Raw genomic sequence first — 72,089 nt, forward strand, 5'->3', positions numbered from 1 at the left:
ACTCTGAATTTCCAGGATCCTGTCTCATGTTAAAGACGTTTTTCCAAAAACAGGCCAGAAAATCTAAAATGTATACAAAGAAAAGCAATATGTGCCTGAGTAGAATATAGACTTAGCACTAGTGTAGACCTGAAAGAAAATCTTATTCCACGGTATATTGAAGATCCTAACTCGCTGGCCATTCAGTTTCTATCTTAAGGAGAAATAAAGTGGAGAAACATCAAAATCATATTTATTTTGAAAAAGCTAAATATCTACATGTTTCACCGATTGTATAAATATATACAATCTAAAGAATATTAAATTATAATTATATTTTACTGCAAATCTACTATGACCAAGTAAATAAGATTTCTCACCTTTCAGGAGAAATATATGAGTATGAATTTTATTTTCAAATTAATACAAATAATGAAACTGTAACTTAGATTGATTTAAATCAGTGGTACTTGGATACCTTTTCACTCTTTATACATTGAACTTTAAGATGTTTTGTAAATACACACACACAATACTCCATGTCTTAAACTTTTCTTAATCTGGAAGTCCAAAGTTTGCTTCTTGTTGTTTCTTTATTTTTGTCAGGCTCAATCTCACATCTTAAATTCTAGTAAGAAAAATTACAAATACTAATATGTTTCACACTGTCATCTACTTAAAATGATTGTCTGCTACCATTATTTATTTTTTATTTATTTGTTTTTTTTTTTTTTGAGACGGAGTCTCGCTCTGTCGCCCAGGCTGGAGTGTAGTGGTGCAATCTCCGCTCACTGCAAGCTCCCCGTCCCGGGTTCATGCCATTCTCCTGCCTCAGCCTCCCTAGTAGCTGGGACTACAGGCGCCCGCCACCATGCTGGGCTAATTTTTTGTATTTTTAGTAGAGACAGGGTTTCACCGTGTTAGCCAGGATGGTCTCAATCTCCTGACCTCGTGATCCGCCCGCCTCGGCCTCCCAAAGTGCTGGGATTACAGGTGTGAGCCACCGCGCCTGACCAATTTTTTAAACCCGATTAGTCTTGTATGCTGTAGCTGCAGGGTGAATTTCTAAGACATTTATCCTGCTTTTACTTTGAGCCACTCTCATAATAGTGTTTGCTTCTACATCATTGTTATTACTGAGTGGCATTTCAACTGTCCACTGACATATCTCCACATGCTCCTCCCAACCTTATTAAAGGTAAAGACTACATCTTACTATTTGTAACAGCATTTAGTGCTCTATTGGATTTCTGGCAGGTTTTGAATATATATTTAGTGGAGGAATACATTAGTGAATGGCATGCATGAATGGAGTGAACCCAAGAAATATGCAAAAGTACTAAAAATAACATAACATGTCATACTTGTGAAGTGTTACGATGCAGTGAACTAAAGACCTGTTTTTGGCCTGATGTTTGTTTTTCTCAGTGGAAAAAAAAAGTTATGGTTTCTTTCAGATCTAAAATATGGGAATGTAAAGGGGCTATAAGTCAACTTTATAGAAAGGAAAGAGAAAATTGAAGCAGAATGATACTGGTGAGATTTCTAAAACTTCTTCAGAGTCATCTGGGAGCTTGGTTGAATCAAATTTCATGACAAGGAAAGAAATGTGATGTAACTTTTTTTCTTATAGTATAAAGGTGCTTCTATGTCATTAGGCATAGAAATCAAAGGGCCTGGTGAATAGCGTAGCCAACAAAATAATCTGTGTAAACAAAGAATCATTTAAGAATATGAAATTTAAAAAATATATATAACAATACAGAAAAAGTTAAGAAACATAGGTAAGGAAAATAAGTTGTTTTAATAGCCAAAAGCAGCTTCCATTTAATAACTGCTAAAGAAAAAGCCCATCAGTTTAGGAGCTCTCTTTTCCTGACCACTCCTGTGGAACCACCTGCCACATGGCTCACTAAGGAGTAGCTAGCTGTCCACATGGGAATGTGTTGCTTGATTAGGTAAAGATTTATTGTAATGTTAATTAAGTCAATTTTATTGTTCCTTAGTTCTCTTGCCAAATTCACTCTTGGCAAAATAATACAGGAGGATATTAAATGCAGGCTAAAGTTTTTACTGATCTTTCCAAAAATTACATGAAACAGTGGTAAGCATTTTTATTTTGTCTACTGTCAAAGCGAGGCATGATTCTGAGAAGCAATGTATTATTCAAATTATTTTATATTTTCAATTACTTGCAGTACAAATGTTCTCAACAGTGATAATAGTAGGGTGGGATTATGCCTGTGATAAAGGAATGATCAATAAAGACTGTAATAGATGTATGCTCAGGGCCAAAGAAAGGCATCTACATCAGATGGAAGATGTTGGTAGAGATGATAGATCAAATCACTGACTAAGCAACAGTGTCAACACTAGACACAATTCTAAACAATAAAACTGACATAGGGACTTATAAAGAAAAGAATAACAGCATAAGATGAATCTCTTACTAGTTACTTTGCCTTAATCAGACACTTTTGACTTTTTTAAACAATGCCGATAATTCATATGCTGCCTCAAGATCTTGACATTTAAGGCTTCATCTTTCTGGAATGCTCTTTCCCAAGATAGAGGCATGAAATTATTGCTTCATTCAGATATATTCTCAAATGTCATATGGTAGAAGAGGACCTTCCTAACTATTCTAAGCTCTTTGCAAAAATGATCTGAAATTATATATTGCATGTGTTACCTAAATATCATGGGCAATATCCACATTTTATATTGCTTTGGTCCTGCAATTAATAGTTTAATAGTCTGTTCTTATTTGAAATTCTTTCATCTTAGATATATAACTCAAGATATGCTTCTTTCTTTTAGTACTTTTAGTAGTTTTCCTACTGGATTTAAGCATATCACTACTGTGTGCATCAATCATTTGACTATAATTATGCTAAGCTATATAATTTTTAATTTTTATGGGTCTTTAGCACATTGCTTTCTACACTACTCTTGGCTTCTCTGTTTAAACTCAGTAAAAATAGCCATTTTGAATATCACTGTCATTTTTCTTCTTGAGCTACCTGTTATTTAAATTTAGTATATTTAACTTTGATATTAAAATGAGCTCAAATTATTAGAAATCATGATTCTAATTAATGTGAATATATCCTATATATACTATATACAACATGTTGTGTATGCATATATAACATATAATATTTAATATATCTCTTATAAATGTATATACCTAATATAGTTAATACATGTATGTATGCTCTATTTAATATCTCTGCATATATAATGTATATTTAATGTATCTATTATAAATATATATTATAGTGAATATCTCTATCTTTGTATGTATTTATTGAATATCTCTTGAATAGCTGATTGGAATCTTTTGCCAACATCAATTTATTTCCTTTCTTTAATTAGCTATTAACTTTCACTAACACAAACCAAAATAGTAAGAGGTAATCACACTTCAAATGGATCATTCAAGTGATCCATTTTTTAATTATCTGTTGAATCCCATCATGATTACTGGGATTCAACAGAAAAGTAACAGGAAATTCCTGAAGCAAGGTAGGAGAGAGAAACAAGGCAGCCTGCTCAGAAAGACCTGGAGGGGACTCCCCAATGCAGGGAAGGGATAAGTCAGAGATCTTCAGTCCACATTCCCACCATGGACTTCTGCAATCCTAGACAAAAGAGACCCTCTCAACACTCGTGGGCCCTGAAACTAACATAGGAAACTGCCAGGAGATTTTGCGACAGCATCGCTGGGGGGAACGAGTTCTTGCTGGATCCCACACAGTACCCAGGATGTAAGGAGCTACAACAAGGCACCACTTTAAAGCCCCACCTACAACAGACTGCACCATGCTCCCGCTTACCACAGCTGTCACCTACACACATCATTTGGGCTCATGAGGACAAGTCTGCCCAACCAAGCTATTCTCTCATCCCATGCCAGTGCATGCAGTCCAGGGGCCAGGGGATTGCCCTGTCCAGCCCACAACCTTTAGTACCTATGCATTTCTCCTGGGGGCCTAAGGTTGGGCTACCCACACTGCACTGCCACCAGAGCTGGTGCCAACCTGATGCACCACTTGCAGGCCTGGAGACTGGCCTGCCCAGCCCATGGCAGCCACCACCAAGATCAGCACACACTGCTCAGGATTCAGAGGATCATCCTGGCCAAGCCTTTGCCAACATACACAACATGACAGCTGTTCAGGGGCCTGAAAACCCACTCACCCACTTGCACAACACTGCCACTACTGACATTTGAGTAGGTCAATTACAGGCCCAAGAATAGGCCCTCCTGGATCTACTAATTTCAATATCAGCATATGCTTCCCTGAAGCCCAAGGATGGGCATGCTAAGCCCACCACTGCCACCACTGCGGCCAAAGGATTAGCCCACCTAGGATCCCAGTTCCCAGGAAAACTTCACTATAGCTTTCATTAATAACCATACCCTAAGCCACAAAAAATATCACAGATGTCAATGACACTGTTTATAGTTGAAAAAATACAGAGAAAACACTACTGCACATAGGCAAAATCAAAGCCAAAATGCCCTACCCAACCAAAACCATGAATTCATCTTCAGGAAAAAGTCTCCCCTACAAAAGCAAATTCAACAAAATCAGAAGTGACTATTGCACCAGATGCACAGATACAAAAAGGACTGAGAAAACATGAAAAGACAAAGAAATATGACACCTCCAAAGGAACACAATAATTCTTCAGCAACAGATCCCCACCAAACAAAAGTTTCCAAAATCTCAGAAAAGTAAATCAAAATGTTGACTTCAAATAAGCTCAGTGAGATAAAACGGAGTTCTGAAAACTAATGTAAATCAGAAAAACAAATCCAGATAGGACTGAGAAATTTACCAAAGAGATAGGTATCATAAAAGCAAAAGAGAGAAATTCTAGAAAGGAAGAACTCATTGAATAAAATACAAAATATATATGAAAGCTTCAGTAGATTAGAACAAGTGGAAGAAAGAATGTTAGGACTTGAAGAAGTTTTTTAAAAAATACCCCAATCAGACAAAAATAAAGAAAGAAAAATTTTTAAAAATGAACAAACTCTACAGGACACCATAAAGCAACCAAATACTCAAATTATCAAAGTCCCAAAAGGCAAAGAAATAACAAAAGAGTTAGAAAACCTACTTAGTAAAATAGTGTGTGGAAACTTCCTAGGAAGAGATTTAGACATCCAGATGCAGGAAGCTTTCAGAGATCTTTAAACAGATACAATGCAAAAACGTCTTCTATACTGCAGATTATAGTCAAACTGTCTAAACACAAAGAGATAATCCTAAAAGCAGTAAGAAAAAAGCATTTAGTCACCTCGAAAGGAATCCCCATTCCACTAACAGTGGATTTTTCAGCAGAAGAGATAATTTGTATTACTGCTTCAATCTAACTAATTCTATTCTTTCCTGGCTGAGAATGAGATGAAATTGAAGCAGTAGTAAAAATTCTCCCAACAAATGAAAGCTCATGACCAGATGGATTCATACCAAATTCTGCCAAACATATAAAGAAGAACAAATGCCAATCCTCAAACTATTCCAAAAATTTGAAGACGGAGGAAATCTTGCTAATGTATTCTATGAGACTAGCATTACCTTCATAGCAAAACCAGACAAAGATACAAGAAAACCACAACAAAAAAGACACGCCAATATCCCTGATGAACATAGACGCTAAAATCCTTAACAAAATACTAGAAAACCTAATTGAACAGTACATCATAAAGAATGATCAAGTTGGATTTATTCCATAGATTTAAGGATGGTTTAACATATGCAGAGCAATGAAGGACACATAAACCCATGATCATCTCAAGAGACTCAGAAAAAAAATCATAATATGCAATGTCCTTTCATGATAAAAACTCTCAACAAATTAGGCATAGAAGGAACATATTATACTTCGAATTAATAAAGACATATATGACAAACCCACAGCTAACATCATACTAAATGGGAAAAATTTGAAAGCTTTTTATCTTATAACTGGAACAAAAAAAAAGGATGTATACTTTCACTACTAATATTTAACTGGAAGTCCTAACCAGAGAAATCTTACAATAGAAAGAAATAAAAGGCATCAAAATGTGAAAAGAGGTAGTCAAATTGTCCCCTTTTAGAGACTATATGATTTTATATTTAGAAAAAACAAAAAATTCTACCAAAAAATTATTATAAGCAAATTGAATAAAGATGAAGGATTCAAAATCAAAATATAAAAATTAGTAAATTTCTATATACCAATAATGAAATAGTCAAAAAAGAAATCAAGAAAACGATTCCACTTAAAATAGCTACCAGTAAATATATAAATACATTTTTTCACACATATACATATGAAAATACCTAGGAATAAATTTATACAAGGGAGTAAAATATATCTACAAGAAAAACTACAAAACAGTAATAAAAGAAATTGAAGAGGCCATAGACAAATGGAAATTCATTCTAAGCTCCTGGATCAGAAAAATGAATTTCATTAAAATAACCATACTACTCAAAACAATCTACAGATCCAATGCAATCCTTACCAAAATACTATCATTTTTCACAGAATTAGAAAAAAAAAATCTAAAATTTGTATAGAATCAAAAAAGAGCATAACTAGCCAAAGCATTACTGAGCAAAAAGAACAAAGCTGGAGGTGTCACACTGACTTCAAAATATAGTACAAGTCTATAGAAACCAACACAGCATAATATTTATATACAAGCAACACAGACCAATGAAATAGAATTAAAAACCCAGAAATGAATTCATATATTTACAGCTAACTGCTCTTCCACACAGCTGTCAAGAACATACAATGGGGAAAGAACACTCTCTCCTATAAATTGAGCTGGGAAAAGTCAACTGAAAGAAGAATGAAACTTGACTCCCATCCCTCATCAAATACAAAATCAACTCAGGATAGATTAAACCTGACACTATGAAACTGCTAGAAGAAAAGATAAGGACAACTCTTCAGAAATTGGTCTAGGCAAAGAATTTATGGCTAAAACCTCCAAAGCTCAAGCCACTAAAACACAATGGGATAAATGGGACTATATTAAACTACAAAACTTCTACACAGCAAAAGAAACAATCAACATGGTGAAGAGGCAAACTCTAAAATGGGGAAGCAAGCCGGGCAAGGTTGCTGACACCTATAATCCCAGCACTTTGGGAGGCCACGGCAGGTGGATCACCCGAAGTTAGGAGTTTGAGACCTGCCTGGCCAACATGGTGAAACCCCATCTCTACTAAAGATTCAAAAATTAGCCAGGCATAGTGGTGGGTGCCTGTAATTCCAGCTACTTGGGAGGCTGAGGCAGGAGAATCACTTGAACCCGGGAGTCAGAGGCTGCAGTGAGCTGAGATTGCGCCACTGCACTCCACTCTGGGCAACAGAATGAGACGTCATCTCAATAAATAAATAAATAAAATGGGGAAACATATTTGCAAACTACTTAATCATCTTACAGGGTACTAATATCCAAAATATACAAGGAAGTCAGGTAAGTCAACAGTAAACACAAAACCATCTTATTAAAAATGGACAAAGGACATGAATAGACACTTCTCCAGAAAAGATATACAGATGGCCAACAAGTATATTTAAAAATGCTCAGCATCTCTAATCATCAGGGAAATGCAAATCATAATCACAATGAGAAATTTTCTTACCCCACTTAGAATGGCTATTATTAAAAAGAAAAAAAAAATAGAGTTACAATTATGCGGAGAAAAGAAAACAAAAAATGTTGGTGGAAATATAAATTAGTAAAATCACTATGAAGAACTGTGTGGAGGTTCCTCAAGAGCAGAAGCAAAATTGTAAATTCATGTGAGGGCTCAAGCCCTCTTGCAAATTCTGGCATAGTGGCTATAATGCCTACTAGCTGTGACTAGTCCTGGGGTCCTCCATGACCTCATGTTAGTAATTTCCCTCCATCCTGCCCACATATTTGTATAATGATACTTTATTAACATATTTATGCCTAGTGTTCCATTATTGGAATGCCAAGCTTGTGGGAGTTATTTACATCCTACTGCTCAAGGTCATCACCAACGTCTGATTTTTCACAAAAAGTTTTGCAACCTCTGGTATAAATGGGTTAAATTGTTCTCAATCACCACTTTTGACCATGCCTTCTGTTTCCCGCCTGGATTTGAACTGATATCTTCATTAACAATTGAATGATGTATTACTTTTTTGTTTAACAGCTATACATGGTTATAAAAAGAAGAAAAATAAAGTCTATTATTGAAAATCTATTAGCTGTCTTCTTTGTTTCTTATATTTCATTTCCAGCAATGCTCCTAACAGATTCCAAAGGGAGTGTATGAAAATCTAACAATCAGTAAGTAGAGTCTACAGTGGACTTTATATTAATATTACTCATTCTGTGGATAAACATGTGTTTCTTTCTCAGAGGCATACTAGAAACATAAGTGACTAAAACTTCTTTGATCATTATTGTGGGGGGAAAAGGAGAAATTAGTAAAAAGAAAAAGATGTTTATAGAGTACATAATACATGTTAGGTACTGTGCTTGGCATTTTAAAAATGCTATTTTATTAGTCCACACTTTTCAGAGGGAAATCAGCAAGTGCAACCTACTTCTGAAAGTAAATTAAGATAGAAAAAAGAAGGATTAATTTGTTTATTGATTTCACTTAGAGTAATAAAAAGACCTTCAAACCTTACGGGATATAGTTGTTAAAGCTACACTAGAAATGGACCATCAGGCACAATTATTACTCTTATTCCTATTGACATGCACCATCAAGAAGAGTAATTTAGGACACCCTCAAGGTCACTAAGAAAGAGAATGATTTCATTAAAGCTATCAAACTTATCTTAACTATTGTGTTTCTCATTATATTCTAACATACTCTTCTTTAACAGAAATAAAACTGAAATTTGAATTAAATAAATGTGTTTAGCAGCAGCCATTTCTCAGGAAATGCAATCAATGCACAATAACTTCCCAAATACACAGTAATTTGTGAAAGGCAAGTACTATTATGAAAATATATAATTAATGTCAGATATATAGCATAAACCATACAATATTCCTCATTTTGTTCATAACATTTAGGAACATAAAATTAAATTCCACACCTTCTTATCCAATTATATATTTTTAACTTAACTAAAGAATGTATTGGTCTATCAAAAATATGTTTGTCAATTAAACTTTAATTGATTCAGGTTGAAACTATAAATATGAAACAGAAAAGTGTTTATTATCTAATGAATTTATCCTTTTCATGAATACATTTTTATTTTGAAAATTCAGCTTTATTTTTTACTTCAGTTATCTTTTTAAAAATACAAATATAAGATAATTTAAAAATACAACAGAAAATTCCATATACCTAGCTTACGTTAGGAAACCCCTGGAGGGTGCCTGGTCAATTGGCTATATGTTCTTCCTAACAAGTACAATTTTAAGACAAGAAATAATTCCTGGATGATCTATCTGCAGATTTTTTTTTTTACAAAGTGGAGGCTGTAAATCACAAATATAAAATGAAACACTAGATGAGAGTAAACTATTAGGCTGCAGAACTACAGGGACTAGATGACATCTGTGACTTATGCTTAAGCTCTTCAGAACAGACTCACGTGTATGCATATGAAGGTAACTGGTGTTCGTGTACAGTGTAATAAACAAATGAAAATAAAGTAAATAAGAATATGGCAAGATTGACCTCAGAATGTAGTTTTAAATATCATGTCATCCTTGGATATGAAAACAAAAGAAAGCAAAATAAATATTGCCTTGGAAGTACAAAAATAAAATAGGATTTTAATAATGGGGAAGTTATGATATTTTTAAAATGTGCGTAAATGACTTATGGCTCTGAGAAGCAAGAACAAAATTGATTTTACCATTTTACTATCATAAAAAATTGATTTTACCATTTTTTCTTCCCCTCTAACTTGAGGTAAGTAGTGTCCACATGTGACCCAAGATGTTCATGAAGCAGGGGTAAGAAACAGGTCCTTGTTTGTCAACCACTGAGATTCCTGGCAAATAATAATAAAAATAATAAAAATAACTTTCTGTCATAAAATATACCTAACAAATATAGCAAGAATAAAGAGGCAGTGGAGTCATTAGGAAGAACACTCGTATTTTAGACTGGTAAGATGACTATTCATATTACATATTCTGAAAATATTTGGTAAAACTCTTCCTTATGATAACTTGGAAGACAAAGAATCTCCCCAAAGAGAAACCAGGAATTATATAATAGTTTTAAAGTTAGAACTATTTATTGTTTCCAGTTGTTATATTATAAAGTTCCGGTGCCACAAAAGAAATAGCACTCGGATATAAAATTTTCTAATTCTCAGCAAGGCAAGACATTTCTACAGAAGGGTGTGCCCTTACAGATGAAGCAATGGTGAGCGCACACTTGGACAAAGGAGGGGAAGGGGTTCTTATCTCTGACGCATGTGGCCCCTGCTGCTGTGTCTTTCCCCTATTGGCTAGGGTTAGACTGCACAGGCTAAACTAATTCCGATTGGCTAAAGAGAGCAAGGAGGTGAGTACTTTGGTGGGAGAAAAAAAAAATGGTTATGCAGGGTGGAGAATGTGTCAGGGCAGAGCAGGTAGCAGGTAATCTGAATGAGTCAGGTTGGAGTAGGTAATCAGAAAGAGTCATGGTGGAGGAGGTAATCAAAAAAGGTTGCTTTACGAGAAAGTTAAGTTTAAAAGTAGAAGGCAAGGAATTGAACATACTGACATATTGATTCTTAGAAGAGAAATTTAGACCTTATATCTAACACAATCAATATAAAATAAGAATATCTTGAGAAGATAAGGGCCTATTACAACTCAGCCTCTTGACCAGGCACACTTCAAATATTTGACTATTGATAAAAACCTCTGAGTAGATTAATTTGTCCAATAGTGAGTTTCCTAAAGTTGGACAAAATTACTCAAGTAAAAGAGGGTAAGAGTGTGGCTCTCCCTTTTTTGTGTGATGGTTTCAAGTTGACCACAATGAGGTCTAGAGAAATAAATTTTTAGAAAAATGTGTGGGTGTGGGTATCAGTACAGGTAACAGACTAAAATTGCATAATATAGAAAGCCAACCAAATTTTTGAGAATTTTGTACTGATTAATATAGAAACCTAAATTATTGATTAAACATATTATTTGGAGACAGAAAAGAGAGTCTAATCAAGAATCCTCAATCCTAATGGTAAGAGAGTCTTGAAACATCTGCCCAGCTGGATTTCAGAATTGTTATGTATTGGTACAGTACATAATTTATGTCTCCCATTGTTTCCTCTCCAGATGTGATGTTTATTACAGTTATCCCTTTACTGTTCCTCATTTAGGTTTAGTCGACATGAAGAAGTCATTCGTCTTTTTAGTTTACAGGCCCCAGAGCAAAAGGAGTCACAACAGATGTAATTTAGAGATAATGAGATCCTGGATATAAGTTTACTGTCGATATTGTATGAAATATTTATGTTACCTTTCTTTGAGAATGGTTGAGTTTTGTTTTGTTTTAAAAAATTTAAGGGAAACCAGTGCAGTTTTGTTATATGAATATGTTAGGTAGTGATATGGTTTGACTCTATGTTCCCACCCAGCTCTCACCTTGAATTGTAATAATCCCCATGGTGTCAAGGGCAGGACCAGGTGAAGATAACTGAATAATGGTGGCATTGTTTCCCATGCTGTTCTCCTGACAGTGAGTGAGTTCTCATGATATCTAATGGGTTTAAAAGGAGATTCTCCCTTCTTTTGGCACTCATTCTCCCTACTGTTACCCTGTGAAGAGCCGCCTTCCACCATGATTGTATGTCTCCCGAGGCCTCCCCAGTCATGCAGAACTGTGAGTCAATTAAACCCCTTTTTTTAAATAAATTACCCAGTCTCAGGTATTTCTTCATAGCAGCATAAGAATGAACTAATACAAGTATTAATGAAGTCTGGGCTTTGAGTGTAGCCATCACCTGAGTAGCATACATTCTACCCATTAAGTAATTTCTCATCCCCTACCCTCCTCCCACCCTTCCAATGATCCAAATCTCCAATGACTATTATTACATATTCTATGTCCATGTGTATGCATTATTTAGTTCCCATTAAATAGAACATGCTGTATTTGGCTTTCTGTTTCTGAGTTGTTTCACTTAAGATAATGACCTCCAGTTCCATCCTTGGGCTTGTTTTACATGTGAAATGAAAAGAAATGAGTATCTGTGGCTAAGGGGAAAACTGTAGTTGCTTTTACTCTTATTCAAAATATTTGTTCAGCATGATATGTTCATCAGAACTGACATACACTGCCCCTTACTGGGGAGCTCATAGTACTCTGTCCATTTTAAGTAACAATTAGCCATATAACGTGTTTACACCAATGAAGTGTGAGTTAAAGAAATGTGTGTCAAAAGAATAAATTTTAAGAATCATTATATGGTTCCACCCTGATTTATAATTTTTTGTGTTGTAATATCAGCAACATACTAGTTAGGCTTTGCCACTTAGCTTAAATCCCTGCCTTATGAAAACATAGATAAATGTTAAAATTCAACTTGTAATAAATACCTAGCATGAATCAAATTCTTTGTTGTAAACCACTAACACATTGAGATTCAGTTTCATCATAGTAATTTTGCCTATGCTAATTAATACAATGTGAATAATCACAGATCGTTTATTTAAAATATAAATAAATTTTAAAGCTAGAAATCAAATTCAATGCAAATACCAATGTTGGTTTTTCTTGTCTTTCATAGCACAATAATAGTGAAATTTATTCTTTGGTATAGTTACAAATAAATATTTCTTTAACTGTGAATAACAAAATTAACAAATATGAACAGAGGATATTGTTAAACTTTTCCCAAATAAATTTTCACAATATGAAAATAGATATTTTTAAATATTTTTGACACGTTGCAATTTTTAAGTCAGGCTGAATTTGGAAGAAAAAAGATAAATTATAAATTTACAATTATAAAATTATAAACAATTCAGTGGCTTTCTAGTCTACAAATGTCCAAGGAACTTTAATATTTATATGTGATTTTATGGCAATAACAGCTAGGTTCTGTGAGTAAATCATGTTCATTTCTGTCATTGCCTCTGGTAATGATAAAATCAATTTCGAACCTTTAAGACTTGAACCCTAAATTTATAACCATCATTTTTAGATTATTAGATAAATCACAAAATTTTGTAGCTCTTACCAGGCAGTGTTTATTATCTTTAATAGAGAAAACAGAGATTGATCCATTATGTTTCTTTACACATAAAGAGTGTTCAGTTGACATCCAGTCTGAACATCGGCGGAGACGATGTACTACCACTTTTGCTGCAATCATAAAACAATTTTATGTTCCGAATGATGTGTTTTAACTTAGGTTTGAACTTTCTAAAATTTTGGAAAATTTGAGTTTTCCATGAACATATTTGAAATACAGCTTAATATTAGTTAATTCTGTGTGCCCTAAAACTTTATCCAGTGACAACATTACATATATGTTTGTGTGTATCTGTTTGTATTTTACTACCATTCTCTCATTTTTATTAATATACTAAAAAAGTTGTTGTTAGCATTGTCATTAAAATATCTTGTTTTCTCCAGGTAAGAAAGTAAATTTCATTATTATATGCTGTCACCTTTTCTGAATAGTTTTACAAAAGATAAAAAAATACAAATTATATCTTTCATTTATTTCAATGAAAACATAAAATTCCATATATACTTTCATATTCAGCGCACAAATTGATAATGAAAATTCTACATTACTGTGTAGTGAGGGTTTTGGGAACTATTTTTAACATGTTCAAAATGCTCCTCTGGGCATTCATCCAATGTTTTCCTCTCTTATATTAATGAATGTTGGGGCTGGCTAATAGTTAATCTACTCTCTTTCTGCTACACAATGATTATACCTTTAAAAAATCTGGTTAAATCATAAAGCCTCTACCTCTGACTATAGCGATGGATGAAGAGACAAGTTGTGACCCAAACAAAATCAATCAGAATTCTTCCCTGGGATCCTTGATGTTGAAGTAGTCAGTGAAGCATAGAGGCTTTACTCTGTTGTGATTATAGAAACCTGGAGCCAGGTTTCTCATAAATTTGTGGAAGTTCATCTAGTAGAAAAGAATGAATTCAAACTTTAGAAAGAAGAGATAGCTGGAGAAAAGAGAGTATAACCTAATTTAAGTATACAATTAGAGTTTGTGTGAAATGAGGACTATTTTGATTTTGAATTATTGTTAGATAAAACTGAAACTGAAATAGTGTATTTTGCAAATATTGAAGAAATTGAAGTATGAAAAATGGGAGGAAATAATTTTTAATTCAATCAAAAATGAACTATTCCTATAATAGCAGAAATAGAATTATACTGAACAAGATAAAACATTGTATTGTTTAAATCTTATAATTGTTTGATATATTACTGGCCAAATTTTCAGCTGATCAATTACTCCTATAATGTTACCATTTTTGTTTTATATACTTGTGGGTATGTTAAAAATGTCTATATGTTTATAATTGATTGATCTTCTTGATGAACTTCCTTATCATTTTGGGTTGATTCAATTTGTATATTGCCCCCATTTTTTTTTTCTGTAAGGTTTACTTATTTATTTATTTATTTAATTTATTGAAACAAGAGTCTTACTCTGTTACCCAGGCTGGAGTGCATTGGCGCATCATGGCTCAATGTAGCCTCAACCATCTGGGCTCAAGCTATCCTCTCACCTCAGCCTCCAAAGTAGCTAGAAATATGGTGCACACCACTACAACTGGCTAACCTTTTTATGTGTATTTTGTAGAGATAGAGTCTCACTATGTTGCCCAAGCTGGTCTTGAAACCCTGGCCGCAAGGGATCCTCCTGCCTCAAATTCCCCAAAGTGCTAGGATTACAGGCATGAGCCACTGCACTTGGCCTAGTTTGACCCATATAAAATGTCTACATCAAGTTATTTGGCTTGTATTTGCCTAATATTTTTAAAAATTTGCCTTTATATTATATTTGATATTAGATTCAAGATTTCCATATTTAAAATATTTTAGTAGTTTTTATTTCAATTATTCAAATTTTTCTGTTATACATAGATTTAAAGATTATTTCCTTCTTATTTTTTGCCTTGTTTCTTTCTTGTCTTACATTGAATTATTATAATTTCTTTATTTCTTATTTTTATACTGGTTTTTAAATTATTACCTTTCTTTCAGCAGTTACTTGGAAATATGCCATGAAGTCATTAAATAATGAAAACCTACAATGTATTTAGGCACAAAAAAGAAAAAGAATCTATGCATTGTTTTATCTTTTTATACTTATTTAAAGAAATAGACTAATTTTGCCTAAATGTAGGCAACATGGAGGTAAAAAGAAACCTTAGGAAACTATTACAACAATTGAAGTAATCAATGGTGGTTGCTTGAACTAAGAGGCAGTTGGCAATGTCAGATTTTTTAAATCAATTTTAGAAGTTAAAGTTGATTGTACTTCTAGATTGACTGATTATGGAGTTCAAGGGAAAGACGGACATTAAAGAGGACTCATGTTTTTGGTCTTGTGTGGGATGAGTAGATATGGCTTTAAAATTTTAAAAGTTATGTTTTGAACCTGTTCAGTCTGAGAAACCGACTTCATATCCAAATGAAAAAGTCAAGGAGACACTTGTATATATGAGACCATTATTCAGGAAAGAGACCTAGAATACAGCTGTAATTTTCAGTGCTAAATATGTACAAAAGACATGTAAAGCCAATGGATTGAATAAGACCACAGAGTACATACAGAGAGAATTTGAATAAGTCAAGGAACTAAGAAGGAACTCAGAAGAAGAAGCTGTATATAATAGGAGGAAAACCAAGAAAGTGTGCCATCTGGAAAGCTAAGTTAAAAAAACCAAGAACGGGGCATGATCAACTATGGCAAACCATTTCCTGTAGTCAAGTGAGAGAAGGGAACTTGATTTTTGAATTCACCTATAAAGATACTTTTGATCAATTTGTATAGGCCCCTGAGAGAATAGGAGGTGATGAAGTGGTGAGAGGGGTACAGGTAATTACTTTCTTAAAAAAAATTTTTTTCCACCAAGGAACCAAAATATAACAAGCGATAGTGGGAAGAGGAAAATAAATTTAAGAGATCATTAAGTCTAATAACCCAATGCTTCATGTGTATGTTATTTCCTTAGCTTTGTTAAAATTGACATTCGTACTTGTGATTCTGTTCATTTTTAGAGCTTCTAAGTTATTTGGGTTCTCTGAGAAAAGAAAGAGAATGCAATAACTTTATTCCCTGAATTTAAAACTAAAAGTTGCATATGAAGGAAACAGATAGAAACACCAACACCTGGATATACCAACTTGATAAAAAGCTTTTATAGCACAATTTGATCATTCCATTTATGCTATAATTATGCCAAATATATGTTAATATGAATTATATGTGAATCAAATTAACATTTAATTTACATGATGTTAAATATACATTTGGCTGAATTAGATTATCTCTGTGATTTTTGTATCACTGGGATAGAGAAATAAATCAGATTTTAAAATACATATTTTTTTATTTGTATGATAATGTTATCATTACAAAATCTAATATAAAAGTATCATCACCAAAATTTAGTAGTAAAGAATTTCTACTTTTATATTATGTTGCAAGAAAATAATTTATCAGTACTCTAAATAGCTGATTCCTTTGTGTTTGTTCAACTATATCATTTTCATCAAGAAAAAAATTCCATATTTTCCTTTTTCCTTTAAGAAAGTTTAAAACTATGATTGGTGCTTGTCAAATCTTTTAAAATATTTCAACTTCAACAGTTGGTATTGTGTAGTTGTCATTTTGAAAATAGCTTTACCAAAGTATAATGTATATAAAACTCACCTGTTTATTTACTTTATTTTACTTTTTTTTTGAGACGGAGTCTTGCTCTGTCGCCCAGGCTGGAGTGCAGTGGTGCGATCTCCGCTCACTGCAAGCTCCATCTCCCGGGTTCACGCCATTCTCCTGTCTCAGCCTCCCGAGTAGCTGGGACTACAGGCGCCCGCCACCACGCCTGGTTAGTTTTTTTGTATTTTTAGTAGAGACAGGGCTTCACTGTGTTAGCCAGGATGGTCTCAATCTCCTGACCTCGTGATCTGTCCGCCTCTTCCTCCTAAAGTGCTGGGATTACAGGCGTGAGCCACCACGCCCAGCCAAAACTCACCTATTTTAAGTGTAACATGAAAGCTTTTTAAAAAATATTTTGCTTGCTATCTATTAAAAACTGTAAGGCTTCATTTTTCTGTATTTTTAGAATTTATAGTTTCAAATAGGATGAAAAAATGTATTTTGGCTATCATGTTTTTCTAATAATTTTCTTCTTTTTTTATACTCTGTATTCTGAAGTAAATATATTATGTCTAAAATGAAGATGATTTGTTGTACTTTTATTTTCTCCTCATTAAAGTAAATTATGAAGTTATAAAATTGACATTTTGCCTTTGATTCTCAACATCATAGACTACTTCTATATGTATTGTTTCTTAAAATATTCATAAATAAATTATGCTAAAACACTAGAAAATAAATACGGACCTTTAAAGTCATTAAGAATCATAATGCCATAAACAATTACGCCACAATTAAAATTATAATCCAACCTAATATATTTTCTTCTACATTTAATATTTGGAACATTTTTATAAAGATTTACACAAACAATGGAATCAAAGTATTAAATATTTTTCATTTACAAAATTCAAGGGCAGAGTCAACACTAAATAATATATTTAAGTCTATAAAAAGGTAGAAACTGAACTTCACATTCCATATCACCAATTCTATTTTCTGCGCCATTACTTCTGCTTTTTGTTCCTTCTTTGAGAGCTTATATTCTTCTAAGGTACTTGTCTATTTCCATTATTTCCCTTTCTCCTAATTCTCCAAACAGCTCTCCTTTCATTTGTTTATTTTATTATTTTACCTCTGGTTATTTTTCAAATTCATGTCATCTTAAATTTACTGAGACTTAAAATAGAATTTCAACACATTTTTTAGCTAATTTTCCTAACTGCATTTTGGTTACCACCTTATACGATTATTTGAAGATACATACAAATTATTTTTTTTCTTATTTAGTCAATTGTGAATGCTGTTTCAGGCTTCTAGTTAGCCTGTAAATTGATCAAGATTCTTCTTTATTTCCTTCATTTAGTTCCAGATAGCTATTCAAAGCTTTCTTTCCAATTTTTAACTTGAGCATTCATTTCATATAATGAGTATTACCTGTTAGCTGTTCCTGAAATAAATGGGGGAAAATCTGGAATTATACATAATCTCACTTGCGGAATTTAATTTCAATATAACCGTTCGTTGTAACTTTTGAAGCAAATTATGTCCAGTCTCTTTATCAGGTGTGACTCTCTTTCACAATAGCAGAAAATTTCCCACATCGTGGAGAAATCTCATTTCATTGCTAACTTTCAATTTGACACAGCAACTGGGATTCTCATCATAGTTCACTGTTAACATTTAATCATCAGCAATAGAATTTGATTGTTCCAGCTTTTCGTGCCTCAGCCAATGTGACTAATAAATGCAAGTAGAGTTTAAACTAAAAGTTATGACACTGATGTTTAATTTCTTAATTTGAAGCTTCCAATAGATGTTTGGCATTTTACTACTTTATCACAGTTGTGTTACAGTGTGCTGAGATACTGATTATCTCATCCTTTTCAGTAAGATCCCCTGCCTGAGTTGTCTCTACTCAAGTGCAGTCTCAGTTTGTTTGTTTGTTTGTTTTTTAGGTTGAGCTCTATAAATGTTATCAGATTCTATATATGTCAACATTTTGAAAATGTTGAAAAAACTGTTATATATTATTGTCATCAGATTTTTATACAGGCTATACAATACCCATGTCTCCATGGATACAAATTGATTTAAAGTTAGAATCATTGTCATACATAGAAAGTTTTCTGCATTAATCATTAGCCATACGGAGCAGCATTAAATATCTGCCCATTTCCTAAGGACTAAAGAAAACATAGATATACCCAAATTTGGTCTTTACGTTTATATAAATATTCACCAACAGTAGATAAGAATTCTCAATGAGGTAACCCAGTGAGAACATTCATCATCAATAATCTGATTGTCTTCACTGATGGATAGGAGGATGCTGACTGGTTGAGGCATAAGGGTCACTAACTCAATGTCCTTGACTAAAAGAGCAGGTAACTAGTTGCACTGAGATGTCATTACAAAAACATTAAATATTTACTATCATTGCTATGCTGAAATAAATACATATATAATAAATAAATCAGTAAGAGCACTACTCATATATGCAAAATATATGTAATATATATTTATCTTTAGCTTTGGGGTGACAGAATTTTTAAAAAATGTTTTTTATTATCAATAAAGTCAAACAAAATGTAATGGCTGTATTAGTCCATTCTCATGCTGCTATAAAGGACTGCCAAAGACTGGATAATCTACAAAGGAAAGAGGTTTAATTGACTCACAGTTGCACATGACTGAGGAGGCCTCAGGAAACTTACAGTCATGGTGGAAGGGGAAGTAAACACGTCCTTCTTCACGTGGCAGCAGCAAGGAGAAGTGCCTGGCAAAGGGGGAAACACCCCTTTTAAAACCATCAGATCTTGTGAGAACTCACTCAATATCATGAGAACAGCATGAGGTTAACCAGCCCCAGGATTCAATTACCTCCCACCCACTCCCTCCCACAACATGTGAGGATTATGGGAACTAAAATTCAAGATGTAATTTGGGTGGGGACACAGCCCAACCATATCAATGTCTCAAAAGACTTTTTAGGCCACACATTCTCTAGAGTCTAAATATTTCAAAAGTTAAAAATTAAATGTAACATGCTTCAAGCATTTTCTTCTTGTTTGGAACCAACTATACCCCACAGTTAATGGGTGCAACTTCAGAATTGTAATATTCATTACATTATAATTCTTCAACTTTATACTTAGTCATTATTGTATTATAAAAATTTTAACAAGTTATATCAGCTGATTTCAAGTGAACTGGGGAAAGCTTAATGATCTAAAATTAAATGATTAAAGTTTAAAACAAAGCAGAATCACTCTAATAGGAATTGAGTAATTTAGTATTATTAAGCATTTTTATGGGCTACTTAGCCATTTTAAAATCTATGATTGTTTTGTTGTTGTGTTCAGAATACATTGTATGACACACAGGCTCAAAATGAAGTACATTATTTGTGAAGATTTTTTCATAACAATTCATTTTAAGTAATGTTATTACATTTACACTTGTTTAAAACACATTGGGATTCATAGCAAATAGTGACTCCAATTACATTTTACAAAATATATGAGGCCAGGCACCCTGGCTCACACCTGTAATTCCAGCACTTTGGGAGACCCAGGTGGGCAAATCACTTGAGGCCAGGAGTTTGAGACCAGCCTGGCCAACATAATGAAACCCGGTCTCTACTAAAAATGAAAATATTAACTAGATGTGCTGGCACACCCCTGTAATTCCAGCTACTCTGGAGGATTAGGCATGAGAATCGCTTGAACCCAGGAAGCAGAGGTTGCAGTGAGCTGAGATCCTGCCATTGCATCTAGCCTGGGCAACAGAGCAAGACTCTGTCTCAAAAAAAAAAAGAATTTTATATATATATGTATATATTTAAATTTATACATATGAAAGCTTCCTGTATGAATATAAAATTATCAACTCCTGTGCAAAGACTGAATAAAACAGCAGTATTGGGGAATTATGTATGAAAATGCTAAGAACACAGTGTTTAAGTCTGACATATATGCATCTGAGAAGTAGCCAATAATACATGGTTAATCACAAAATGCTAACATAAAATGTAAGTCATTGTAATATACTTCTAAAATTCCTCATTCTATTTTGAAAGTGGACTATATCTACTTTTTTTAGTCCAAGCTGAAAATTAATCATGTAGTGAATACAAAGGAAATGTCCAAAGTTTATTTTTTGGATTGTCATGTTGATAAGTTTCTACAAACTTTTCTTCCCAGAAGTCTGTTATACACATTCTATGAATTTACATTTGCTTCAGAAATTTTCCCACCATTGAGTTTTCAGCCTCACAGTCTCAGTCAATTACTTTTTACCTGGATAAGTAAGCAGTTTTCTAAATATTTGGAAAATAAAACTTTATAATGTAATAATATTACTGAACTTTCATCATCCTGAGGACAATATGCTTAATGTGATGCATTTCCTTGTAAGATAAATGAAATAGCATATTAAAAGGTAACATCAAACAGGGAATCTGCATTGATATCTTAAAAGCAGTATACAAATGTGATTTGCTATTCTTTATTGTAATCAAATATTTATTAACTGTGAAAAGATAAACAATAAATAATGTCAGTAAAATTATCTAGAATAATGCCCTGCTCATGCTAGGTGTATAATAAGGTTTATTTGATTCTGCAATAAAATTTTTCCTTGAAATTAAGGTCAGAAAGTATAGAGTACTTGTTCTTTTTTTTTTTTTGAGGCAAAATCTCACTCTTGTCTCCCAGGCTGGAGTGCAATGGCGCGATCTCGGCTCACTGCAACCTCCACCTCCCGGGTTCCAGTGATTCTCCTGCCTCAGCCTCCCGAGTAGCTGGGATTACAGGTGCCTGCCACCACACCCAGCTAATTTTTGTATTTTTCGTAGAGAGGGGGTTTGACCATGTTGGCCTGGCTGGTCTCGAACTCCTGACCTCAGGTGATCCTCCTGCCTCGGCCTCCCAAAGTGCTGGGATTACAGACGTGAGCCACAGCGCCCAGCCTAGTACTTCTTCTCTTTTACGTGGGAGACAGCAAATTAATTGATAAAGCAAATGATAAATTAAAAATAATTACTGATATAATCTAGTTTGTGTTATATGACTCAGACTGAAGTAAATTCTGCTTTCTTGGAATTACTATAACCCTTTATTGTACCTTTTCTGTATTATTTGTCTCTAAGTTATATCTGACAGATAAATAGGTTGACACATACATATATACATGAATATTTGATTTTGGAACTTCTTTGTAGATAGTTGGCATCAATTTAATACACCATATACTCTGTATGATGTTTGTTGTATAATTGCTCAATAATAATGACAATGATAGAGGAAAGATAGCAAGAGGGAAAATGATAAAAGCTTACTATAGGAACTTGAACTAGGACATGTGGACTGGGTATCGCTGGGAAGAAAAAAAATACAGGATAAGTAAGAAAGCATTCACAGAATAAAACAGCCTAACAGAAGAGTGGAAGCAGGTGTACCTGTAGCATGCTTGGGAAACAGAGATTACACAGAATTGGATGAAACTAAGAACAGTGAATGGTATTCGGGGAGTTCTTCTGTTTAAGACACTTCAACACAAAATGATGTTCAAATTATGATATTGTGGGTAAAATGTTCAGAGGTCTCATTTCTTCTGATGAATGGAGGAAGAGCACAGCCTAAACTTGGCAGAGCTGCTCATAACCAGAGAAACTAAGCAATTGGATTCACTCATTAATTCCCAACTATTCTTTTCTGGCATGCATTAGAGAATACAGTAATTATGCAACCCTGGAATGTTAAAATCTGACAGCTCTACTAAAAGTCTTTCTGGTGCTGTATTTTTTAATGGTTCTGCTTCACCAGCTGGGGAAGGTTTCAGTAGTTTCTGTAAAATATAACCATTCTCATCTTTTCAAGCCATTAGTATTTTGGTGAAAGTCATAGCAAGCCCAGATTCCATGCTGAGGACATCTGCATCGGAACATCCTAAAGCAGTCTTGAACTCACTGAAAACCTTAGTGCAAAAATTAGCTACTGCATTGATTTGAATATGAGTGCACAGTATTGGTTTTCTTTTTTCGTCTTTTTATCTCCAAATAATTTGATCTGAGGGCCATTGCATGGTGTGTTACAAAATTAGTGATAATTACTCATACTGAAAAAAGTAAAAACTAAATTAATAATACAATTAAGGGTGAAATCAAGGGAGACAAATTTTATATGATTTCCTCATATTAATTTAGGTCATCTGTTGTATAAAAGCAAATTTTATAAAACTGTTATAGCATATGAAGAGATTTGGAAAACAGATGATGAACAAAAGCTTAAAAAGTTCAAATTATCATCATGTGCTGAGTCATAGGTTATATCTAAAGGCTAAGCCCTTAGAAATCTTCCCTTTCTTGCTTATAAGTATGTGGATTATTGAGTAAGTTTTATATCCTAAAATTATATTCTCTACTGAGAATATATTTTTCCCTCCTTCTAGACTTGAAAAGTTTCAAATTTTTGAGCCTTCATAGCACTCTGAACCTTTTCAGAGAACACTTAGTGAGAATTTTGCCACTAGACACTAAATTCCATAAAGGTCACTGTCCATCTGGAACACGAATTTATCCTGAGCGTAAGCCAACATCAACATACAAAAAACAGACATAAAATATGTTTTAAATGGATGGACCTGTTAAGCGATTATAAAAATGCTGAGTGTTATAAAGAAGAAATGTAAGCAGTGAATAAAGGTGGACCTATAGGAACTCACACTTAAACTGAGATATGAAGTTTAAATATGGATTGGCTATGAAACCAGAGATTATTGAAGTGTAGAAAAGGGCATTCTAGGCTAAGGGAGCTATGATGCATTCGATAATTTTTGAATCACTACAGCCTGTACGTACGTGTATGTACGTGTATGTACATATCTGTGTCTATGTACATATTAATATATATATTTATGATATAATGACTGTGCATAAAATATATTATTTATGTGATTCATATACTATGATTAAGAATACGAAGACTTCTTTATTATTTCTTTGTCCTGCCTTCTCAAGAATCTTTAGTCTACCATTTGGAAGCCACCTAAAATCAAAGTCTTAAAGATAATTCTAAAGGCCTCTAGAATTACATGGAATCACAGAAGTTGAATTTGCACGACTAAATTTAAGTGAATATTTTCTTCTGTAATTTTTCTGTCCTGCCTAACCTAATAATAATGTGTTCTACTTCTCTGTTTCTTCTGTCACTTCTCTTATTCTGATCTTAAAAATGCAGACATCTCTAGACAAATTTCAGACTATGTTTGCTATCTTTGAGTAGATATGTGTATGCCACCTTTTCTCTCTCTCTCTTCTAAAACCCATCTCTAATTTCATTTTATTCATTGCTACTAGTCCCGCTGTCAACTCTGGGACATGATCTCTTCTTACTTAAATTTCTGATGTCATTTTAAAACTTTAGTCATGAGTTTCAAAATGATCAGTAGATATTTCTACCTAAATAAAATGCCATTGTGTTAAAATGAAGTGATTAAAAAAAATGAAGGTCCCAGAAAGAATATGTAGAATACAACTAGAAAATGACTGAAGCTAGAATTCTGAGGATTATCAACATTTACATTTAGGGAAAGTGGAGACTGGAAATGAACTAAAATTGAACAAATAAAGAATAGTATGGAAAACCTGGGGAGTCATATCATGGAACAAAAACAGAAAGTGAAAGTGCTACCTACCTTCTATCTATCTATTATCTATCATCTATCTATCTATCTATCATCTATCTAATCTATTTTTGAATCAAGAATAATGTTCATTAATTATTATTTTTAGTATGTTATCTGAGACCTTGAGGAAAACTTCTAAACAAGAATTGGTAAATATGGAATCAGTATTTGTCAAGCTATGAAATAAGTGGATGGGAAGATGTCCATTCATTTGTCCATCTGGGAGACAGATAACATATCTATTCATCTGAAAGTTTGGATTTCAGGATGTCTTTGATACAATTATAAACAAAAATATCAAAGAGGAACATCAAATTCAACCTTACACCTCAAAAGGCTTCTTAAGAAATGGAATGTGAGTTGTGTCTTCAAGGACATATTTTTTATAAGATGCCAAGAGCAATCAGAATGCATTCTAGAACAAAAGGGCAAAAACGTAAGACATCACTGAGAAATTACAGTAGAGCAAAGAAGGACAAATTCTTTATGAAGATATAAATGAAGCTGGAAAGAAAATGAAGAGCCAATTTGTAAATGGTCTTATATGTAACTTTCTAAGATACTTTAAACTTAATTTTAAAAAAAGTTAGTTTCAGTCAACTATAGTTAAATTGCTTCAGACACTATTTTAATTTTTTAACTAAGCCATTTATTCTTTTATAAAAATATTATATAATGAATGTTAAGAATATGAACTCTGAAAACTGACTGCCTGGACAAATTACTTAACCTCTCAGTGACTATTTTCTCATCTGTAAAACTAAAATAGTATATCTACTTCATAAAGTTGGTGTAAGATTTAATTAATAAATATGTATGGAGAGGACTTGGAAAAGCATTTATGTAATAGCACGAAAATATTTACTATTATACATCTCCACTTTTATAAATTAATTGCTTATATTAATCAATTGACTCGTGAAATTTATTTAGCGAGTAGTTGGCAGAGCATGAATAAGAGAGCAAGTCTAGTCTCAATGTTTATATTCTTGATATTTGAAATTCATATAAAAATATGGAATATAAAAAGCAGGTTTCCAAGGAAATACATATTACTTAATTTTGGACACAGTAATTATGAGATACTTCTTGCAGTAGAAAGGTAGGTATTCAGGGCTTCTACTCAGGACAGTAATCTAATATGTGACTAGAGATTTTGTCAGTGTATGGTTGGCAGTTATTGAAGCTATTTTCTGGGCAAGCTTGACCTCATACTTTATGTAGCACTAATGAGAATTAGGTCAGAAATGGAGGCTTATGGAATGTCAATATATTGAAAGGAAGAAAAGACATCCATTAAAAGCCCAAGAAGAAATGCCCTTCATCTTCGAAGTAGTCTTATCAAATAGTCTAATCTGAGTTTGACTCTGTCTCCAAATTCAACCACCCATTTAAAAGAAATACAGAGATATGCCCAAGAGCAGTGGCTCACGCCTGTAATCCCAGGACTTTGGGAAGCCGAGGTGGGTGGATTGCCTGCGGTCAGGAGTTCGAGACCAGTCTGGCCAACATGGTGAAACCCCGTCTCTACCAAAAATACAAAAAAAAAAAAAAAAAAAAATTAGCCAGGCATGGTGGCACTTGCCTGTAATCCCAGCTACTCAGGAGACTGAATCAATGGAATTGCTTGAACCAGGGAGGTGGAGGTTGCAGTGAGCCAAGATTACACCATTGTACTCCAGCCTGGGTGACAGAGCGAGACTCCATTTCAAAGGAAAAAAAGGAAAAAGAAAAGAAATACAGAGATAGAAAATGCCATCAGCAAAACTGAGCCTCTGGAAACTTCTAATGACAAATTTTCCAATTCACTTTTCCAAATTAATTGGCAGTGTTGGTATGGTGACAGAGAGAGCAAGATATGGAACAGAAAGCCTATAGATTAAAAGAATCTTAAAGACTCCATAACTGATTACAAATTATGAACCTTTTTTTGGCTCCAGTTTCCAGCAAATATTTTGTAATTTACATAATGAAATTTGTAGGACAATTAGAAATTTGATTACTAACCAAAGATACTGATATTAAATAGTTGTCAATTTATAGATGTATGAATGCTTTGCCATCGTGTTTTATTTTTATTTTATTTTTTTGAGATGTAGTTTTGCTCTTGTTGCCTAGGCTGGAGTGCAATGACTCAACGTCGGCCCACTGCAACCTTGCTTCCCAGGTTCAAGCGGTTCTCCTGCCTCAGCCTCCAAAGTAGCTGGGATTACAGGCATGTGCCGCCATGCCCAGCTCATTTTTCATATTTACTAGAGATGGGGTTTCACCATGTTAGCCAAGCTGTTCTCGAACTCATGACCTGGCGATCCACCTACCTCGGCCTCCCAAAGTGCTGGGATTACAGGTGTAAGCCACCGCCTGGCCTGTCTTTTATTTTTAAATAACATTTATGTTTTAAAGATACATCCTGATGAAACACTCTCCAATACATTTTTCTGTGAGATTTGCTTTAAAATAATAGCTGCAAGGAATGTGGTGGATATCATGAAATAAGATTGGTGTGAGTTGATGACTGTGCAAGCTGGATGTTGTTATAGAGGAGGAACAATTACACTATTGCAGATTTGTGCATATGTTTACATTTGGTTAATGTATATTTCATATACTTAACAGATATATGTAATGCATGTTTAATGTAATATGTTTAAAATAAAAATTAAAACAAATATCAAAGAATCATCCTTTCTAGAGAAATAAAGGTATGACACAAAACATAATCCAAAGTAAAGAGTTTCAAGATAAGCAAAGCTATATAAAATCAAGTAAAATATGGCAAGCTATAGTTCAATGAACTTGACAATATTGAAATGATTGACGACTTGCTTATTTTTATTATTAACACAATCTTCCCAATCACATAATAACACATTTTTGTCATAGTCTTGTATTTCTAATTCTTCTTCAAACCCCACATTCATTTTTTCCTCCCTCAAGTTTAAAGTTGTGCAAGGGCTAACTTTTCTTTCACATCACAGAGTTTTCAGAATGTTCTTTTCTTTCATGCATCATCTTTTCTCAGTGTTACAGTTGTCACTGCATATTGATCTCTATTATAAAAGCTTGCTAGTTTCTTTTCTTTTCTTAAGCTGTGTTCCCCTCCACTGTATCCTGCAGCAACCCTTTCTACTCATCATAGCATTGGTTATTTAATTGCTAGGATCAAACTTCTTAGTTTTGATCCACTAAGAAAAATATATTTTTGCCTTTCATAGTAATATTCTTCTGTGACAATTAAGTCACATTTCTAAATGTATTTAGCCTCAGATACATGCCAATAAAATAATTTATTGATTATGGTTAAAAATGTTTTTTCTTTGGATTTTTCCAGACAATAGCAATTCATTAATTTATGAAAGTCATCAATCTTTATACCAACAGATTTCTAAGCTGTGGAACAATTTCCCCTCTACTCTTGAAAAAATTAGGATCTTTCTAGTATCAACTTACTGGTTTTATGCTAACTCAGATAAAGAATTCTGCTGTGATTTTAGAAATGGTAAGTCAAAAATTTAAGTATTCTTTCTTTTAAGGTCAGAGACAACATAAATTTTAAGATGCTCCAAAGGGTAGCACTTTAATACAAATTTCAATAAATGTCATTAAACATACTTGAATTAATTTAAACATTTTTTGACTTTGTATTTATACTCTGTGGTAATTTAATATGTATTTTACATAGACAAGTTGATAACAGAATATTCTATAAAGATTTTTGACCAAGTCTGAGCCAAGGAAGTTTGACTGTTCAGTCACCCTAAGTACACTGTTGTAACAGAAACTGACAGTTGTTTTTATTGATTATAGATGTTCATTAATTGAATGACATCAAAATTCTGGGTTTTTTTGTTTTTTGTTTTTTGTTTTTCCTGAGTGTCCCATTTCTTTCTTGCTATGTTACTTTCTTTTTCACCACCAACTTTCTGTCTCTTGGACATACATACAACTTCTCGAAGCTATTTCATCTTCTGTAAGGCAGAATTAATTCTGGTCTCCTCATCGATGAATTGACAGGAGCATGCTCAATAAATTGTGGCTGTTATTGTTGTTGTTGTTCATTAGCATTTGTCTTTAATATGCACTTCTGCAAATGTCCAATGTTCTTCTAGACTTGCAATCCTTACAGAGACTGGTTTTATTCATTTTATATTGCAGTTTTAACAAACCATCCCCAAATTTAGCGGCTTAAAACAACACAGTATTTTTCTTACAGTTCTGGCAATCAGATGTCTGAAATGGGTTTTATTGAGCTAATATCAAGGTGTTGACAGGGCTGCATTCCCTTCTGCAGGCTTTATGGGGAATCAGTTTCCTTGTGCTTTTCAGCTTCTAGAGACCATCTGTATTCCTTGAATAATGACCCCAGTACTCCATCCATGGCCCTTTCCTCAACCTAGCAGTGCAAGGTCTTCAAACCTCTCTCTATCTCTGACACTCCTTCCTCCCTTTTACAGTTATAAGGATCATTGTGATTACATTGTGCCAATCTGGCAAATCTAATAATCTCCCTATCTCAAACATTTTAACTTAATCTCATGTGCAAAGTCTTTTTGACAAGACAGTAATATATTCAGAGATTTTGAGGATTAGGGTGTGTATATTTTGTAGAGCCATTATTCTGCAGGTCACACTAGTTTTTCATTTAATAATTTTAAAAAAACAACTACTGAGTTTTTTTGTTAGTCAAATGTCTAGATTATGGTCTCTTCAGACTATTTGCTCTCTCTACGTGTGTATTCTTTTCTATATTAGTTATTTCTGCATGTCACATTCTATATCATTGTAAGGCTTTTCTTAAGTAGAGGTAAACTTGTGGCATGGTTAATTCTACTCAGTCATTTAAACCTATTTGACTTAATGCAAATGTCAACTTTTCTAAGCCACATTTTCTTTATGTGTAAAAATGAAAACAAAAAATGTGAGATAACGCACACAAAATGATAATAGTACCTAGAATGAGAAATACTTAATAAAGTTAGCTATTAAAATTATTATTGTTATTGATAGTATCTGGTGGGCAAATAGGACCTTCTATTGTTCAATTTCATTACACTTGCCATGTAAGGAAATTAAACATTTTCTCAGCCCCGGGAATATTACTGATTTTCTATTTTAGGCCCACTTTATTTGAATAGCAATCTACTATGTTGTACAAATAAAAGAGCATTTTATTTTTGCTTTAAGACAAAGTATTAAAATCAGCTTGTCATTAGGTTACTGTCAAAATTGAGTTAATTTTTTAAGCTCTATACAGAGTTATATCTGTTATATATATGTATGTATGTATATATATATATGTATGTGTGTATATATATATATATAAATTCTACCTTCCCCACTCCCCAGTGGCAGAAGAGTTTATCATGATCCTCATGATCATGTACATCATCTATATCTGTTGAAGTGTTATCCATATAACAATGAGACTTTTATATTCACAAGGTGATATTTTCCAAAATACTAAATTGATAATATGGGCCACTAAATAACGTTATTTCATTATATTTGTTACTCTAATATAATATCTATGTCATCTGAATAGTAGCTTCTGAAATGACTGTGTGAGTTTTCCTGTGGATAGCAGAAAATATGAAGTAAATTGCACGGTATCTGCATAAGGAGAGATAAGTAAAGACACTGGCATATGATCAGTGAGAAGTGTCAGGCCTCTGAGCCCAAGCCAAGCCATTGCATCCCCTGTGACTTGCACATATAGGCCCAGATGGCCTGAAGTAACTGAAGAATCACAAAAGAAATGAATATGCCCTGCCCCACCTTAACTGATGACATTCCACCACAAAAGAAGTGTAAATGGCCATTCCTTGCCTTAACTGGTGACATTACCTTGTGAAAGTCCTTTTCCTGGCTCATCCTGGCTCAAAAAGCACCCCTACTGAGCACCTTGCGACCCCCACTCTTGCCCGCCAGAGAACAAACCCCCTTTGACTGTAATTTTCCTTTACCTACCCAAATCCTATAAAACAGCCCCACCCTTATCTTCCTTTGCTGACTCTTTTCAGACTCAGCCTGCCTGCACCCAGGTGAAATAAACAGCCATGTAGCTCACACAAAGCCTGTTTGGTGGTCTCTTCACATGGATGCGCATGAAATTTGGTGCCGTGACTCGGATCGGGGGACCTCCCTTGGGAGATCAATCCCCTGTCCTCCTGTTCTTTGCTCCATGAGAAAGATCCACCTATGACTTCAGGTCCTCAGACTGACCAGCCCAAGGAACATCTCACCAATTTTAAATCAGGTAAGTGGCCTCTTCTTACTCTCTTCTCCAACCTCTCTCACTGTCCCTCAACCACTTTCTCCTTTCCACTCTTCAATCTCTCCCTTCTCTTAATTTCAATTCCTTTCATCTTCTGGGAGAGACAAAGGAGACACGTTTTATCCGTGGACCCAAAACTCCGGCGCTGGTCACGGACTGGGAAGGCAGCCTTCCCTTGGTGTTTAATCATTGCAGGGACGCCTCTCTGATTATATACCCACGTTTCAAGGGTGTCAGACCACGCAGGGACGCCTGCCTTGGTCCTTCACCCTTAGCGGCAAGTCCCGCTTTTCTGGGGAAGGGGCAAGTACCCCAACCCCTTCTCTCCTTGTCTCTACCCCTTCTCTGCTTTTCTGGGAGAGGGGCAAGTACCCCTCAACCCCTTCGCCTTCACCCTTAGCGGCAAGTCCCGCTTCTCTGGGAGAGGGGCAAGTACCCCTCAACCCCTTCGCCTTCACCCTTAGCGGCAAGTCCCGCTTCTCTGGGAGAGGGGCAAGTACCCCTCAACCCCTTCTCCTTCACCCTTAGTGGCAAGTCCTGCTTTTCTACGGGGCAACAACCCCCAATCCCTTATTTCCGTGCCCCAACCTCTTATCTCTGCACCCCAATCCCTTATTTCCGCACCCCACCTCTTATCTCTGTGCCCCAATCCCTTATTTCCGTGCCCCAACCTCTTATCTCTGCATCCCAATCCCTTATTTCCACGCCCCAACCTCATATCTCTGCCCCAATACCTTATTTCTGCACCCTGACCTCTTATCTCTGAGCCCGAACCCCTTTTCCCACTTTTCTGGAAGGTAAGAACCCCCGAACCCCTTCCCTCCATTTCTCTACTCTCTCTTTTCTCTAGGCTTGCTTCCTTCACTATAGGCAACCTTCCACTCTCCATTCCTCCTTCTACTCCCTTGGCCTGTGTTCTCAAATACTTAAAACCTCTTCAACTCACACCTGACCTGAAACCTAAATGCCTTATTTTCTTCTGCAATGCCGCTTGACCCCAATAAAATCTCGACAGTAGTTCCAAATAGCCAGAAAAATGGCACTTTGAATTTTTCCATCCTGCAAGATCTAAATAATTCTTGTCGTAAAATAGGCAAACAGTCTGAGGTGCCTGACGTCCAGGCATTCTTTTACACATCAGTCCCTTCCTAGTCTCTGTGCCCAGTGCAACTTGTCCCAAATCTTTCTTCTTTCCCTCCCGCCTGTCCCCTTAGTACCAACCCCAAGCATCGCTGAGTCTTTCTAATCTTCCTTTTCTACAGACCCATCTGACCTCTCCCTTCCTCCCCAGGCTGCTCCTCGCCAGGCCGAGCTAGGTCCCAATTCTTCCTCAGCCTCTGCTCCTCCACCCTATAATCTTTTTATCACCTCCCCTCCTCACACCTGGTCCTGCTTACAGTTTCGTTCTGTGACTAGCCCTCTCCCTCCTGCCCAGCAATTTACTCTTAAAAAGGTGGCTGGAGCTAAAGGCATAGTCAAGGTTAATGCTCCTTTTTCTTTAGCCCAAATCAGATAGCGTTTAGGCTCTTTTTCATCAAATATAAAAATCCAGCCCAGTTCATGACTTGTTTGGCAGCAACCCTGAGACACTTTACAGCCCTAGACCGTAAAAGGTCAAAAGGCCGTCTTATTCTCAAAATACATTTTATTACCCAATCTGCTCCCGACGTTAAATAAAACTCCAAAAATTAAATTCCGGCCCTCAAACCCCACAACAGGATTTAATTAACCTCGCCTTCAAGGTGTACAATAATAGAAAAAAGTTGCAATTCCTTACCTCCACTTTGAGACAAACCCCAGCCACATCTCCAGCACATAAGAACTTCCAAATGCCTGAACCGCTGCGGCCAGGGGTTCCTCCAGAACCTCCTCCCCCAGGAGCTTGCTACACATGCCGGAAATCTGGCCACTGGACCAAGGAATGCCCGCAGCCCGGGATTCCTCCTAAGCCGCGTCCCATCTGTGTGGGACCCCACTGAAAATCGGACTGTTCAACTCACCTGGCAGCCACTCCCAGAGCCCCTGGAACTCTGGCCCAAGGCTCTCTGACTCCTTCCCAGATCTTCTCGGCTTAGCGGCTGAAGACTGACACTGCCCGATCGCCTCGGAAGCCCCCTAGACCATCACGGACGCCGAGCTTCAGGTAACTCTCACAGTGGAAGGTAAGCCCGTCCCCTTCTTAATCAATACGGAGGCTACCCACTCCACATTACTTTCTTTTCAAGGGCCTGTTTCCCTTGCCTCCATAACTGTTGTGGGTATTGACGGCCAGGCTTCTAAACCTCTTAAAACTCCCCAATTCTGCTGCCAACTTAGACAATACTCTTTTAAGCACTCCTTTTTAGTTATCCCCACCTGCCCAGTTCCCTTATTAGGCTGAGACACTTTAACTAAATTATCTGCTTCCCTGACTATTCCTGGACTACAGCTATATCTCATTGCCACCCTTCTTCCCTATCCAAAGCCTCCTTTGCATCCTCCTCTTGAAGCCCCCCACCTTAACCCACAAGTATAAGATACCTCTACTCCCTCCTTGGTGACCGATCATGCACCCCTTACCATCTCATTAAAACCTAATCACCCTTACCCCACTCAACGCCAATATCCCATCCCGCAGCACGCTTTAAAAAGATTAAAGCCTGTTATCACTCGCCTGCTACAGCATGGCCTTTTAAAGCCTATAAACTCTCCTTACAATTCCCCCATTTTACCTGTCCTAAAACCAGACAAGCCTTACAAGTTAGTTCAGGGTCTGCGCCTTATCAAGCAAATTGTTTTGCCTATCCCCCCCGTGGTGCCAAACCCATATACTCTCCTATCCTCAATACCTGCCTCTACAACCCATTATTCTGTTCTAGATCTCAAACATGCTTTCTTTACTATTCCTTTGCACCCTTAATCCCAGCCTCTCTTCGCTTTCACTTGGACTGACCCTGACACCCATTAAGCTCAGCAAATAACCTAGGCTGTACTGCCGCAAGGCTTCACAGACAGCCCCCATTACTTCAGCCAAGCCCAAATTTCATCCTCATCTGTTACCTATCTCGGCATAATTCTCATAAAAACATACGTGCTTTCCCTGCTGATCGTGTCCGATTAATTTCCCAAACCTCAATCCCTTACAAAACAACAACTCCTTTCCTTCCTAGGCATAGTTAGTGAGGTCAGAATTCTTACACAAGAGCCAGGACCGCACCCTGTAGCCTTTGTGTCCAAACAACTTGACCTTACTGTCTTAGCCTTGCCCTCATGTCTGCGTGCAGCGGCTGCCGCTGCTTTAATACTTTTAGAGGCCCTCAAAATCACAAACTATGCTCAACTCACTCTCTATAGTTCTCATAACTTCCAAAATCTATTTTCTTCCTCATACCTGATGCATATACTTTCTGCTCCCCGGCTCCTTCAGCTATACTCACTCTTTGTTGAGTCTCCCACAATTACCGTTGTTCCTGGCCCAGACTTCAATCCGGCCTCCCACATTATTCCTGATACCACACCTGACCCCCATGACTGTATCTCTGATCCACCTGACATTCACCCCATTTCCCCAAATTTCCTTCTTTCCTGTTCCTCACCCTGATCACGCTTGATTTATTGATGGCGGTTCCACCAGGCCTAATCGCCACACATCAGCAAAGGCAGGTTATACTATAGTACAAGCTACTAGCCCGCCTCTTAGAACCTCTCATTTCCTTTCCATTGTGGAAATCTATCCTCAAGGAAATAACTTCTCAGTGTTCCATCTGCTATTCTACTACTCCTCAGGGATAATTCAGGCCCCCTCCCTTTCCCACACATCAAGCTCGAGGATTTGCCCCACCCAGGACTGGCAAATTAGCTTTACTCAACATGCCCAGAGTCAGATAACTAAAATACCTCTTAGTCTAGGTAGATACTTTCACTGGATAGATAGAGGCCTTTCCTACAGGGTCTGAGAAGGCCACCGCAGTCATTTCTTCCCTTCTGCCAGACATAATTCCTCAGTTTAGTCTTCCCACCTCAATACAGTCTGATAACAGACGAGCCTTTATTAGTCAAATCAGCCAAGCAGTTTCTCAGGCTCTTAGTATTCAGTGAAACCTTTATATCCCTTATGGTCCTCCATCTTCAAGTAAAGTAGAATGGACTAAAGGTCTTTTAAAAACACACCTCACCAAGCTCAGCCACCAACTTAAAAAGGACTGGACAATACTTTTACCACTTTCCCTTCTCAGAATTCAGGCCTGTCCTCCGAATGCTACAGGGTACAGCCCATTTGAGCTCCTGTAGAGATGCTCCTTTTTATTAGGCCCCGGTCTCATTCCAGACACCAGACCAACTTAGACTGTGCCCCAAAAAAACTTGTCTTCCCTGCTATCTTCTGTCTAGTCATACTCCTATTCACCGTTCTCAACTACTCATACATGCCCTGCTCTTGTTTACACTGCTGGTTTACACTGTTTTTCCAAGCCATCACAGCTGATATCTCCTGGTGCTATCCCCAAACTGCCACTCTTAACTCTTGAAGTAAATAAATAATCTTTGCTGGCAGGACCATGCTGAATCTCCTTAGGCACTCTCTAATCAGATATCCTGAGTCGTCCCAATTCTTAGACCTTTTATGCCTGTTTTTCTCCTTCTGTTATTCCATTTAGTTTCTCAATTCATCCCAAACCATATCTAGACCATCAGCAATCATTCTATAGGACAAATGTTTCTTCTAACATCCCCACAATATCACCCCTTACCACAAGACCTCCCCTCAGCTTAATCTCTCCCACTCTAGGTTTCCACGCTGCCCCAATCCGGCTTGAAGCAGCCCTGAGAAACATCGCCCATTCTCTCTCCATACCACCCCCCAAAAATTTTCGCCGCCCCAAAACTTCAACACTATTTTATTTTGCTTATTAATATAAGAAGGCAGGAATGTCAGGCCTCTGAGCCCAAGCCAAGCCATCGCATCCCCTGTGACTTGCATGTATATGCCCAGATGGCCTGAAGTAACTAAAGAATCACCAAAGAAGTGAATATGCCCTGCCCCACCTTAACTGATGACATTCCACTACAAAAAAAAGTGTAAATGGCCGGTCCTTACCTTAACTGATGACTTTACCTTGCGAAAGTCCTTTTCCTGGCTCATCCTGGCTCAAAAAGCACCCCCAGTGAGCCCCTTGCGACCCCCACTCCTGCCCGCCAGAGAACAACCCCCCTTTGACTGTAATTTTCCTTTACCTACCCAAATCCTATAAAACGGCCCCACCCTTATCTCCCTTCGCTGACTCTTTTCGGACTCAGCCCGCCTGCACCCAGGTGAAATAAACAGCCATGTTGCTCACACAAAGCCTGTTTGGTGGTCTCTTCACACGGACGCGCATGAAAAGAAGATTAAGAAAAACAAAAAAATGTAAATTTACTGGACACTGAATATATACGAAGTCCTGCTTAAGTGATTTACATGTCAAGATTAAAATATTTTGCTTTACTTTAATTATCATCATATTCTTCATCCATCTTTCATTTCATCTTCATCATGCCATTTCTTTCTCCTTCCCCTGGGCCTGAAATTTTATCAAGAAGACACACTTGCTGTGTGACTTGATTAATTTACTTAAGCATAGTAAGCCTTTGTATAATATGGAAATTAGAAAAAAAAGTCTTCTTAGAAGTATTTTATGAAAACGACATGAGAGACAGTATGTATATGGTTTGCATCACATGTCTGGCATTATTTACCATTAATTGTTTTATTCTCTTAATTTGAGCAATTTACTTTTGAAATGCTATCTGGAAACGGTGTTAATTTTAAGAAAGGTTGGGCCTCTATGTAAAAATACTGTAAGAGGTCACAACAACAAATATGTCTTAAATTCTGATGATGTGTCAAAAAGCTTGAGAAGCAATCAATAACAAAAACATACTCACTGACATACAGGAAGGTGAAATGAGGTGTCCATGGCTAGACAGCTAATAAATGTAAGAGACAGATTCTGATCTCAGATGATTTGATCAGAAACTTTTAACCACTATATGCTGAATGAGCCCTAAAATATAAATCTAAAAGTTGTGTTCTTTTTAACTCTTACTAGGTACTATTTGTTAAGACATTTTAAGAATACAGTATAAAGATTTTTGCCAACTTTTTCATGCTTAATGCTTATGTAAATTAATTTCTTAAGTAAGATAACATGCCCATAAAAATCCTAGGGATAGTGTATTACCCATGAGATTTCTAAGCTATATTTTTTAATGTAGTAAATCAAAGTGGGTGTATTCCAATTTCTTACAACTAGAAAAGCTAATTTCGATAAAAATGAAATATTTACATGAATCAACTGCAAGGTTTTTAAAATATATTATTTTTAATTAAAAATAATCGCTGGGGAGCAAAAAGGTTATTTTGGCTATATTGTTCGTATCTCGAAAGTACCCATACCACATTAGTGTATAGCCAAAGTAATTTATATTTTGTCATAAATTAATATGGTGTTGGTTGAATTTTCTATGTAGAAATATTTTTGTTTTAATAGAAAATATAATTTTCCATTTTGGCAGTTACACAAATATAAAATATATTTACACTTAACTGTATAGTTCAAATGTTATTCAATTATTTTATATTTATATTTATTGCAATATAATTTTAAAAAATAGTTAAGAGATTTTATTTACTTATTTGTTTACGTATTTATTTATTTATTTATGTTTTGAGACTGAGTCTTGCTCTGTTGCCCGGGCTAGAGTGCAGTGGTGCGATCTCAGCTCACTGCAACCTCTGCCTCCCAGGTTTAAGTGATTCTCCTGCCTTGGCCTTCCAAGTAGCTGGGGTTACAGGTGTGCGCCACCACACCCAGCTGATTTTTTTGTATTTTTAGTAAAGACGGAGTTTCACCATGTTGGCTAGGCTGGTCTTGATCTCCTGACCTCAAGTGATCTGCTGGCCTTGATCTCCCAGAGTTCTGAGATTACAGGCATGCGCCACCGCTCCCGGCCTAAGAGAGGTTATTTTTTTTAAAAAACAGTTTTAAGTTTACATCAAAACGGATGGGAAGGTACCGAGATATCCTATGAACCTTCTGCCTCCACACATGCATATTCTCCCCTATTATCAATGTCCCTTACTGAAGTGGTGCATGTGTAACAATTGGTGAACCTACACTGAGACATCATTATCACCCCAAATCCACAGTTCATACAAGTCTTCACTCTTGATGCTTTGCATTCCCAGGCTGGACAATTAATAATGACATGTATCCATCATTATAGTATCACACAGGTTACTTTCAGGGCACTGAAAATAAAGCCATCCTCTGCCTATTCATCAATCTCTCTCGACCAACCCCTGCAACTATTGATATTTTTACTATCTTCATAATTTTTCCTTTTCTGAAATGTCATCTAGCTGGAATAATACAATATGTACCCTTTTCAGATTGACTTCTTTTATTCTTTCTTGAGATTTAATTTGCTTTACCTTTATCTTCCTAAGGTGGAAGCTTAGATAATTGCTTGAGTTCTTCTTGTATTCTAATATTAATGCTATACATTTTACTCTAAACACTGCCTTCACTGAATCTCACACATCTTGAGAACTAGTGCTTTTATGTTGATTTAGCTCACAATATTTTTAAAATTTCTACTCCTTCTCCAACCCATGTGTTATTTTGAGGTATGTTGTTAAATCTCCAAATATTTTGTAATTTCTCAGCTATTTTTCTGTTATTGATTTCTAGTTCAAGTCCATTGTGGTCAGACACCAGACATTATGTAGTTTTTATGTTTAAAATGTGTTTAAGGTGATTCTGAAGGCCCAAAATACAGTCTATTTTGTTGAATGTTTCATGTGAGCTTGAGAAAAATATGTATTCTGCTGTTGTTGGATGAAGTAGTCAGTAGATGTCCATTATATCTATTTGATTGATGGTATGGTTAATTTTAGCTATGCACTTACAGATTTTCTGCCTACTGGATCTGTCCATTTCTGTTGGAGTGTTGAAGTCAATTATGATACTGTATGCATTTATTTCTCCTCATATTTCTATGGGTTTTGCCTCACATATTTTTATACTCTGTTGTCAGGCACATACACATTAAATATTGTTATGTCTCATCGAATGAGTCCTTCATTATTACATCATGCTCCTGTTTATTCCTGACAACTTTCCTTACTCTGAAATTTGCTGTGTCTGAAATTAATATAGTGCTAATTCTGGTTTCTTTTTATTGGCATCAACATGATATATCTTTCTCGATTTATTTAGTTTGAATCTATAAGTGCCTATAAGAAAGTGCGTTTTCTGTAGGCAACACATAGTTGGGCTTTGTTTTCTGATTCTCTCCTGACAAAGCTGGATTAATATCTACTATATTTGTTTCAGTTTTCTAATTGCTGCCATTATTTTTTGCTTCTATTTTTATTTTTCACTCTTTTTCTGTCTTTTGTGGTTTAATAGAGCATTTCTTATGGTTCAATTTCCTCTTTCTCTCTGTTAATTCCAGCATGCCTGCTATGTCTGAGTCTGGTTCTGATGCTTGCCCTGTCTCTTGGAATTATTATTATTTTGTCTTTTGTTATGTATTGTAAATTGTTTTCTTGATAGTTGGAAATGGGCTGGTTAAAAGGAATTGTAAATAGGCCTTTAGTAATGCGATGATATGGTGTACTAGGAGAAAGGGGGTTTTCTTTAATCCTGTTAGTAGCTCTAGTCTTTTCATGAGCCTGCGCCTGAGTTGTGAACTTCGAATCTGCTTTTCAACTTTTTTTTTTGCTTTGTTTTCCCACCCCTTTAGGTGGGACACAATGGCTAGAGTGAGCTGGGTTTCGGCATTTTCCACGTAAAGAAAGGAGGGGCTGGAGTTCTGTGTTTCCCTTCCCCAAGGTCATGTAGGCTCAGATAAAACCCCAGCAGTTTAGGCTTTCTTTAACTGGTTTCTCCTGTAGGTAAATCTTGTAAAGAAAAGACTGTTCTGGAAAATTTCAAAATGGTTCCTTTACCCACCCACTGCTGAAAGCTTGAGGGTAATTTTCTCTGATACTCATTATGAGAACCTGGCAGAGCTCCTGAAGGCAAAACTCAGAAACAAATGGGCGGGGGGGGAGGTCCCAAAGACTGTAGCACAGGAGTTTTTAATCTTTCAGACTCTTCCATAATGAGCCTCCAGCAATTTGTCAAGAACCCTTAAGTTTTTCCTATTTTGACACTGGTTCCTATGGAGATTGCTGCTCTTATAAGTTGTGAGAAATTTAATTGTTTTTTACTTTTGATATAAATACCTCTACATGAGTAATACATCTGTATATTTGCTGTATTTCAAAATAAGTAAGATGGGTCCATGGGCACTATTCAGTTACATGCTCAAGCAATTTTTAGGGTGTAAGTAATAAGTACCCTTTAGTCAATAACATGTATATATTACTTATTTTCATGGTAAAATGACTAGATGATTTGATATTCCTTCCTCCCTGTCCCTTTTTATAGATTAAATTTAGCACATATTCGGGATAACAACTAGATGTCAGATATTTGATTACACAGAATCTGTGAAATAAACCAATAGATAAGATCTTATGCAGCATGCAAACCCATTTTTTTGCAGTATTCACTGCAAAATCTTATAAAATCCTATTTCAAGGTTATAAAATTTAATCAACTAGGCATTTTTAAGCCAAAATCTTGTACTTTCTACATTTTAAGCATGTCGTAAGAAAAGAATATAGACTCTGGCTGTTTCCATTTTGAAACATCTTATTTTGATCATATAAATAAGTAAAGCAAAAGATTACCCTGAGCCAGATTGTTTTTCTCTTTTATCATTAAGGCCTCCACTCATTTCTGCCACCTGAGTCTTCTTATACAATTCTGTAATTATACACGTATTAACATCAATTGAGTAAGTAAATGGATAGCATCATTTTAATTTATATTTTTCCAAAGTGAACAAAACACAACATGTTTTACAGAAATTAATAGTTGTATGCAGTATAATTACAAAATAATACAGCTGATATTTCAAGCAGTTTGTAGCTCACTAGCTCATTAATTTTTGCTCATTAATTATACTTTTTCTCTCTCAACTCTCTTACTCTAATCTACTTTCTCTCTGCACCCTCAATACACACATAAAATGTAAGTAATAGCAGAGTCTGACATAAATCAGTTTAAATTACAGTTTTGCCAGTCACTGTTTTTGACAGTACGGATAAGTTATTCAATAACTCTGAGGCTCATTTTCCGCATCTGTGAATTAGGGATAAAAACGCTTATCTTATATTGTTCCTGTGAGTATCTAATGAGGGCATATCTGTAAGTGCATGTTACCTAGGCTTGCACAGTATTTTCTAAAAATGAACTATATATATAATCATAGTTTCCAGATCGTTAACCTTCATTTTAATGGTGCAGAATATTTTTGTTCAGTAGGTCTACAATTTATACACATATATTTAAAGCTACACAAAAATATATTAACTAATAACAAAAAAATGGACTATAAAATCTGAAAAAGGAAGACTTAAGAACGGTGATGGATTAATAAATAGCTCAATGCAGACTTGTTAAGGGATGATTAGCTGAATAGGTGTGTCTCAACAATACAATCACACAATCGTCTTCAAATAATTTTTAAATAAACATTACTGGCATTTACTAATACAAAGAAGGGTTTCTATCTATAAGATAATTTAATAGGATCTTTCTGCACAGATTAAGTTGATTACCATAAATAAACTAGAACTGATGTATTCAAGGGGCATGGCTGTTTGAAGAACAGAAGGTAGCCACATGAATGTGTTCTATTTAGTAATTAACAGTATGTAAAATGAAAGAATACCTAAGCCAAAATGGCTCCACTTAATCAACTGTTTTGTTGGTAGATTACCTAGACCCAGATCCTCTATCACTATCTTCTCAGGAGTCCTAAGCATATTAATGCACTGCTCTTGAGCTTTTAGAATTTGTTCAGAGTGTTTAAAACTACACACATGTAACATCTGTTTTATACAAGATACTTCAAAAACCAAAGTGATTACTATAATACATTCTATTAAACCTAAACCAACATGTGTTCAAATGCAGAGAACAAAAAGGAATGTTTTGTCAGATGTTGCATCTGATGGATTGAAAGAGTTCTATAAAATAGCTCCTCTATAGCTTGTGCTTTCTGTATTTTTGAGTCTTTAGGAAAGTTTAATGCTGGGGAATATCTGTGATGTGTGTGTGCCTAGGCAATTCAACCCTTTGTGGTAACACAGCATTCCTAGCTATCATTCTATCGTATGACAATTTATTAATTATTATATTTTACTGGCAGTATTATTTTTCTTTAATTTCTCTTTTCAAACTTGTCAAATTCAGTAAGAAAAACCAATGTACTATGCAAATGTCTCCACTCTATCATTCCATGAGTTATGAGTCCTTTCTTACCAACTATATCATTTATAAACTAAGTACATGAATACTACCAAGTAGTATACCATCTTATCATTAACATTAATCAACTTATGCAATACTTTTTATATATTGAAAAATGTCTACTAGATTATAAAAAAAGATTTATAAAAAACACAAACTCTTTTTTTCTTCTTATTTTGACTGCTGCCTGATGTAAACAATCAAACTTTTCATATAGATCCCTATTTCTATTTCTATGTACTACTATTGTAACACGCTTTCTCTTTATCTTAATTTATGTTTATAAAATAAACATAAATTTTTGTCAAAATTTCGACAAAAATAAACATATTTTTGTCATGAGTAAGATGGTCTTTTCATACTATGCACTGTGTTAATCGTAGGGGAAGTAGGGCAGGGAGAAAAGGAAACTATAATATATAAAAAAACTACTAAGTCCCAGAACTGCAATACCCAGTAGTGTAGCAACTAATCTCTTGAAACTATTGAACACTTGAAATGTAGCCAGTGGAAATAGTGAAGTGCGGAAGGTGCAGCATACACATTGGATTTTGAAGACAATACAAGAAACAGACAGACAATGAATAATACTGGTATCTTGTATTTATCCCATTTTGAGATGATAATATTTTCGATATATTAAGATATATTATGATTAATTATACCTGTTTATTTTCACTTATTAATTTTGTTTCTTAGGAGATTAAAATTACATTTGTGATTCATATTTTATTCTTATTGGAGAGCACTGTGCCAGATACTTCACACTAACACTTTGAGGTATGGAGGAACATGATCCCTTCTGCCTGTATCATGAAGTTTGAGAATTTGAAAATTATAGTCCTACTTGAATTAATTTTATATTACTATATAAAAATACCAAAAACTTAGTAACTTAAACCAACATCCATTTATGATCTTACATTTCTATATGTTACAACTCCAGGTTTGATTTTACTGGATTCTCTGCTAAAGGAGTTTCACTCAAGGTATAGAGGCTCTGGAGAAGAATCCACTTTGAGCCCCTTTGGGTTAGGCCCACTGTTTTCTGTTACGTGGACCCCTAAATCTTCAAAGCCACCCATGAGAAGTTGAATACTTTCTGTACTTTGAGTTACGATTTTTTCCTCTGTCTCTGACCTGTAGAACCTTATGTGAAAGTTCATGTGACTAGGTCAGGTCCATCTAAATAATCTCCCTTTTCATTAACTCATTTACAAAATTCCTCTTGCCAATTGATTTAATCACAGGAGTGATATCCCAGCAGACATTTTCCTCTGGGATCACTCTCAGGACGATGAAGAATGTCATAAAATACTGAAAACCACTAAAATATTGCTCCAGGTAAAAAGTTTCTTAAGGACCTAAACTTTTAAATTGGGGCAAAATTTCAATATGTAGTAGTAATCTACATGTGCTTTTTTTTTTTTTTTCTGATGGCAAAACCCATATTATGCATTAGTAATTGTTTTGAGTTGACTCTGCAAATTGGAAGGAGCTATTTTTCTTCCTCTATTGATGATTTTAAACATTATCATATTGGGACTAATAAAAGTGGAATGAGCCTATTATTTTATATTTTCAGCCATCTCATATTGTGAATTAGTTCTTAGTTAACTAATTTTGAATTTTTAAAATTGTTGTACTATATATTTGGTAATTTTAAGAGCTTTTTAACAAATATATTTGGTACTTCATTTAAGCTCATGGTAGCGTTGTACTTCTCTGATCCATATCCTTTGCTTTGGCAAATACGTAGATAAATAAATAAATAAATAAAAATATCGGTTTTTCCAGAAATACATTTTCAATTCTGGTAGAAGCCAACAAACACTAGTGCCCTTCACTATGTTCTTATCTTTCTACCACTGTAATTGTAGAAGCATATGTTGAAATGAAGCCTTTAGTTTGCCAGTCCCTGAGTGATAATATGAGCAAAACCCTTCTTCTAGACATCACAGACCAACTTTTGGCATGGAGCATAAGAAACAGCTGCTGAAGGCTGGGTGCACCGGCTCACGCTTGTAATCCTGGCACTTTGAGGGGCCGAGGCAGTTGGACTACCTGAGGTCAGGAGTTCGAGACTAGCCTGGCCAACATGGTGAAACACCGTCTCTACTAAAGATACAAAACTTAGCCAGGCATGGTGTTGGGCGCCTGTAATCCCAGCTACTTGGGAGGCTGAGCCAGGAGAATGGCTTGAACCTTGGGGGCAGAGGTTTCAGTGAGCCAAGATAGCGCCATTGTAATCCAGCTTGGGCGACAAGAGCGAAACACCATCTCAAAAAAAAGAAAGAAAAAAAGAAACAGTTGCTGACCACTTCATAAAATAACCTATCTTGACATATTTGGATATAAAGGTTACTAGGCCCTCAAATAAAGATTTTAGAATTGAAGAGAAATATGTGTATTACACAAATCATTGTATATTAGATGATAGAAAAAGTGCAATGAATATAAGCACATGAGAAGAATGAGGAATGAGAGATACGCTCAAAATTAGAAATTGATGTTATAGAAGCCTGTGGGTTTAGGGAAAGGGGAAATTCGACAAGAACCTAAATAACCCGGTCCGCTTTGTCTTATTTCCAAATGTACCATGTGGTAAATTGCTTAACCTTATTGAGACAGTGTTTTCTCAGTTGACAAACTGAGTGTACCAACACATTACATTTCTGTATCATGGGGTTGATAAGGATAGACAGAGAAAAATATGTGTATGCATATATGTATATATGCAGAAAGAGACTATAGAGGCTTGTATATATGTATATGTGCATATGTATATGAACACAAAATTCTACAAAGTGCTTATACAAATATAAGTACTATCGCTTAGAATGCACCTTTTTAGCTACCTTTCAGATTCTTGTCCACTAAGCATTGCCAAGTCTTTAAAGGTAATTGCTGCAATTTTGGCAAAATCTCTAAGACAGCTTTTCTGTTCTCATGAAACTCTGTTTAAATAGGAAAAACACAAAATAGGTAGGCAAACTTTTTTCATTCCTTCTTTCTTTCTTTTTTTCGTTCCTTCTTTCTTTTTTCACAGGAAATGACGGGGCTGAATCCTGTTGGAGTGATTTGTTCTTCGGACTTTGTATCTTAAATGAAATCTTCTCCCTTAGAGGCCACATAAACTGATGGTACAATCTGCAAATCTAAGGCAAATTCATAGGTTATACTTTTTCTTCTTCATACTTGACATTTGAACCTAGCAAGTTTGAATAGCCTGTAATTTGAAAACTCCCTTGCACATCTCCTAGCAGATCAAGGTAGCTTGTTCTGCCTTCTGGACAAATGGTGCCCTTAAGTCAGCTTAGGGAGACTGTTCCGATATCAAGATTCTGTTTGAATACTATATACTCTCAGCTGCTTATCTGTTCATATATATATGACATGTTTATCATGGAAGTATTTCAAAAGTATCTGAAAATGAATATTGATTATTAAGGCATTCAGTTTTAGGAAGAAAACATACATAAATATATGATCTTCATTATTTTCCTTTCTCCATGCAATTTCAATAGATATTTATCAAGAACTCAAAATATGCCTAGCACTGCCTAGGTGTTGGAAATATTAGAGAAATTAAAATAGATAAATTCCTTCCTTTAGTAGACTTAGTCTAACTAAATAAATGATTTTTAAAAGGGTATAATAAATGGTATAAGCAAAAGAAAATGAAGGTGAGGGGAATAGGGCATGCCAAGTAGGGAGCTGCTATTTTAATGAGGCCTAGGAGAAAACCATTTATAAGGTGACATTTGAGCAGAGACCTAAAGAAAGTGAGAAAACGTGATACATGTATGTACATGGAAAAAGAATATAATAAGCAAAAAAAAAAAAAAAAAAATGGGCAGAGGCCAAGAGGGAATCTTATGCATTACACAGATTTTGAACTAAAAGCAAGAAGGCCATAATGGCTAAAAATAAATGAGGATTCATTAAAGAGGGTGAAGAATATAGAGAGTTAGGACTATTGCTGTGATGTAAAGTCATTGGAGAGATGACCTGAGAGATTAGAACCCTGGGGTAACTTACATTTCATTTGCTGTTTTATTCCAAAGTGATATTCATTATCTAAAGAAAAAAATCAAATATACAGAAATGATAAAATACAAAACAATGCTGACCTTTAAGAAACATTGACCTATAAATACTAAGATGTTAAATATTTGTTTCTTGTGATTTGTATCTTTATTGATGTGATAATTATGTATCTATAAGTTTGTGAGTAAAATACATAATAAGCCTGGAATGTATTTTCTTTATAATTCACATTAATTTTTTGCACTAAAATTCAATCTAGTAAATTTCCTGTTATAGTCAATTAATTTTGACAACACATATTTTAATGCTCCATGGTATTAACAACCCATTATGATTTGCATTTAAGATTATTTAGAGTATTCAGTGTAATAAATAATGCAAATGTAGGCAAAAGCTTTTCCATGTATACACACACACATACACACTATATTTTTAATTATTTCATTCACATAGATTAAAATAAACTGTTTTGTTTAATGTAAAACAATATTGATGCTCCCAACTCCCTAGTTACTTTGTACAATTTGCATGCCTACAAGCAATGATGAATATCCTAATTACCTTAAACATATCTATATTATGTCAAATCTTTCATGCACTTTCAGTGTCTGACTTCTTTAGCACTGAAGTTCATGCTCAGATTTAAAGGGCCTGTATGAATAGGTGAGGCCCACCTGAATACTCTGCAGATAACCTGTTTTGGTACCTTAATTCCATCTTTAAAATCCTTTCTAGCAACACCTACATTCATGATTGATAGAGAAGGTATGTACACCACGGACTGCAAATTTTGGAGGTCACTTTAGAATTCTGTCTACCACGGATACATTTGAATATATCTGCACATTTACATGTAGTTGTCACCACATTAAGGAAAATTAACATATAGATTACCCCGAAAAATTTCCTCAAACTATTTTATAATTCCTTAATCCCACCCCTTCTTGCCCTCTTTACCACCTTCAATTCTAGGAAACTGCACCTATGCTTTTTGTCACTATGATTGGTTTGTTGTGTCTGAGATTTTATATAAATGTCACCGTACACTATGCACTTTTTGTCTGACTTCTTTCAACTAGCATAGTTTGAGATTCCTATATGTTTTATCTATCAATAGTATATTTTTATGGCTGAGTCTTATTTTATTATATGACTATATTCACCCTCATGACAATAGACATTAGGTTGTTTCCAGTTTGGGGCCTGAGAAATAAAGTTGTTTTGAACATTCATGTACAAGTATTTGTAAGGACATATGCTTTTATTTCTTTTGCATAAATACTAAAAAAAAGAGTGGCTGGGCTATAAGTGTGTTTAGCTTTTATAAAACCTAAATAATTCAAAAAGCAAAAAATGAAAATCTCATTTAAAACAATGGGCAAAGGACATAAACAGACATTTCTCAAAAGAATACCTACATGCAGCCAACAAACATGAAAAAATTCTCAATATCACTAATTATTAGAGAAATGCAAATCAAAACCACAATGGGATACCATCTCATATCAGTCAAAATGGCTATTGTTAAAAAAATAAAAAATTACAGGTGTTGGTGAGGTTTCAGAGAAAAGGAAATGCTTTCACACTGTCAGTGGGAATGTAAATTAGTTCAGCCACTGTGGAAAGCAGTTTTGAGATTTCTCAAATAACTAAAAAAACAGAACTACTGTTCAACCCAGCAACCCCATTGCTGGGTATATACCCAAAGGAAAATAAATTGTTTTTTCAAAAAGACATGTGCACTTGAATGTTCATTACAGCACTATTGACAATAGGGAAGACATGGAATCTACCTAGATGTATATCAGTGTTGGACTGGATAAAGAAAACATGGTACACATCCACCATAGGATACTATGCAGCCATAAAAATGAACAAAGTCATGTCTTTGCAGCAACATGGATGCAGCTAAAGGCCATTATCCTAAGCAAATTAACAGAGGAACAGAAAACCAAATACTACATGTTCTCACTTATAAGTGGGAGCTAAACATTGAGTTTAGTTTACCCATAGACATAAAAATGGAAACAATAGACACTGGTCACTGGGGACTTCCAGAAGGCGGAGCGTGGGAAGAGGACAAGGGTTGAAAAATTACCTGTTGGTTACTATGCTCACTACTGGGTAACACAAACATTTGTACTCCAAACCTCAGTGACGCAATTCATCCATGTAACAAACCTGCACATGTACCCACTGAACCTAAAATAAAAACTGAAAGAAAAAAATATATTTTTAGCTGTAGCTGAAAAAAAAAAAAGGAAACAGAAAAAGAAACCGCCATGCTATTCTTCAAAGTATTTGTGTCATATTACATGTCCAGCATCAGAGAGTGAGAGTTCCAGTTCTCCAGCACTTGGCCTTGTTCTCTCTAACTTTTTTTTTTTTTTTTTTTTTTGAGACGGAGTCTCGCTCTGTCGCCCAGGCTGGAGTGCAGTGGCGCGATCTCGGCTCACTGCAGGCTCCGCCCCCCGGGGTTTAAGCCATTCTCCTGCCTCAGCCTCCCGAATAGCTGGGACTACAGGCGCCCGCCACGTCGCCCGGCTAATTTTTTGTATTTTTAGTAGAGACGGGGTTTCACCGTGTTAGCCAAGATGGTCTCAATCTCCTGACCTCGTGATCCGCCCGCCTCGGCCTCCCAAAGTGCTGGGATTACAGGCGTGAGCCACCGCGCCAGGCCTTCTCTCTAACTTTAGATATTCTACAGGATGTGTAGTAGTATCTCAATGTGCTTTCATTTCCAGTTCCTTAGTTACTAATGATGTTTAAGCATGTGTTCATGTGCTATTTTATCCTTTGTGCATTTTAGTTTGTGAAGTGCCTTTAGCAATTTTTACCCTTTAAAAAAAAAAAAGTATTGTTTCTTTCTTATAATTTTTTTTTTTCGTTGAGATGGAGTCTCACTCTGTCACCCACACTGGAGTGCAGTGGTGCGATCCCAGCCCACTGCAACCTCCATCTCCCAGGTTCAAGCAATTCTTGTGCCTCAGCCTCTCCGGTAGCTGGGATTACAGGCGTGCACCACCACGCCCAGCTATTTTTTTTTTTTTTTTAATAGAGACAGGGTGGGTTTCACCATGTTGGCCACACTGGTCTCAAACTCCTGCCCTCAAGTGATCCACCCGCGTTGGCCTCCTAAAGTCCTGGGATTACAGGTGTAAGCCACTGTGCCCAGCCTGTTTCTTATAATTGGATTTTGAAAACTTTTTTATATATTATAGATACATGTCTTGTATCAGTCATGAAATTTTAAATATATTCTCCAAGACTGTGTATTCTATTTTCATTCCCTGAAAAGTCTTAATAGAAGAAAAAAATTGCTAATTTTGATAAAGTCAAAATTTTTAACTTTTCTTTTTCATGAATCATAATTTTGATGCCATCTATAAGAAATATTTGCTTGGAACGCATTCATAAAGAATTTCTCCTCTCCTTTCTTCTAGTAATTTAAGAATTTTCATTTTTATATTTTGGGACAATTGTCATTTTGAGTTAACTTTATATACGATGTGAGGTATGGATTGAAGTTTATTTTTGTTGACAAATGGATATCCACCTGTTCCTGTGAAGCAGCTTATCTTACGTCCATTGAATTCCTCTGTACCTTTGATGAAAATCAGTGAAATATAGGAGACTATTTATGTACAGTCCATTCTGGTCCATTGAACTGTCTTCACACCAATGCCATACTGTCTTGAATACACTGTAGCTTCACGGTAAGTCTTGAGGTCAGATGGGATATACCGTTCAAATTTATTTTTACTTTTAATTCTGTTTTGGCAATTCTAATTCTTTTACATTTTCATTCAAATTAACCTATGAATGTTTTCAAACAAGCCTACTATAATTTCAAATGAGTTTGTGTTAAAATTTTGTTGATCAATTTCAGGAGTATTAAAATTTTCCTAATATTGAGTCCTTGGATTCATAAACACAGTTCATCTCTCCACTGATTTTTGTCTCTTGTATTTGTGTCAGTTAAATTTTTGTAGTTTTTAATATACAGGTCTTTCACATTTTTCATGGTTTAAGCACTAATAAAATTATACTTGTATATTATAGAAAATGATATTTTATTTTAATTCTGATTATTGTTTTTGAATATAAAAGTAGAATGGAATTTTATGGATTTTGTATCTTGTGACCAAATTAATTAGTTCTAGGTCTTTATGTAAATTATAGGATTTTCTACATGTATGATAACATCATTGTGATAGTTTTACTTCTTCCTCTGTAATCTGAATGCCTTTTGTATTTTTCTTGCATTTATTACACAGACTAGAGCTTCCATTATAATGATGAATAGAAGTTGTAAGAGCAGATGACCATGACTTTCTGCTACCATTAAAGGGGAAATGTTTAGTTTACGATAAACTATGATGTCAGCAAGAGGTTTCTCTGAAATGCCCTTTTTTAGATTGAGGAACTTCCGAATGATTCCTAGATTGATGAGAGTATTTATCAGGGATGAATTTTTGGATTTATCAAATGTTTTTTTCTGCATTTATTGAAATTATCATAGTATTTCCCTTCTGTGAGTCTGTTAAATATGATGACATACTATTTCTCAAAGGTTAGAATACTTTCACTTTTCTGATTCACTTTGTCAGGTTATATTAACACTTGATTTTCTTAAAAAAAAACTTTTGATTCATTGATTCGATTTATTGTTTTTCTATTTTTTATTTTGCTGATAATTCTTATCTTTATTAACATTTTCTATTTATCATTGGCTTTAAGGAACTTAACTTTTATATGACTTGATGTAGTTTTCTTCATATTTCTAGTACTTGGGCTTTGCTGAACTTCTTGGCTCTGTTGGTTGATGTTTTTTAATAAAACATGGAAACATTCCCATCATTTTTTCTCAAATATTTTTCTGCCTCTCTTATTATCCTTCTAGACCCAAATTGTGCATGTATTTGATCACTTAAACATGTCCCATAATTCGCATAAGCTATTTACTACTTTTAAGACCCTTTTTAATCCATATTTTACTTATATAGTTTCTATTGTTGGACTTTAAGTTAATTAATATAGTTTTATGTTTTGCTTGGTTTTCTGCAGTCTCTAATCTTTTATTTCATAGATTGTGTTTTTCAGAGCTTTCTTTTTTATGTCTGGAAGTTAAATTTGAACTTTTTTATATTTTCTATATTTATTAATACCATCAATTTTTATATACTTCGTTGATTGATAAATTTGATTGACAAAAATAATTTCAATGTCTTTGTCTACTGAGTCTATCATATTATTTCTACGTGTGATTTGGTTTATTATTCTCCCAATTAGTGATCAGATTTCTATGCTTTTTGAATGGCTGGTTAATTTTGACTAGAGTTTATATACTGTGAATTTTTTACCTTTATCCTGCTAGCTCCCATATATTTGTGTATTCACAAAAATGTTATTGAGCTTTGTTCTAAGACACAGATAAATTTCTTGGAAATAGTTTGTTTCCTCTAAGGCTTATTCTAGTCTTTGTACACAGGACCCAATAACCTAACAATCTGTTGCTAATTTATTTTTGCCACTACTGAGTCAATATCTTTCCAAATAAGAATAGAAAATATTATCCCATTTTTATTAGCATTGGGGATTATTTTTTCTGCTTTGTTTGGGTGGTGCTTTCTCTGGCATTTTTTTTTTATATATATACACTCATATGCTGCTTAGTCTTCAAGTAAAATCTTGACAGAGACATCTGGATCTCTCTCTCTCCCTCTTTGTTCTAGTGTGTTTTCCTGCAAACTCTTTATGCCTCCTGAACTAGGAAGATTCCTGGGCTCCAACTTTATTTTATCTTCCTGTACTGCAGCGTCAAACCACATTGCAGTTAGTATGCTGGGGGATCATAAGACCATTTCTTTCCTCTTTTTCAGGAAATCTCTCTTGCAATTCTTAATATCTAAAGTCTGAAAACTAAAGGTTTATTCTTTTATTATTTTTCCAGAATATTTGACTCTTTCAAGCAGTAGAGTATATCCCATATCCCATCCCTGTTATTCTACCTTGCTCTGAAAAAAAAAAAAAAAAATCACTTTTTGACTTGTAATTTTTTTTTTTTTTTTTTTTTTTTTTTGAGACAGAGTCTAGCTCTGTCGCCCAGGCTGGAGTGCAGTGGCACGATCTCGGCTCACTGCAACCTCCGCCTCCCAGGTCAAGTAACTCTTCTGCCTCAGCCTCCTGAGTAGATGGGACTACAGGCGCGTGCCACAATGCCCAGCTAATTTTTGTATTTTTAGTGGAGACGGGGTTTCACCATATTGGCCAGGTTGGTCTCGAACTCCTGACCTCATGATCCACCCACCTCGGCCTCCCAAAGTGCTGGGATTACAGGTGAGAGCCTCTGCGCCCGGCCTTTGACTTGTAATTTTAAAAACAAAATGTAGAGGTATCAGTTGTTTCAGACGTGTTGTATTAATGAGGAAAGTAATAGAGTAAAACTATTGATAATATTTCATGCTTACTATACCATTGATGTACAATATTCCACATACAATGTTATAATTTAGTGGATTTTCTATATATTACTATTTAACCAATGTCACTGGATTCAGAAGTATTTATGTTAAGATGTAAAGGATAAATAAATTATTTTATGATTTAAAAATATATCAGAAATTTAATCACCTGGTAAACATCAATATAAAGCCAATTGAAACTAACAACATTTTTCTTTGAAAACATAAACCAATGTGCACATGCTGAAATTGGGAGCAACTTTGTTAAAATTCATCAAAGAAAATGGAAAGAAGAAAAGTTCACTTTAATTCCACTGGGTAACATAAAAATACATTTTTACTGTCAGATTATTTGCAAGTTATATTTAAAGATACCATCTCTGTGAATATTTATGTACTGTTAACATGACTCCTCTTCTAGTAGTCAGAAATTTGTGTTCAGCTGTCACTCACCGCAGCTACTTCAGACTTTCTGCTTTAAAAAAAATCGTTGAACATTTTAGCATCTTTTTTCAAGGACATTCTTTCATAGGATGTCAAGGAGCACCCTGAAAAAACACAAGACGTAACTTTATGCTTCCTTTTGGAGGAAAGTTACCACCCCATAAAAACTTCAATTACAATTTCCATGATATATTTTGGAGCAGGCTGGGGTAGGCTTGAGCTTGGATAATGTTTCAAAACCCTATTTCATTTTTTAAAAACACAAATAAAAAAATTGTAATCAGAAATATTAAATAAAATTTCTAATGCTATGTTTTACTCTTGGGTCAAATTGAGTTATTGTTAATATTGATGAAATTTAGACTTTTCTTTTAAAATAAGTGTTGTACCTACCACACTGGGTTTCTCAGACCATTTTTAAAACATTTACTATGTTTTTAAGTTTAAAATGTTTTTTTTAATTCACAGAAAATTGGCAGAGATACTGCAGAGAGCTCTCATATGCTCAACACCCAGTTTCCTTATTATTAGCATTTTAAAATATGATTTGTTATAATTAATAAACCAATATTGATACATTATTATTAATGAAAGTCCATACTATATTCATATTTCCTTAGTTTTTACCTAATGTCATTTGTATTTTCCAGGATCTCACCTAGAATGCCATATTATATTTAGTTATTTTTCTCTTTAGGATTGGCCACAACACTTTTTTAGACATTCTTGTTTTTGATAACTTTGACAGTTTTGAGGACGACCAGTCATGTATTTGGAGAATACCCTTTATGGATACCTTCTCATGTTTAAACTGACTTTTTACGTATTTTTTTTTTAAGGAAGATCATGGAGGTAAAATGACATTTTCATTCCATCATATCAGATATATACTGTCAACATGATTGATCGCTGAAGCTGTTGAGATAGTGTTTCTTAGTTTTCTTCACTGGAAAGTTATTATTTTTCCATCTTTTTATATTGTACTCTTTGGAAGAAAGTCACTGTGTGCAGCCCACTTTAAAGGGAAGACATTACAACCACCACCTGAATATGAGTTTCTACCTAATGTGACTGGTATTTTTCTTGATGAGATATTTATTTTCTCCATATATATTTATTTACTCAATTATTTATTTACAATACTATAAACATATTTTACACCATTAATTTTACACTTTGGGAAATAATCTGTTATGACATTATTCATTTTGCTACTCAAATTGCGATAGTTTTTATCATTGGGAACCCTTTCCCTTTGTTTCTATGTGCCTTTGATATACCACCATCATTGTGTGAAGGTTTTTGTTTTGGTTCGGTTTTTGTTTTGATTTTTTTAAATACTTTCTTACTTTCTAGAACTGCAGGATTCTCCAGGCTCATCTTGTATATTTCATGGCTCAGGTGCTGAATCACGATTTTCTCCATGGAGCACTTGTACCTTGTATTGGAGAATAACATCAGAAATCAAGATTTAGATGTGTTCTCAATTTCTTTAAAGTGTTTTCAGTTTTAAGTCAGAGCTTAAATACTGAGTACACATGGACACAAAGAAGGGAACAACAGACACAGAGGCCTGCTTGAGGGTGAAGAGCGAGAGGAGGATGAGGATCGAAAAACTACCTATTGGGCACTATGCTTATTACTGGGTGACAAAATAATTTGTACACCAAACCCCCGCGACATGGAATTTACCTGTACAGCAAACCTTCCCATGTATTCCCAAACCTAAAATAAATGTTAAACAAAAATCTGGATGCTAGGTGTGCTATTGTTACAAGAAAGTCAATGTTTCTAGGCTCTCTTAACTGACAAAGTAAGGAAATACATACGCAAACACTAACTCATGTATACACTACACATTATCTATCATCTATCTAAATTTACATAAGATGAAACACGAATTGATACCAATTTCTCCAACTCTAATTGAATACCACATATATCATTCTAGTAGTCTCATCTTGCTGGTTTGTTACCTTCCACTGTAAAAGTGAGAAACCTGCATTGTAAAAGAAGACTCTGTTCAGCTTTGAAAGAAACTGTAAAACCATTTTCCAAAGTGGATGTACCAAGTATACAATTTACTCAATTATTCAATTCAAATGTACATGTACAGGATTGTTAACATATGCCCTGTCGGGACAAGATATGAACTCGTACAGTGCAGAGTTTATGTAAAGATTACATTGCCTTCAGTCTCACAGAATCCACCCTTCTCCAAAGTTACTTAGGTTAGCACCATTTGTGCATTGCCTTCAGGTAGGTTGCTTCATACATTGGTAAATACAGTTAGATTCTTTTATCACACTCAACATTTCATCCTGGGATTCCTTGACTTCCTATTTCTTAATAATTTGCATATATCAGCTTTCATGTCCTGTGCTGCAAGTACAATAGGTTTTGACAACTGCAAAGTAGTATGAATCCACCATTATGATGTTATACAGAATAATTTCAATGCCCTAAGAAAATGCATGTGCTTCATGAATTCAACCTCTGCCCAAACCCTTGACAAACACTGCTTTCTTTATAGTTTCTATAGTTTTGCCAATAAATTGCAATCATGTGGTAGACAGTCTTTACAGAATGCCTTTCTTCATTTAGCAATATTCATTTAAGATTCATCATGACTCTGAATAGCTTGATGGGTTATATCTATTTATTGCTGAATAACATTATACAATATATTTTTTCTGTTCCATATTTAAGAATATATTGGTTGTTTCCAGTTTATTGTGATGATGTATAAAGCTGTTGTTAATATCTACATAAAGATTTGTGTGGGGACAATTTTTCAAATCACTGGTTAAGTAACTAGGATCACAATGGCCTGATTGTAAAATAAGCCTATGTTCAGCTTTGAAATAAACTGTCAAACCATTTCCAAAAGTGAATGTAGCAGTTTACATCCCTACCAGCAACGAACGGAGCATTAGTTGTTCTGAATCTACTGCAGTTGATGTTGTTTAATTTATTTATTTTTACTTTAGCTATTCTAATAGGTGTGATGTTATACCTTACGGATTGAATTTGCATTTCAAATAGCAAATAATGTTGATCATCTTTTCATCTGTGTATCCTCTTACCTGAGGTGTCTATTTAGATCTTTTGCCTATTTTGTAATTGTGTTATTTGTTTAGTTTTAGGTGTTCTTTGTGTATTTTTTATTCTTTAGTTTTAGGTGTTCTTTGTGTATTTTAGATACAAGTCATTTTGAAAAAAAAATGACTGTGTCTAGCTGAGGAGATTAACTCCTGGTTCAAAACCTGTATGTGATTTTTTAGACCTGACCACAGGCAACTACAAAGGCTTTACCTGGCAGGACTCATGGGAATAAACTGCACTCCCACAGACCAGACTGGGTACACAGACAGTTCATTACAGTCTCTGAAGGGAGTTGCAGTTGAGAACTCAGGGCCTCTTGACTGGTCAGGCTCTTATGGTATTTAAATTCCTAGTGCCTTCATTCCTAGATCTCTTTATCTGAGGTCTAGGACAGAGAGATCTTCTTCAAGTATCTCTGCTGAGACCTCCTGGAGGAGAAGAAGGTGGGAAAACTTCAAGATATGCTTTTTTTCCCACTTTGACTCAGCACCCAGTAATTTGTGACTCCTAGCTCTTCCTCCTCATCCTGCCCCTGACACCAGGGTCTATAAAGCTGCCTGACTCTATTGTTTGCGGCTTCCTCAACAGGGAAATGATCCACCTCTCTGTGCAACAGAAACCCCTCCACCTGTGTGCCCTTCCATGGGAGAGATGGGACAGAGAGTTGGGGCTTCCTTTGGTTTTAGACTCCTGCTTATGCCATCACAGTATGTGAATAAAGGCTTAACTCCTTTATTTTTAACTTGTTGCTTTAATTGGATCCTCCAACACTTGCTTTAATTGGAGCCTCCTGATGCTAGGTTTTCCTTTCTCTTTACAGTGCATTTCAGGGAAACATAGTTATTAATTTCAACAAAGTCCAACTTATCAATTTTTTTTCTTTTTTTTTCTCTCAGGATTGTTCTTTTGGTGTTGCATTGAAAAACTTGTCACCAAAACCAAGGTCATATAGATTTTCCCTTATGTTTTATTTTATAAGTATTATAGTTTTACATTTTACATTTAGGTCTGTGAGCCATTTTGAGACAATTATTAAGAATATAAAATGTGTTGGGTCTTTGCACAGGTATTTATTTTTCCTTTTCGCACATGGATAGCCCATTGTTCCAGAAACATTTGTTATAGTCTATTCTTTCTTAATTAAATTGGCTTTCGATCATTGTCAAAAATTGATTGTATTTTATTGGTTTATTGCTGGAAATCAATTTTGTCCAATTTACCTATGTTTCTATTCTTTTGTCAATAATATCCTGTTTTGATTCTTATAACTGTAATTAATGTAGAAATTGAGTAGTGTGAGTGCTTTTATATTTTTGAGCAATATTGCGTAGCTATTCTAGGCATTTTGCCTTTCTGTATAAACTTTAGAACCTTTTTATTAACATCAATAATAGTTTGCTGGGATTTTGATTACGATTGCATGAAATGCACAGACCAAGCTGGAAAGAAGTGACATTTTAATAATATCAAATCTTTCAATCCGTGAACATGGAATATTTCTCCATTTATTTAATTATTTGTTGATTTTTTTCACCATATTTTGTAGTTTTCTACAAACAGATTCTGGAGATATTCTATTAAATTATGTAAAGATTAGAACTTCCCTCTGTTTCTACTTTCTGGGAGATTTTGTAAAAATTGGTATTATTTTTCTTTAAATGTTTGTTAAAATTCTCTAGTAAAACCATATGTCTAGTGCTCTCTCTTTTAGAAAATTTGTAATTATTTAATTTGTTTAATATATTTTGAAATATTCAAGCATTATTTCTCCATTTTTCATTTTTGGTAGTCTTTTAAGAAATTGTTTCATTTTACCTAAGGCAGAAAATTGGTGCCTTTGGGATGTTTGTTGTATTTTTTATTTAAATTTTACTGCCCGACAGTTGGTAGTGATGGACCCCTCTCACTCTGATGTTTTAATCTGGGTCATCTCTCTTTTTTTCTTGATTAGTCTGGATAGAGGTTTTTGAATCATATCAATCTTCTTAAAGAAAAAGCTTTAAATTTTTTTTAATTTTAATTTTTATTTTTGTGAGTACATAGTTGATATATATATTTATGAGATACATGAGATGTTTTGATACATACATGCATTATGTAATCATCACATTATGGAGAATGGGGTGTCCATCCCCTCAAGCATTTATCCTTTGTTTTAAAGAACAAGATTTTGGTTTCATTTTATTTGTTTTGTATTTCAATATTCTTGATATTTCTCTAATATTAATTTTAATTGTATTCTACTTTCTGACTGCCTAACTCAGTCTTTATTTTCTAGTTTCTTAGAGACTTGGGTTATTGATTGTAGATCTACCATATTTTCTAATATATTAATTTACTTCAATAAATTTTTCCTAAGCATTGTTTTTCCTACACCATACAAATTTTGATACATTTTATTTTTATTTTTTTTACCAGTTTATTGCTGTAGAAGCTTCTGTTCCAGGTAAGTAGATGTTGGCCATGACTCTCTGGAGTTATCTATCACCCCAGATATTGTATTAAAAGTTTGCCTTGCAAATTCAGTTCTCTGTTGGTCAAAGAAAATTAATCGATTTTAAGTTTTTCCAATTCATCTTGTTTTAAAGATAGAAGTCATGACTTCCAAGCTCTTTAAATGTCAGAGCTGAAACTAGAAGGCCACAATTATATATTTTAAGAACATAAAATGTCTCCCTTATTCCTATTACACAATAGGTTACAAATACATGTCAGCTATGCTTTCTTCCTTCAGTAAACCTAAATTGGCATACAACCACTGAGTTCCAGGTACTCAGCAAGGTGTCTAAGATTTACTAAGGACACAACTTGACCTTTGTTTTCCAGGAGACTTTAACGCTTTTATTCACCTTTTACATTATACCAAGTAATTTTCACAGCTGCAGGGAAGTCACTCTTCATCTTTCCAATTAGAGTTGTTATACTCAAATGGTACTTGCATTTAGTATGTAATTTTATCATTTCACTCCGCTATAAATGACAGCTACCCAAGCTACCAGTTAACAATAGAAATAATATGCAGGAGCATCACACTAGAGAAAACTTCAACAAATAAGAGTTAGAGCACAAATAATTGAACGAGAAGCTTCTGAATTTTTAAAATATTATTCAACGTTATAGAAGTGTTTCTCTTTCATATTTACCTAAGCCCATTCTCTGAGTCATATGTCAGGCACTTAATAATAGTTTCTTGTCTCTGGTGCATCTGTAACTGAGTTCCTAATATAGAAGTTATCATCTGGTACAATTATACTACTGATTGCTATAAAGTTCACAGAAATTTCAGAAAGTCTCTTCAAAAATCCATTATCCTGTGTTGTGTGTTAGATTAATCCTAAGTACTGTATTTTATGTAGTGGATAAATTTGGATTTTATAATTAATAGTGACTTTTCCTATAATACATGAAGGGATATTAATGAATAGAATAGATAGTAAAAACAAGACGAAACAAAACAAAATGATAAGAACCTTTACATGTTCAGATTTTAAAAAAGCTTTAGAATTGATTTTGGAATGACATGGTCTACAAGACAGTTTGTTCCGCTGGCAAGTGAATTCAGTTCTATTTTTCCAAGAATTGAATTCAATTTTGAGTTAAATAGCCCATTTACCTGTCATTTCTCAGAACCTCTGAAACTGTCTCACGTTTTACATCTACACTTTCAACTAGAAAGAAAAGTTTTGATCTGAGGCAAACAAGAAGATTCAGCTTTAAGTCCAGTTTTATTCCGCTATTTCCATAATTCAGAGGGAATTTAAGTTAAATCTTATAGTCAGACACTCTTTAGATAACTAGCTTAAGACATGCTCTCTCATTCTCTGAAGGTAGTTCCTTTCTGAAACACTTCTAGCATCATCATTCATATTTACATTTTGTTGTTTTACAAATATATCACTTCTCTTGTAATTTCTTGTGTATCTATGGAAAATTTTAGAAGGTGGAAAGTATCTTTTATGATGATTTTGTTTAAATAAAGCCATTAAAGAGGTATTTTAAGTTAAGCTGTGGTTCATGCCCATCTTCTTTGGAAGAAGTTCAAATTATAGCTTTATTATTTAGTATATGTGTGACCTTGACAACTCAACCTATCATTGTTTCAGTTTCTTCATCTGTAAACTAAAAAACTAACAATATACTGTTTAGCTACTAAACACAGTACTTATCAGGTTAAATGACTTAATATAAATAAAGTTATCTGAGGGTACTGGTTAAGAGCATGGATTTTTAAAAAGCTAAACCAAGAAAATAGCGCAAGATCTACTTTTAGGCAGAGATAGATTCCAAATCATATTAACTTTTCTACTTGTGCCTGTAGTAATTGTTTTTCCTCCTACTTAAAAAAAATAAGCCATTAAGCCATTTCTGATTTACATAAAATAGTGTCATTCTAGATTGATTTTTTTTTCTCTTAGACACCAAAAACAATGACACCCATCATTGATTCTCTCAGGTCTTATAATGGAAATGGTCTCCTTTTGCCTCTGGTACAATGATATTTTCTTTACTTGTGTATCATATCACATCTGTTTCATTCAGTCTCTCTTTCTCATTCTCTTTCTCTTCCTCCCTCCTTTCTTCCCCTTCTCTTTCTCCTTTTCTTTCTCTCCTTGACCCTTAACTCTTTTTCTCCCCACTCAAGGTTCTTGAGTTGTCTATGCTTGTTTGCTATGTGTATTTTATTTCTTTCTTTCACCCTTCAACTGACTGTTGTCTGTTTGCATCCCAAAACACAAATTAATGTTGTCCTCCAGGATCTCCATTGACCTTTTCAATCTTTAAGCTACTTTAAATCTCTGCATTATTTTTCACTGTATGCCATTCATTTCATCCTAATATGTTTTCTAATGGGACAACAACCTTATCTAGTTAGCTTCAAAGTATTTGAGATTCCACTTCAAAGATGACAATTTCCTTACCTTTTCTATAAATAATCAAGATAATCCTTTCTAGTTCTCTCTTTCCTCCCGCATAGCCCACTCTCCTTGGGCAATGCTGACAGGTGACAGCGTGCTGGCAGTCCTCACAGCCCTTGCTCGCTCTTGGCGCCTCCTCTGCCTGGGCCTCCACTTTGGGGGCACTTGAGGAGCCCTTCAGCCCACTGCTGTACTGTGGGAGTCCCTTCCTGGGCTGGCCAAGGCCGGAGCCGGCTCCCTCAGCTTGCAGGGAGGTGTGGAGGGAGAGGCGCCAGCGGGAACCGGAGCTGCGCGCGGCGCTTGCAGGCCAGCTGGAGTTCCGGGTGGGCGTGGGCTTGGCGGGCCGCGCACTGGGAGCAGCCGGCCGGCCCTGCCGCCCGGGAAATGAGGGGCTTAGCACCTGGGCCAGCGGCTGCGGAGGGTGTACTGGGTCCCCCAGCAGTGCCAGCCCACCGGCGCTGCGCTCGATTTCTCACAGGGCCTTAGCTGCCTCCCCGCGGGGCAGGGCTCGGGACCTGCAGCCCGCCATGCCTGAGCCTCCCACCCCCTCCATGGGCTCCTGTGCAGCCCGAGCCTCCCTGATGAGCGCCACCCCCTGCTCCACGGCGCCCAGTCCCATCGACCACCCAAGAGCTGAGGAGTGCGGGCGCCCGGCGCCGGACTGGTAGGCAGCTCCACCTTCAGCCCTGGTGCGGGATCCACTGGGTGAAGCCAGCTGGGATCCTGAGTCTGGTGGGGACGTGGAGAACCTTTATGTCTAGCTCAGGGATTGTAAATACACCAATCGGCACTCTGTATCTAGCTCAAGGTTTGTAAACACACCAATCAGCACCCTGTGTCTAGCTCAGCGTTTGTGAATGCACCAATCCACACTCTGTATCTAGCTGCTCTGGTGGGGCATTGGAGAACCTTTGTGTCCATACTCTGTATCTAACTAATCTGATGGGGACGTGGAGAACCTTTGTATCTAGTTCAGGGATTGTAAACGCACTAATCAGTGCCCTGTCAAAACAGAACACTGGGCTCTACCAATCAGCAGGACGTGGGTGGGGGCCAGATAAGAGAATAAAAGCAGGCTGCCCGAACCCGCAGTGGCAACCCGCTCGAGTCCCCTTCCACACTGTGGAAGTTTTGTTCTTTCACTGTTTGCAGTAAATCTTGCTACTGCTCACTCTTTGGGACCACACTGCTTTTATGAGCTGTAACACTCACCGCGAAGGTCTGCAGCTTCACTCCTGAAGCCAGCGAGATCACGAGCCCGTCGGGAGGAACGAACAATTCCAGACGCGCTGCCTTAAGAGCTGTAACGCTCATTGCGAAGGTCTGCAGCCTCACTGCTTAGCCAGCGAGACCACGAACCCACCAGAAGAAACTCCGAACACATTGGAACATCGGAAGGAACAAACTCCAGACGCGCCACCTTAAGAGCTGTAACACTCACCGCCAGGGTCCGTGGCTTCATTCTCTAAGTCAGTAAGACCAAAAACCCACCAGTTCCGGACACAATGCTACCTATATCTATAGCTTTAATTATTCCCATATCTATATCTCCATGACTTCTCACTCTCAAGTTTGAGAGCCATGTATCCAGCTGTCTTTGGTGTTTTATTTTTTCTAGATGCTTAGCAGTTCCATTGTGCTCCAACAATTTTGGCTGCTCATTTTAGGACAAATAATTAGGGAAAGAACTTTAATTTGGGGCACCAGCAACTTAATTATACTTCCCAAAATATAGATAAAATATATGCCTCCTGACAAAGTGACTATCTGTTAAAATACTTGTGCACTACAAGATGAAGCTTGATACTATAGCATGGTGTATAAGATACTCCGTGACATAACCCCTGCTTGTAAATCTCGGCAATCCTTCTTAAATTTAGGCCCTCTGTGAATATGGTTAAATGTAAAAAACTGCCGATACTCTGCCTTTTTCCAAGTTAATCTTTAAACTTAAAGTGTCTTATGAGATCATTTGTAGTCTCACTGCTTGAAACTACTCTAAAATAGAATAAGTAGTTAGTGAATTTTTTTCTAAGTCATTAGCTATTCTGGGTTTCCAAAATTATGCCATTAATGGCTCAACCATTAAAATATTCAATATTTTTGATATTTAGAAGCATAGGTGAATAGTGTATTTATCTTGTAGTCTTAACTTAGAAAGTGACAGTAAATAATTATATGTCAACTGTGGCATTATTTGGCAACTGTTTATAAACAAAACTGGGCTTCAGTTACAATATAAACTTGGATTTTTACTTCTATTTTGTAGATTCCACATTTTCTGTCTTTTCAGACTACTAGTTACAATGACTGACTTATTTATAATTTGATCTGGTGTCCAGATGTGCAAACTTTCTTAAACCAAATGTTACTTTTATTTTCATCAGTTTGTTTTCATTATATGAGAAAGCATATTAGAGTGGCTATTAAAGATCTAATGTATTCCATTTACTGTGACTTTTTTTTTCAACCCAAAAGCTGTTTTGTTATGTATTATTTAGTCAAGGCCTTAAATGTAATATATTTTATCTGTTTTTAACTTTTATTTTAAGTTTGGGCATACAAATGCAGGTTTGTTACATAGGTAAACTTTGGTCATGAGTTTGTTTTACAGATTATTTCATCAAACGGGTATTAAACTTAGTATGCATTCGTTATTTTTCTTGACGCTCTTCCCACCCTCCACCCTCCACCCTCCAAAAAGCTTCAGTGTGCATTGTTGCCCTCTGTGTATCTATGTGTCTCAACATTTAGCTCCCAGTTTGAGTGAGAACACATGGTAATTGGTTGTCTGTTCCTGTGTTAGTTTGTTAGAGATAATGGTCTCCAGCTCTATCCATGTTCCTGCAAAGAACATGATCTCATTTTTCTTAATTACTGTGTAGTATTACACGGCATGTATGTACCACATTTTCTTTAGCCAGTCTATCACTGATGGACATTTAAGTTGATTCTATGTATTTGCTATTGTCAAAAGTGCTTCAGTGAACGTGTGCATGCGTGTATCTTTATAATAGAATGATTCATATTCCTTTGGGTACATACCAGACAATGGAGTTGCTGGGTTAAATAGTATTTCTGTATTTAGGTTTTTGAGGAATCACCACAGTGTCTTCCACAATGGCTGACTGGCAGGGATGAATCTCTATAGCAAAGAAAAAATAAAGAAATACATACCTGTACTCTAAGAGGAATTTATTGGTGAGAAAAAACGGTAAGATAGTTACAAAAAAAATCTATACAGAAATCACAAAAAGAAGACAATAAAAAGAAAAATGATAAGTGACTTTTCAGGATTTTGATATGTGTTTGGCCTGGTAATTATAACAAGGCTTATATTTCTTCAATGATTATTCTCATAATTATTCTTATATCTCTGAAATGGTAGGTAAAACATGGTGGGTAAAAACAAGAAAACAAAACAAAAGAAAAATGAAGCTTATAGATTTGGTGTTATGTATACCAGGTTTGAATCCTAGTTCTATTATTTATTGATCATAGGGTTGTGGCTAGGATACTTAACATCTCTTAGCTTCATTTCCCTCATTAATAAAATAAAACTAAAATAATATTTTAGGGCTAATATAAAAATAAAATGAGGTTATATAAGTAAAGGACTAGGAGCATTGTAAATTTTAATTACTTGTTAATTTTCTTCCCATCTGTAGTAATAAAAATATGATTACCTTTTTTCTTAATTAATACTTAGGAAATGTGTTCTACTTTTTTCTCTGAATTTTGAACATATTCATATGGAATCCTAAAAGGAAGTTGAAATGTTATGTCCTTGTAGTATGTATGTAATTGTTGTAAAGTGATTCTTTTAAATTAATAATGCACAACTTTTAAGCTTTTCTTTTTAAACTTTGGTAGTTGTTAATCATTAGAGGTAGGTTGGAGTTAATCATATTTTCAAAATGGCAAAATTAAGTCAAACCTGGCTTATAAAATCCAGATTGTATGTCCACTGGATTTACAGAATTATCAGATGGATAATAGATTGATCTTAATTTTGCCCTTTAAATTAAATGCCAGAGTATTATAAACCTGGGAGAATGACATTTGGGAACCAGAGTTGTATCCTCTGATCTTCTTTCATAATAAAAGTCTTCAAAATTGTAAGGAATAATCCTAGCACTTTGGGAGGCCAAGGCAGGTGGATGGCTTCAGCCTAGGAGTTCGAGACCAGTTGGACAACATGCAAAAATGCATGTCTCTACAAAATTGCAAAAATTAGCCGGCCATGGTGGCATGTGCCTGTAGTCCCAGCTACTCCGGGGGCTGAGGGAGGAGTATTGCTTGAATCTTGGAGGTTGAGGCTGCAGTTATCCATAATTGACTGAGCCACTGCACTCTAGCCTGGGTGACAGAGCAATAATTTGACTCAAAAAAAAAAATGCAACAAAAAGAGTGCCAAAGATAAGATGTTATCTCATGGAAATAGCATGGAATAGGATGATCTACATGAGTTGATTCACTAGTTGTATTTATTAAAAATAACTGCTTCGTATAAACTAATACTACCTAATATTATTGATAGTTTACTTATGTCAGACATTATTCCTTGACCTTTTACATATAGTATTCACTCCTCAAAATAATCTCATAAATTACATACTATAATCATTATTTAATGAAGATAAAACCACTGAGGCAGAGAGCTTTTAAGTAACTTGCCTAAAGTCTAACAGTTAAAGAATTGATAATGTAGAATTAAAACCTAGGCATGTGGCCCCGGAGGCCATATTCTCCAATGCTACAATACAATTGATTATGTCATAGTGTGTCTATGGGGCTGACTTAATGGACCTATGACCTGTCCAGTTGCACAGGGCACCATGCTTACATGGATCTGCTCTTGGTTTAATGCTGTGCTGCTGACATTTTGGAATTCTTAATAATTTGCAAAAAAAGACCCCACATTTTCATATTGAATTGAACCCCACAAATTATGTGGCCAAATCTGTGTATGACTCTTGGCCATGAAATAATACACTTCATAGGTAGAGATGATATGAGGAAGCTCCTCTCACTGACAATTATTACAATGTGTAATTCAAACCAGTGGGAGAAAAATGAAACTATCACTAAATAAGATATTAATTACACTCTTTATATAGCAAATAATGAATTGTTATTTATAACAAATAAACATAAGCCAACTAGTCTCACAACTTCCTTATGAATATAAGCCTAAGAATATAATTACTTGTCTTCATGCTTACCATAAAAGGGAATAGTCAATAAATCCTAATATATTGGGAGTTTCAAACATACTTCTGTTGCCAAAATATTATTGGAGGAATGAGAGTCTGTTGTTGAAAACTTAGAAAATAAAAAGACATGGTGCTTAACAGTGAAATATCAAATTAAATCTAGTAAATATGTTATTATTCTCACCTGTTAATATTAATAGCAAAGTAATTTTAATGTTTTCAAGAGCTGAAAAAAGATACCATGAATTGTGTATTACCATAAAAATTTGAGGTAATATTACAAAACCTAGTTTTTTATATATGCATAAAAATAGTTTTCACTGATTAGTAATTTAATTTTTTAAATAAATAAATGCCTGAAATTTAAAACAGCATTATTGTAAAATTATAAATGGTTCTTTTTTTGCTGAGTAAAACAAATGAGCAACATTCAATTCTTGTTACAAAAGTGCTATATTTCTGAGTACATTTATGAGAGAGATTTCTGGATTTAATTTTCCTCATCTACGCCATGTAGCTTAGCAATAGTGTCATTTGGGATAAACATATTTTCTTTACAAACAAGCTAATGAAGAGTTTATGGATGGATAATCTACATAAGTTTTGTTTCTGCCACGTTGTATTTATTGAAGTTTTATTTGATAACACATGATACGTTTATGTATGATCACTTGGATTTTATCGTTTGAGGTAAATTGCCTTATATCATATTGAGTTCCAATTTATCAAAGTAAAAAGTGACTTCCAATAATCATAACCCTGAAATCTATAAAAAAAAATATTTGGCATATGCAATTACTCATTTCAGACATTCTTTTACATTTGAATCTAAACTTCATGTACAAAATTTTATAAAATAAACCAGAGTAACATTCTATAAATATTCAACATCTGCTATTTTAAAAAGCCTGAACTTATTTCACTAATTGTTATGTGGTGATGTTGAAAATAATTGAAAGATCAAACAGCTTCTTCCAGGATGTGCAGTGTAGCCAATATAAAGCCTGTACAACAACAGCAAGAAACAAAAGTAGATATAAATCACTGAATTAAATCTTATTACAGTCTAAGTGCTTCTCCTCTAATGATACTCACGTAATTCTTATTGTGTAATTCAAAAATATTAGAATAATTAAAATGATGTAGAATGCCACATCTCTTGGAAGCATTAGATTATTGTTAATTCTGACAGATTTCTATAATCCAAGTCACAGTCTTCTTTTCAGACTGTATGATTAACTTACTTATGACTTATTCCTAATGTAAACAATATCTCCATGGAGAAAACTATTACTATTTAATGGCAATTTTTAAAAGCATTAAATTTGTTCATATTGTCAGATAATGAACAATATAACAGTGTATATTAAGCACCAATCCTATGTATACTACTTTGGTAAAATTAAAAGGACCAGAAAGAAAAAACATAACTATATTGCAATTGAGATGATATTAAAAGTCATAAGTAAAAAGAAAAGCAAAATCTTATAACAGACATTGAACAAAATAGGCTTTCATTACTATGGAACACAAAAGAGGAAGGAAAGTGTTGATATAAAATATCTATGTCTAGATATTGGCTTCTTGATGATTTTTTTTATCTTTTATTCCTTATCGTATTCATTCCTTTAGTTATTTAAATATCCAGCAAGGGTTTTTTGGACATCTTTGAGTAGAGAATACTTAAGTAATTACATAATATGGATCTGAAGATATGAGCTTTATGATTAATTCCTATAAATAAGTTATGAAGTTCCTGTTACAGTGGTCATAAATATAGGTAAGAATCCATTATGTATCTGGGTGGGAGTACAGAATGGAGAGCTGAGGATTGTCTCTGATTACATATGAAAGTTCCACTAACTATGAAGTTATCGGTCAATGTTTTCTGGGGAAAGCACTTCAACATAGGCAAAGTCTTTCTAACCTAAAGAAATTTAGAGTTAAATATAGGGAATAAAATAAAACAACATTTTGATATTTTGTGTATTTTGTGTTTCTTTTTTTACCTGCAATGTATGAAATGTGTTTCCTTTGTTTTGATTTCTTGGGCAGACTGAAGGGTAAAATATCCTTGCTGAAATATATCACTGCCTAACAAATTCACTAAATCCAGCTACAGGAGATGCATAGGGTTTTGACTGACACACATTCATCTGATTCCTTCCACCTTGAAGTCTCTGATGAAGTAGCAAGGCAAAAATGTTCAATCTTTCTCCCATCTTCTTTGGATTCATTAACATATCATATCCTTGAAGTAATTGCTGACTCATTGATGTCTCATTTGATTTATCTAAAAGAATCTTCAGCTGGACATCGATACCCATATTTTAAAAAAATGTGGGTTGTTTTATTGGGCCCAGAGAGCTACTTTTCCCTGGGCCATTCTTTGCAAATAACTGAAGTCCACATCAGCTTTGAGATCCGCTGTTCCTGGGGCAATTAAGACATCATGAAACTTGTGGCCACAAAACCCTCTGAAGGTCTCTGTCTTTGTTCCATCATGACCATAATCAGCAATCTCTGCAGCACCTCCAGTTAGTGCAATGCATTGAGAAAGTTCCTCAGTGATAACACCAGCATCAGGAAACACTTCAACTTGATTGCTTGTTTAATCTAGTGACTTCAGCCATTGCGACAATCTACTGTAATTGTTATTCGAATTAAAATTTTAATTAAGTGAATAAAATGGAGCTACTTATTTCACAAATATATAATGTTATTGCAGTATTTAAGACTATAAGGGCCCCTTATATTGATAAAGCTAATACTTACTTGGGAAGGTTTTGGTAGTAAGACAATTAAGGCATATTTAATAGAAATATTAGCTGGGCATGATGGTATGCATCTGTAGCCCCAGCTACTCCGGAGGGAAAGTTGGGAGACTGACCGAGCCCAGGAGTTTGAGGCTGCAGTGAGCTGTGATCAGGCACCTGCACTCCATTTCAGTTAAAATATGCTGAAATTTATAAATTAAAATAATTTATAAGTTAATACCAAACATTTGGAAAAAAAATTCACTTTTAAAAGTTGTAATGTTAAATCAAAGATTAATATTTAAAAGAAATTATGAAGTCATTTTTATCATGCAAAGAAATGTTGCTCTTCAAAACACCTATAAGTTCATATTTACATACAGTCCTGCTCCATGTGTGGTATGGATAGCATAAACTTGACTTTCTTCTCCATCTATGCTTTTACTATTCTCCTCACCAAGAATTCCCCAATTAATACTCTATTTCCACCTATTGAAATAATAGTCAAATTTAAAGGACTGAGCCTAAATTTCATTATTCTATAATATTTTCCAGATCCCTCCTTTTAAAATAAGTTATCTTTTTTGTATTTTTTACTGATTTTTCCCAATGATACACTTTGCTCAATCATAACACAGGTAATAAAATATTACATTAATTTACTTTAAATATTTGCAAATATCTGTCCCTTTCTCTATATTGCAGACTCCTGATATTAAAGGGACTGTTATAAATTTGCTTTCAATAGACAACCATTGGATTATAATATCAAAATCAGCAGCCATGCCTAGCCAGCCTATAAATGAATACTTAGCTTTGATTGTAAAAAAAATATAGTATGTTAGATGAGAAAAAAGTTACCAATACTAGATAAATTCAATTCAAACTCCACATTTCAATACTTATAAGTCTGTTTTACATAATTTCTATTACAAAACAGTTATTTGCTGACTCTTTGGGATCCTTTTGGACAAAAGGTGATTCAGTAAATTTCATGTAATCAATAACATTAAGTTGAGAAAAAAATCAATAACTGTACAGTTCATCAAGTGAACAGTCAATAAATTGAACTTTGTATTTTCCACAAGTTCTATTTTAAGGCATTTGATTTAAAAGCCAAATTTTTTGTCAGTTCATTGAATAAAAGTTGGTAACATGAATAACAGGGATTAAAGCTCATAATATAGCTCTATGAAAATAAAGCTCAAATACAGCCGATTACATGTTATAATTAAAATGTGCATTTAAAAGGTGACTTTATAATAAACAAAATGTACATGTTAGAGTATTAAAACATCTAAATATTTTAGATTAAAACATTCCACTGTTTTTTTGTTTTGTTTTGTTTTGTTTTGTTTTGTTTTTGAGATGGAGTCTTACCCTGTAGCCCAGGCTGGAGTGCAGTGGCTCATTCTCGGCTCACGGCAAGCTCTGCCTCCCAGGTTCACGCCATTCTCCTGCCTCAGTCTCCCGAGTAGCTGGGACTACAGGCGCCCGCCCCCACACCCGGCTAATTTTTTGTTTTTTAGTCGACACGGGGTTTCACTGTGTTAGCCAGGATGGTCTCGATCTCCTGACCTCGTGATCCACCCTCCTCAGCCTCCCAAAGTGCTGGGATTACAGATGTGAGCCACCACACCTGGCCACATTCCACTCTGTTTTTGAAAAGCAGTTTTGAAGAGCAGAGCAGATTCAGTTACATGACCAAAGGTAGCCCAGCCTACAGGATTTTATAAATTTCAAAATCTTATATGACAAGAGCAGTTGAATAACTTCATATTCTTGGAAAATATTGACATAATGTACCTTTTTTATTGTAATTCTCTTGCCATTAAAATTACAATGACGTTTTCTTTCTACATTTTTGTCTTCAATACAGCAGCCTGCCATATTGCTGAAGGTTTGTGAGACACAGCCTAGAAGTTTGTTATCAATCCTCATTGGTTGAGGCTCCTCCTGCTGTAGTTGAAGACTGTCTACTGCTAAAAGAAGAGAGAATATACTAGAAAGAAATAAAATTACTTGATGTATTTAATTTTTTCTGTTACTTCCTGTCCATTTGTTCCTTCCTGTCCCTTTGTCACCGGAAGACATTCTGTATTTTCGTCCTAAGGCATCAAGTGCATTGAGAACAACAGAATGTAGACATTTGTGTGCTTCAACATACAATGGAGTAAGAAGTAAATGAAAAATTTTATGTAATAGAGATGTTGACAGATTCCATTTCATCTAGTGAACATATCCAGTATTTACAACCTTACCCCACACATATCATGCAGACTACCTGACTGTATGTTTTGCTTCTAGATCAAGACCTATTGTCCACTCTAAAACATCATGCACACATATGAAATCCCGATTGTCTACATTTATGGAACACACTTTAAAATACTTCAGAAATATTAAAATGATAAATGTCAGCAAAATACAAGTTCATTTGAGATTCAACATGCATTCAACTCTTTACTTAGCTAGGAGTTATTTAATACCACATGCTGGCTACAGTGTTAGGGTCTGAAGTACATAGCTTAATAGGGTTAAACTTTGATATAGGAAGCAAAAAACTATTCAATTATAAAACAGTGTTTACATACTTATAGGAAAATGCTTACAAAAATTATATGAAAGCACAATGAAGTGATCTATTTTAATAATTCTACACTAGAAAAACAGGAATTAGTGGTTTAGAGAAGGATTTTTTGTTCAGGTTAGATTTGGATAGGTCTTTCCAGAGTTAGTAAATACTTTCAGAAGGAGAAGAGAAAAAGCACATTTCAGAAAATAATTAATGACATGAGCCATATCAAAGAGATATAACAGAGCATGGTTTATTTAAGAAACTATTCATGGTCCAGAATGGTAATGGTGTAGGATGGTTGTATTGAAAAAAAAAAAAAGTAGTCTATACAACAATCAAGTTAGCTTTTACCATATTTTTTAAAATGATGTTAAGTAATTTTGAGTGATGTGGGTCACAT

The 72,089-nt window shown here is 34.9% G+C and overlaps 2 long non-coding RNA genes and 1 pseudogene across 3 annotated transcripts; 1 reads left to right on the forward strand and 2 right to left on the reverse strand.

Moving 5' to 3' along the window:
- Positions 1-10,444: 10,444 nt before the first annotated feature.
- Positions 10,445-54,913, forward strand: LOC129135759 (uncharacterized). 2 transcript variants are annotated; one of them, XR_010159657.1, is made up of 5 exons: positions 10,445-10,517; positions 27,881-27,998; positions 30,520-30,755; positions 32,834-32,935; positions 54,475-54,913. It is a non-coding gene; the product is annotated as an uncharacterized LOC129135759 (long non-coding RNA). The 2 variants fall into 2 exon arrangements; XR_008536810.2 differs by lacking the exon at positions 32,834-32,935.
- LOC107976415 (uncharacterized) lies at positions 52,961-54,556 on the reverse strand. The gene is made up of 2 exons (XR_001720372.2): positions 54,468-54,556; positions 52,961-53,222 (listed from the first exon to the last, which is right to left on the reverse strand). It is a non-coding gene; the product is annotated as an uncharacterized LOC107976415 (long non-coding RNA).
- A 13,529-nt stretch (positions 54,914-68,442) lies between the features above and the next one.
- LOC100613577 (protein arginine methyltransferase NDUFAF7, mitochondrial-like) overlaps positions 68,443-72,089 on the reverse strand; it is a 7,201-nt pseudogene continuing 3,554 nt past the window's right edge.

This window comes from Pan troglodytes, chromosome 7, assembly GCF_028858775.2.
Source record: "Pan troglodytes isolate AG18354 chromosome 7, NHGRI_mPanTro3-v2.0_pri, whole genome shotgun sequence".
Lineage (NCBI taxonomy): Eukaryota > Metazoa > Chordata > Mammalia > Primates > Hominidae > Pan > Pan troglodytes.